This window comes from Lemur catta, chromosome 7 (assembly GCF_020740605.2).
Source record: "Lemur catta isolate mLemCat1 chromosome 7, mLemCat1.pri, whole genome shotgun sequence".
Classification (NCBI taxonomy): Eukaryota; Metazoa; Chordata; class Mammalia; order Primates; family Lemuridae; genus Lemur; species Lemur catta.
The window spans coordinates 63,091,919-63,164,007 of record NC_059134.1 but is presented as its reverse complement, the minus strand read 5'-3'; the positions used below and the strand labels follow the sequence as shown (position 1 = coordinate 63,164,007).

Here is a 72,089-nt window from a genome sequence, read left to right as displayed (position 1 = left end):
AAAGAAATCAAAGATCAAAAGAAAGAGAGACATACTGGGTTCATGGATTGGAAGACTCAACATAGTAAAAATATCAATGCTCCCCAATTTCATATGGCTGGGGGTTTTTATTTTGTTTTGTTTTGTGGGTTTTTTTGTTTGTTTGTTTTGGGGAGGTTTTTTTTTTTTTTTTTTTTTTGAGAAAAGATTTTACTCTGTTGCCTAGGTGGTTGCTTAGGTGGAGTGCAGTGTCGTCATCTTAGCTGACTTGCAGGCTCCAACTCCTTGGTTCATGCAATCCCCCTGCCTCAGTCTCCCTGCCCCTAGTAGCTGGGATTATAGGTGAATGCCACCATGCCCAGCTAATTTTTTGTAGAGACAGAGTCCTGCTATTGCCCATGCTGGTCTCAAATTCCTGGGCTCAAGTAATCCTCCTGCCTCAGCCTCCCAAAGTGCTAGGATTACAGGCATGAGCCACTGTGTCTGGCCCATATGCATATTTAACACAGTTGCTACTGAATTCACAGAAAGATTTTTTATAGATAGAGATGAGACAAGACTATTCTAAAATTTATATGGAAATGCAAAGGAACTAGAAAAGCTAAAACAATTTTGAAAAATAAAAATTAGAAGGAATCAGTCTATATTATTTCAAGACTTATTGTACAGTTATAGTAAACAGTTGTAGTAAACAAGACTGCAGAGGAATAAATAGAACAATGGGACACACTAGAAAATTCAAAAATTGACCTAAATATGCTCAACAGATTTTTGACAAAAGTTCAAAGGCACTAAAGGCAATTTAATGATGGAAAGATTGCCTATTCAATCAATGGTGCTGGAACAATTTGACATCCATAGATTAAAACAAAAACAAAAACAAAACCTAAGTTTCACACTTTATAAAAAATTAACTCAAAATGGATCATGGACTTAAATACAAAATGTAACCCTTATGATAATTTTAGAAAAACCTAAGAGAAAATCTGAGAGAACCATAGCTAGGCAAAGATTTCTTAGACTTGATACTATTATTCACAAAAGAAAAAGTAGAGAAATTGGACTTCATCAAAATTAAAACTTTTACTCTATGAAAGACATTTGAGAGAATGAAAAGGCAAGCTACAGAGTGGGAGAAAATATTTGCAAACTACATATCTGACAAATTACTAGAATATATAAAGAACTCTCAAAACTCACCAGTAATAAAACAAACAATCCAATTAGAAAATGGGCAAAGGATACAAAGAGACATTTCACCAGAGGATATGCAGATGGTAAATAGGCGCATGAAAAGATGTTCAACATCATTAGACTTTTGGGAAATGCAAATTAAAACCACAAATGTGCTATCATTACGCACCTATCAGAATGACTAAAATTAAAAATAGTGAAAACACCAAATGCTGGCAAACTTTTGGAGAAACTGAATCACTCTTACATTGCTAGTGTGAATGTAAAATGGTACAGCCTCTGTGGAAAACAATTTGACAGTGTTTTTAAAAAACTATACATGCAACTACCATATGATATGGCAATCACACTCCTAGGAATTAATCCCAGAGAAATGAAGACTTATGTTCACACAAAAACCTGAGAAAAAATATTTATAGCTGATTTATTCATGATAGCCAAAAACTGGAAAAAACTCAGAAGCCCTTCAATGGGTGAATGGTTAAACAAATAGATAGATACATCCATACCTTGCAATAACACTTTGCAATAAAAAGGTACAAACATGCAAAAATCTGGATGAATCTCCAGAGAATTGTGTTGAGTTTAAAAAAAAAAGCAGCCAATCCCAAAAAGTTATATACTGTATAATTCTATTTATATAACATTCTTAAAAATATAAAATTATAGCAATGGAGAACAGATTACTGCTTGCCAGAGGTTAATGAGGAAGCACTCTAAACTGAGTCAACCGAGTCAAGGTACTCTTCACTAGGATCTCTCTGTTGTTTTTTACAACTGCACGTGTATTTATAATTGTCTCAAGATAAAAAGAAAACAAAACAACTACAAGAGTATTAACTTAATCTTCAAAGATGAGTAGAAACTTTTTCTCTCAAATTTTGTCTTCATTTTGTTGTTGCTTTATGCTTCCTGTTAGAATCAGAGCAATAATAAATGTTTACTGAACACATATAACAAGCATTTTAATTTAACCTCATTTGATGCTCACATAACACCTTGAGGCATGTAATATCCCCATTTTCTATTTGAGGGATCTAAGTCTTAGAGAGGTTATATGACTTATTCAAGATTATACAATTGGTTATCAAGTGACAAAGTCGAGATTCACATTTAGACCTGCCTGGATCTAAAACCAGTGCTCTTGACTGCCATCATATCCTTCAAAGACAATCTATGTTGAACCTGGGCAGGACTTCATTTTGGACTGAGAGCTAGGAGCATGAGATTTTAATTGTTTTCCCTCATGCAGTTGTTTTCTTTTATTTCCTTTCCTAAACTGCTCCTCTATGCTCTAGAGCAGATGTATTTCTTGTATTCTAGGAGCATCACAGGCAAGCTGAGCTTTTTCTGCTTCACTGACTGACCTGATAAAATCCAATACTTCTTAAAATAAGTTTTTAAATAGCTCATGGAAACATTGTCAGGCATAGCCTGCAGTACCCTGCAGTATCCAGGGTTTGTTCTGTTCTTCTGAGTCTCACCCTTCCCCCTATTCTCCCCATTGCCTGATGGTTCTACGTAGTGGTGGCAATGGTTTTTAAGTACATTAATAAGAAAATCCACTCATTATTATTATATAATCAAAATTCTCACATGGGGTGATTCCTCAGTCTGCCACAACAAACATCTTACATTTTCATGGCTTGGAGATAATAAATCAATTCCTTATTGCATGGATATGAGAGGTTCTTTAGGATTCTTTGCCACTCAGGGCCCCACAGAGATTCCAGCAAACAAAATGCTACACAAGCCAGCTTTTCTTCAACAGTAATCTTTCTCAGTAAGTCTTCTGGAAATTTTTGAATATATCTTAATTATTTACCATAAGCTGGGCACCGTGCTAAGTACTTGAAATGTGTTAAATGATTTAATCCTCCCCAAACAGTCATGAAGTGAGCATTTTTATCATTACCATTTTACAGACGAGAAAACAGACATGGAGAGGTTATGTGATTTGCCTTAAAATCACACACGGGTTAGAATTTTGAACTCAGGTAGCTTGACTCAAGACCCCAGAAACTTAGCCATCATGTTTAACTACTTCTTCATTTAATGAATTTATTTCTATATTTTACAAATTTATTTCCATGTGCATTTGTGGATCATTAGGAGGCAGTTGAAGTCAGGAAAGAAAATAGAAGTAGAAAGAGTAGCAGAGAAATAGTTATTTAAAAAATAAAAACTTTTTATTTTATAATAATGTGAAAGTTACAGAAAGTTGAAAGGAGTAAAAAGAGCTCCAGGATGCCTTAAAACAGGTTTCCTAATTGTTAACATTCATTTGACACAATTTATTATTCTCTCTCCCCACCCCATCCCACCTCTATCTACAGAAACACACACACACACACACACATACACGCTCTCTTTCTCTCTCTCTCTCTCTCTATCTCTCTCTCTTACCTTTTTTTCCCCCAAACCAGGTGAAAATAAGTTGTAGGTATGATGACTCATTACGCCTAGTTCTGGTTCAAGATCTGTCTGAAATCAAATGTTACATTTCATTGTCGTTCCTTTTTATTTTTACCAGTCTGAAACAGTTCCTCGGTCTTTCCTTGTTTGTGATCTTGACATTTTTGAAGAGTACAAGCTAGCTATTTCATAGAATTCCCCTCAATTTAAGTTTACTTATGTTTGCTCAATATTAGATTCAGGAGCCAGGTGCAGTGGCTCGTGCCTATAATCCCAGGTATTCAGGAGGCTGAAGTAGAAGGATTGCTTAAGACCAGGAGTTCAAGACCAGCCCAGGCAACACAGTAAGCTCCTGTCTCAATAAAAAACCAATTAGATCCAGGCTATACATTTTTGGCAAGAATGCCACAGAAGTGATGCTCTGTTCTTCTCAGGGGATCATATCAAGAACACATGTTGATTTGTACCATTCCAAGTGATGTTAACTTTCCTCACTGGGTTAACGTGGTACCTGCCAAATTTCTTCACTATAAATATGTAGTCTTCCATTTGTAATTAATAAGTATTTTGTGGAGAGATCCTCTGAGATTAAACTAATATCTTATTTCTTGTCAAACTTTTACCCACTAGTTTTGTATTCCATTGATGAGTTTTGCCTAAATAATTACTGTGATGTTTGGTAACATGATGACTTTCTAACTTTCTATCATTCCTTTCACATTTGTTAGTTGGTATTGTACTGTAAAGAAGAGCTTTTCTTTCTGCCATATTTATTTCTTTGTTTATCTCATTATGGACTCATTGATCCTTATTTTAATCAATAGGTTATAATTTATTACTGTCATTTATTTTGATGGTCAAACTGTCCCAATCATTCTTCAAGCTCTCAACTGTGTCCTTTTGACAAGTTCTCATCATTTTTTACCACTTTCTTGTTTTATGACAAATCAAGATATTCTGGTCTCATTTTATAATTTCCTTGCCCTAGCCCTGAAATTAAAAATTTCTCTAAAAAGTCCTGGTTTCTCTTATCAGAAAAAAGACACATATAGACCAAGATCTGGGCATTACGTGTGCTCTTTGCTTACTGGGGCTCCATTGCTGTTAGGCTTTCTTAGCAGATAGAGCTAGAGAATGTAGAAAATTTGTATACATACACACACATGTATATATATGTATGTATTCATCTACACATGCACACACAGGGCTATGTTCATTTTTTTATTTCTATCTCTAAAATCAATGAGTTCATCATATTGATACCTCCAATTCCAATGTAACACCATTGTGTTCATTCTGACTTTCACCCTTTAAATGACTGAATATCCTTTTTCTTACAGTGAAAGGATGGGCCCCCTTTCTACATAGCTCCTCTTACTCTTGTCCATTTCCCTTATTTACATACAATGTCACTTTAGCCCCAGCCCCACAGGATCCATTAGCTCAAGCCATCTCCTAGGCCCTGAATGGCTCCTCTGCCCAGGCCTCGCAGTCCCCATAGGAATATTTTTTAAATGAAGCATTGAAACAGTAAGTATAATAGTGTAAATAGACCAGGGCCTTAGAACTGCATGTTGGTGAAACACATAATGACCCCAAACTGCACAAGGTTCAGTGTATATACAAAAGATGGATGAGGTAGTCAGGAAAGATTTTATGTGTAAGATGACCACTGATCAGCCCTCAAAATTATATCTGGCAGAGAGGGAAGACAGGGAGGGGGCAGGTAGAATGCATAGCATGAGCAAAGGTATAGAGGTATGAAACAGATCTTTTATTCAGGAAATATTAAGCAGAAGACAATGTCTACAGAGAGAGTTGCAAGTACAGGTAGATAGGACACAGATTTTTTGCATGACTTACAAAGAAGTTTAAAAATTATTCAGTGGGGTACATAGAGCTATTGTCTAGTTTTAACACTGGAGATACCCTAGTTCTAAATGTTAATATTTTAGAAATGCCACGCTGTCTGCAGCACTGAGGTTAAAATTGAAATGGGTCTAGACCAAAGATGAGAGACAAGAGACCATTGTAATATTTCAGGGAAGAGACCTAGAGGGCACTGACCCAAGGCAGGAGCCATGTAAATGGAAAAGAGAAGATGGATGTAAGAAGTATGAAGGAGACAGAATCAATATGTTTTCATGGTAATTGCAGGTGGGGAGTGTGAAAAAGTTGGAATGTAGAGGGACATCTATGATCCTTGCATAGGGGACTAAGTTCATGGTAGTGACATTCACTGAGAATAGAGAATGGAGAGAGTGTTTTAGGGAGAAGATGATGAATTCAGTTTGTGACTTCATCAGTGTGTGTCTTAGCCAGTTCAGGCTGCTATAATAAATTACCATAGTCTGGGTGGCTTAAACGACAAATGTTCATCTCTCACAGTTCTGGGGACTGGAAGTCCAAGATCAGAGTGCCAGCATGGTTGAGTTTTGGTGAAGGCCCTATTCCTGGTTTACAGACAGCCATCTTCTTGTATCTTTGCACAGCAGAGAGAGAAGTCATCTCCTTTGTGTGTCTTCTCATAAGGGCACTAATCCCATTAGTGCAGGCCCCACCTTCATGACCTAATGTCCACCCAAAGGCCCCACCCCTAATATCATTGCATGTGAAGTTAAGATTTCAACATATGAATTTGGGGGAACACAAACATTCAGCCCGTAACAGTCCAAGTTGTCTGTTGCATATCCAGTAAGACATGTGAACTAAGCAGGGCTGGGGCTCTGGAGATTGAACAAGACTAAAGATAAATCTCTGAGAGACACCAGCGTATTGGTGATAGTGGAATCCACAATAACAGATGATACAACCAGAGAAGTTTGTTCTGTGAAAACTGAGAAGAATAGATGGCCAAGGACAGAGCCCAGAAACAAAAACATCCAAGAGATGCTTAGAAGACTTACAAAAGAGTCTATGAAGGAATGGCTGGAGAATGAGACTGAGAAGCAAGAATGTTTAGAAGGCAAGCTGATGGTAGTGACCTCTTGCTTTAAATCACTTCTGGACGCTCCCTATAATACAGCTTCCCCAGCTGAAATAACTGAACAGACAAAAAGAAAACAAAAATGTACATTCAGTGAAAAAGAATCAAATTAAAACCCAGTATCAGAATCTTTTGGGACTCTCCAACAACTTCATTCCTTAAGAAACTCCCAGGCTTTGTCTCATACCACTGAGGCTCTGAAAGCCTGAGTGGAGACTAATGTACAATTCACAATCAGATTAACTACTCACAAACTACTCTACCTCCCTTCTGGCAGATTTCTGGATACGGATAAGCATCTCCATCTTACCCATCAGACTGCTCCCTTCCATCACCCATCTGCATGTTTTTCTCATCACCCCATCTGTGGTGGTTCCTTCTAAAAGTTTAATGTGTATTCAAATCATCTGGGGATCTTGTTAGACGATAGATTTTGATTATAGATGGAGTCTGAGATGCTGCATTTCTACCAACTGCCAGGTGATAACATTGCTGATCTGAGGACCACACTTTTAGGTAGCAAAGCACTCCTCTCATTTTCCACCTGTATATAACACATCTTCCTACACTTTCCCTCAAACTCTACCCCTTTATTTCCCTATTGATGCCTCTTCCAACCTCATTATGCTCTCTCCTCCTTTCTTCTGACAGTGTGCATCCGTAACTTTTACTCTGACATTCAATAAGGCCATTATCTTTCTCATGTTATTCTTATCTAGCACCTTAACTGAATAAAATTCCTACTGCTCCTTCAGTTAGGCTCAACTTGGCATTAGGAAAGCAAGCTAATTAAATCAAACCACAGCAGGGTGTTAGTTCCCGAGAGCCAATTTATGTCTTTCTGAGTGTTTGTCCATCGAATCTCTTAGGAAAGAAGTTTGATGCAGGGAGGTTTTCCTTAACTCACACCAAGTAGCATCACTGTGCAAAAACTTCAGGCCTGTGGACTGAAGGGAAGATATAAGAAGAGCATGGCCTTCCAAAACCTCAGCATTTTCTCTGAAACAGGAGTGGCTCCTTTTCTCAAATTCCTCCTTATCTAATCACTTTCTGAGGCTTAAGTCTTGAAAATGCCAGTCATTCATAAAATGGACTGGCAGTGAGGATTATGGAGATTATAGTTTATAGACCCCAAGTTGGAACACAGTGTTATAACGACACAGATCATCTGAAAATATGACTCCCTCAGAAAATTCTATAACTCTGTTTGCAATGTAAAAAATTGAATAAAGATTGATTTTCAGCGATGGTATTACCCATGGATTCTTTTAAAAGTTATTCAATCTTTGTAAATTTTAGTTTTCTTATCACCAAACAGGCCTAATGCAACCTAAATTTCCATAGAATGTGAGAATTCAGAAACAGCTCCCCCACCCTTTATAAGTAGTATTGAATCAAATTTTCACAACAATCTATGTGTGTACTATTTTTTACTACAAATTTATAGATAAGAAAACATAGAGAGAGAAACTTTAAATAACTTATCCAAAGTCACACAGTTATTAAATTGCAGAGCGGATGTGAACTCAGGCAGTCTAACTCCAGATCCTGCAATTATTCTATTTCAGGCAAAGGATAATACAACATTCTTTTTGAAACTAATACAAATGACCAGCAGTTTTCAGCATGGTAGCATGAGCATTTTGAGAGCAGAGCCTACATCTGATTTATCTTTGCATCTCTTCTCCAGCCCTTGTGCTTTGGTAGTTGCTCACTATATTTTAGTTCAACAAATAAGAAAACAAGAACTCTGTAGTAAGTGGCAAATAGTTTTGAATGAAGAAATGTGAACCTTAGTCACTACAAGAATCATTAAAGGCACAAAACTTTATTTAATAAATGACCAAGATTTCCATGCAAATTCTTCTATTCAACTTGTTTATTAAAAGTTCAGAATTTGCCAATCTTAAAATCCCTGGTAATACAGAATTTCAAACTAAGGAAGTTTATGATTTGCTCTAATTATTCCTTAAAAGCATATAGCCTAATTATAATAATATTTTGCTCTTGGCCTTATTCTGTCTTATTACTTTAGAAAAAAACAGAAGAAAGATATGAAGAAATTTGACACTTTCTACACAGTTCTAAAAACATCCTAAGGTAACATAATGCAAAAGCAGCCAAGAAAGTGTCCTGCCATCAAATCCTGTCTTGGGCCTGGAGAGCCTATACATGCCTTCTCAAGAACAATGCACAGCATCAATACTGTGGTGTTTCTTACAAGAATGAAATTTGTCATTCTGTCAGCCACCTGAGCACTCTGTGGTAGTGTGGTGACATTTATCTTATTCTGCATACAGTATGGAGAAAAAGAGTCAAAAGTAACCAATCCATGAACATATAGATACAACAGGATTTTGTGATGTGAATTACATTCTCAAATAAATATCTAAAAATTTCCCATAAGCCTGGAAGGCCAATAAGGACATTAATTTCTGACCTTCCAAAACTCAGTGTAGGAACTCAGAAATAGTTATTAGACTTGGAAAGGAGATTACTACATGTGATACACTTAAACTCATCTTCCGTTTCCAGAATTATCTCTGTTTCCCAAGGGATCAGTTTTTCAATATATCTACTTTAGTCATGCTGTGGGCATTCCTTAAATATCTGATGATTCATAATTGCCCATTCCTATTAAGAATAAGGGAGTAAGACTGACAAGAAGCACTGTGTGTATGGGCGGAATTTAGCAACTGGCAGGCTTCACATCTGTTCAGATATATTAAATCATTTGGCTCATGAGCCTAATGAGGCCTTGCATAGTGATTTAAACTTTATAAATTATATTGTAAATAATCTAAAATTGGAAGATTTCACATAAAATTTATATTTCTGGCTTCTTTCAAAAAAGATAAACAAACCCAGAGATATCTAGCAACACTAGCCCCACATTCACAAATGCCAGTGGGCCAAGAGCTGCTGGCTATTCTGCTTGGAGCCCATTTTACACATGTGTATATGTGTGACCCATCCAGTTCCTACTGACGTTAAAACTTAAAATGTCTCCTTGAGAGTGAGTAGGCAGGAGGCTGAACTTATGCTGGAGAATCCTTACACATTAGGATGAAGATGACTTTATTCTGAAGTGCAGTGCCAGACGAGCTGCCTTTTCTCTGTCTGTACAGATCATTTGTTTCCTTTTCTGAATAATAAAAAAAAATAAACCCCATGTGCAGGGAATTGAGTTGATCATGCTTCACAGGTCAATACCAGTTTGTGTAAGGCACTTCTCTCGTTACGGTTTATTCTATTATTTTTTTCTCTTAATTCCCTATCCACCCTCACAGGGAATTTTTCCCTCATGGGCACCCAGTTAAACATATTCCATAAGGTCTTTATTATTTATTTATTCATGAAAAATAGAAATATCTTACGTACACTTCAGTGTTGTTTTGCAATGTGTTTTAAATTTACTTAAAGAATATTTTATTGTAGATTTTACTCCCTTCTTTATTTTTTCAATCAGTATTATTTTAATTATCTGTCCGTGTTGCTCTGTGTACAATACATTTGTTGATTCTGAAGAGTAGGAGGATGAACAGATTGGTGACACATTGTTTGCTGGCAGCACTAAGAATCTACTTGAGATACATGACCATAAATTTAAAATGATACAACCCAGCAGAGTTTTGAGATTTTTTTCTCTAGCCATATTGAACTCTCTTGGTGCAGCTGAGAAGTATGCAGTTAGTTCTAATGGGGTTAGGGGTTAGCCGGATGAAAATGTTGGAGCAAGAAAGATATAAGGGAGTTAAGGGAGTGGTTAAGTATTGAACCATGAAATCTAAGCTTGGTAGGAAGGAAATAAGGAGATGAAGAAAATAAGGCCTTTACAAAAAATAGTGAATTCAAATGGATTTCTGGTTGTGGTAAGGATGAGGAATCAATAGATCCTAAAAGGATGAAGAATAAGGTGGTAGTTTGTTGTCTGAGAGCAAGAGGTAGGAACTGAGGTAATGGAGGAACTGAATTTAAAGCCAATGACTAGATTTAAGGTATGACAATAGGCTTACAGTTTAATATCTCCCAAAATGCAGTGATGTATATTCTTGCACATATCTCCTTATTAGACCCATGGGAGGGTTTCTTCATTTTAGTCCCAGGGTTAGAATTGTTGAATCACAGGGTATAAGCTTTTTTAATTTCCCCACATGCTGCCAGATTTCTCTCCAGAATGACTGTACTATTTTATACTCCCACCAACAAAGCATAAAGTTTTCCCCATTTACCACATTCAGCCTTCGGATTTTTGTTCGTATGATAAGGTGAAAGTGGTATCTCACAGTTTTCATTTGTATTTCTCTACTAGTGAAATCAAGCATCTCATCATATACATGTAATCTGTTCAGTGTTCCCCTTCTATAAATAGCTCTCTTGGTTTTTTTTTTTTTTTCTTTTTTTGGAGATGGGGTCTTGCTCTGTCACCCAGGCTAGAGTACAGTGAGTGGTGCAATCGTAGCTCACTGCAGCTTCGAACTCCTGGGCTCAAGCGATTCTCCCACCTCAGTCTCCTGAGTAGGTGGGATGACAGGCACAGTCCACCATGCTCAGCTAATTTTGTTGTTGTTGTTGTTGTTTTGTAGAGAGGAGTTTCGCTATGTTGCCAAGGCTGGTCTCAAACTCCTGGCCTCAAGCTATTCTCCCACCTCAGCCTCCCAAACCAATGGGATTATAGGCATGAGACATGATTCCTGGCCAGCTCTCCTTTGTCTACTTTTCTATTTAGTTTGACTTATATTGAATTCTACATATATTACAGATAATTCCTTGCACATTAACTTTATAATTTAACTATTTACATGTTGATCTTCAATTTATCCAGTCTTAAATTTACCTTTGTTTACGAAGTAAGGTAGTGATCTAATTCTATTTTTCTCAATATTATGAACCAGTTTCCCCAACATCTACTGAAATCCTTTCCCCCACTGCTAACTGTATTATATATGAAGTTACATACACACAAATCTATACCTGTATCTGGGCTTTCTACTCTGTTCCATTGTTCTTTTGCCATTCTCACCTTAATTGGCTATGCAATAGGTCTTATAGCTTGGCAGAGTGGAACTCCTCTTTTGTTCTTTTCCTTATGATCTCATATATATTTCACTTTCTAATAGAAGAAAATGTAGGAGAATATCTCTGTAATTTTCACGTGAAGAAATATTTTTTTTAATCAGACAACAAAGTATTGATGGTTTTGACTACAAGGTACACTTTTTAAAGCCCAGACTTCACCACTATACATCAATATAACAAAAACCACTTGTATACCCTAAATCTATTGAATTTTTTAAAAAACTAAGGAATATTTTTTAGTGAAGATTGTCATGGGCAAAAGAAACAGATGAATTGTCTGTGCAAATTTAGATACGTGCAACATCTAAAACTGAGAAGAATAACTGTATATGTTGAGTTCCTCAAAAATTCTGCTAGAATTTTTGCTCAAATATTATTTTATTTATATATTATCTTGAAAAGAATTTGAACCTCCACAATGTTAAGGCAGCTGCCTTTAAACACAGCATATGAAGTTTTCTTTAGATCCCCATATAGCTTTTAGCATTTTTCCTACTTAATGGTCTTATGAAGACTTTGTTAGGATAATTTCCATATAATTTATCCTTTTTGTCATTAAAGTAATATTGTCTCATTTTCTGTGTCCTAGATATAGTAACTGCCCATGGAGAAAAATGGCATTTATTTATTTATTTACTGACTGACTTATTTTTCAGAGATAGGCTCTCGCTCTGTTACCCAGGCTGGAGTGCAGTGGCAGGAGAGCTCACTGAAACCTCGAACTCCGGGGCTCAGCCTCCCAAACAGGTGGGACTACAGGCATGAACCACCTTGCCTGGCTAGTTTTCCCTATTTTTTTGTTTTTTGGTAGAGATGGTGTCTCACTATGTTGCCCAGACTGGTCTCAAACTCCTGGCCTCAAGCAATCCTTCCACTGTGGCCTCCCAAATTGCTGGGATTACAGACAGGTATGAGCACCGCACCTGGCTGGTAATTATTTTTGTAAGTTAATATCCAGTAATCTTGTTTGATTTTCTTAGTAGTTCTAATACTGTAGCTTGTCAATTATTTGAGGTATTGTATGGAAATTATATCATCTGCTAGTAATGTGAAGACTTAGAGCAGAATAGTAGCGTTATATCAGGTTAACCTAACCTTAACACCTAAATTAGAAAAGAAAAAAAATAAACACAAACTACTGACTAGTCTCATCAAGAACATAAATGAAAAAATTATAAAACTGAATCCAGTAGTACATTAAAAAATATACATCATGACTCTGTAGAGTTTATCTGAAGATGTTTCTACATGGTCAGTTTAAAGGAAAACATATGACCTCATTGACAAATGTTTCATAAGCGGTTCCACGACCATTTCTGGTTAAAACAAACAAAAACCCTACTATTTTTTGCAAACTAGGAATAAAGTAAAATTCCCTTAACAAACCCCACAGCAAATACCATGCCTCATGTTAAGTATTAGAAGCAATCCCACTAGCAAATTGCAATAGAGTTAATGAGGATTCTCATTATCACTGATACTAGCAAAAATTTTATTGAGGTATACCCATTTCAATAAGATAATAGAAACAGAGATACAAATATAGGAAAAAAGAGACACAACGTACTTTTTTACAAACCATATGATTGTCTCCCGAGAATATACAATAGAATCAACTGAAAAACTATTAGAAATTACGAGTGTTGAGTAAATAGGTACTATGTGAGAGATGTCTACAAAGATCAATAGCCTTGTTTAGCAACCAGCAATAATAATTAGAAAAGCCTGAAAGGGAAAAGCATTACCTACAGGAAGGAAAATTAAACACCTTTAAATTGCAATAAACCAACAAGAAATGTGCAAACTCTGTATGAAGAAAATAATTCAGTTTTACCTAAGGCCATGAAAACATATTAATTAAATAGAGAAACAAACTGTATTCTTAGATAAGAAAATTCAATATTTTTAAAATACCAATTCACACTAAACTTATCTGTAATTCTGGTATATTCTCAATCAAAACCTAAAATAATTTTTTAAGGAACTTGAAAAGTTGATTTCCAATTCTATAATGTAGGGAAGAACTTGACAAGACTTAGAAGACAAGGAAATGTAGACAAATTTGGCTAAGAAGGGGAGGGTCACAGGGTGATAGCGAGAGAGGGTTTGGGGGTCAAGAGAGTTTTTAAGAGACCTGAGCATATTTATATGCTGATGGGGAAAAGCCAGGATAGGGGGAGAAGTTGAAATTGAAAAAAATATTAATAGCACAAGTTCCCTAAATACCTGAGGGGCATTGTACATTCCCCCAAAAAATTATAACAAAAATAAATAGGTACTGAAAAACACTGTTTCAGAATTTAAAAAAAAACAAACAGAATTCTTGCTCAGGGTGGCATCATGAATACAACAGTTTAACACCTATATTCAATCCCTTCCAAGTTGTCATTGAAAGGACCAAAGGGATATAGTGAAGGGAGGAAAATTGTATCAGTGAAGGAACTTATGGAAGGTTGTATTTTACCTGTCAGTTACATTGAGAATATATTGAAAGATACAATGAATACAAGATAGGAAAAAGGAATACCAAACTGTAATATCTCACAAGAGGCAGGAAAGCCTGTCTGGGAATAAGTGGAAATCAATGTCAAGATAACTCCTAACTAATCAAAGCTGGTTCCCTAATCATCTTCACTGTGCCTTTATTTGATGTTGAAGGGAAGATGAACTGGGGCATTTCCTGGAAAAGAGGCCCATTTTAATCCTACCAGAACTTAAGGGGAAATGACATTCTCCAAAAAGTATAGGCTTAAGGATTTTGGGACCAACCCAATCTGCTTTGGTGACATTAAAAAGAAACTAAAAAATTTGGACAAAATATGTAACAAAAATAAATCTTAAATGCATCAAAGATATGCCAAAAACAGTAAGAAATTATCAGGCCAATACGTAAGTGAAGGAACTCTTGCTGGGAGAGCATTTGCCAAATCCTCTGAACTTTAACAGAAGTTTCTAAGGCTTGCTGTGACTTGGGAGAAAAGACGAAATCCAAGGTACAACTAGGTGAGGATTTTAAAAGGAGACCCTCCCTCCGTAGAGCTGAGACTCCAAAGAGCTGTACACTTAGTGTAAGAGCAAGACAGACATAAACTGCCTCCTCTACCTCACATACCCAGAAGATGGCTTTCGCACTGAGCTGAACCCCCACTAATGGATCAGTAAATGATTATGCAATGATACCAAGAATTAGAAAGAAGGTAAAACAACAGGTTCACCAACATAGCCAGGTGAACTATACACTGAAGCTACCACATTTGGAAAGTAGTTTGGCATTATTTAAAGTACTAGGTACAGAGATACAAGGATGTACAGAGTGACATTGTTCAAAACTGTCCCAAAATGGAAACGATGCTGCTATGTACAACTATAAAACTGGAGAATAAATTATGGTATATTCATACAATGGGATATTAGACAGCAATGAAAATTCATAAACTATAACCTCATTCAAAAACATGAATAAATCTCACAAATATAATATTGATGGAAAGAAAAGTCATCAAAGCATACATGCAGTATATACAGTATAATTCCTTTCATATAAAATTTTAAAACCCATCAAAACTATATCATATTATTTAAGAATATAAGTAGGTTATTAAATGTAAAGAAAAGCAAGAACATAATGTTACAAAAGTCAATAGAGTGGTTACCTCCAGGAGAGGGAGAGAATTACCTTTGGGGTGAGGTAATCGAGGACTTCTTGTGTGTTGGCTTGATCTAGTCTAGTTAGTGATTATATACATGTTCACTTTACAATTTTTCTTTGAAGTGTACAAATAATTTTATATTCTTTTCTGCAGGTGTGACACATTTTTCAATTAAAAATTAAACAGAAAACTAAAAACAAATAGTATTTGGCGTATTTAGGGAGGATGACAGTGGAGGAGGAGGGAGAAAGGGAGGAGAGATGAAGACACAGAATTCTCTAGCTTGAATTTTCACAATAATTATGGAAACCTAGCTTGAGCACCAAGACAATGCTCCCTGCTTTGGCTTGCCCTCAGCTCTACAGTTTTAATTTTCCTTATAGTTATCTAGATTTCTAAAATGGCAATGTAAAACTTGAGAAAATCTAAAATGTCTTCTACTGTCAGTGTTTCAAATATTTGAAAGGAACCAACACAGTCTCTGACAAAAGCCACCTTGCTTCCCTACTGATAAAATAGAGACATCCCTCAGTAGACATAATGAAAAATAAAAAAGATAACTGTACTAAAAAAATACTCAGCAGTGAAAAAAGGGAACCAAGCTGGCAAGTCTGAGCAATGCCCCACCCTCTGGCCACTCCAAGTAAACTGATTTGTTGCCCTAAAAGAAAAAAATCATTAGCAAATCTACAATTTATACATTCAACAAGATTTGAGGAAATAACATTATTTGTGAAACTAGAAAATAAAACTATTAAAATAGCATAATATGAGATCAGGAAATAATTTTCAATGTTTAAAAAGCACGATTGCTGAGTTTTTTAAATGGAGTCAACAAATAAGAAATCTGTCATGAGAAAAAACTGATGTAACAAATTAAATATATTCTAAAGAGAACTAAGCCTCAAAATAAATGGCTCAATACAGCCCAATAGAGATAGAACTGATTAGAGAAAATATTAGAGACATGGAAGACAAATCAAGAATGAGACATATGCATGTAAAAAGCATCCCCAAAAGAGAAACCAACAGAATAAAATAAATCAAAGAAACAAAAGACAAACATGCCTGGGACTAAGGAAACGCTTGAGTTTTCTGGGTGAAATGTCTCACTTTACTCACAAGCAAATATAACTTTAAGAGGGCATATCTTTGTAAAACTTAAGGATTAAAAAATAAATTCTACCAGCATCTGAGTAGGAAAAAAAAAAGGTGAACTACAATGGAAAAAAGAGTCCTACTGGTCTCAGATTCCTGCTCCAATAACAACAATTTAGCATTGGCTACAGAGTCCTGAAAATGACAGATATACAATGCCAACATTTTCTATCTGGTCAAGCACGCATTCATTTGTGAGTCCACTGAAAGATATTACTGACCATATAGGAACTCGGAAAATCTACCTGTTATTACAGGTTTTACTTTAGCTGACCACAAAATTAATTTTAAAAAATTTTTCAACTTAATAAAGGGATGATGGTACAAAAAATTAGCAGTAAGTACTGAAAACAAAACTTAGTCTACATAATTTAAAAATATCCTAATGGAACTGAATGCAATTGTCACTAATTATTTTTGACAGAGTAACTACACAGTACAAAACAATAAATTATAAAAGATTAGAATCTCAATGATTTCATTCAAAACTGCAAAGGGAGATGGGAGGAAACTACGGAGGAGAAACATTCTAATTTTCTCTTTTTGAAAAATGAGGGGGGTTATAAATACCGTTTCATTCTTGAAATTGAAAGCATAAGTCCCTCTTCATTTTTAAGCTATTGTAAATAATGTAAATAATCATGTTGTCAGGAAATAATTATATTTTACCTCCTCCTTTAATTCCTTTTTAACTTGCTGTTTTTCATTTGCTGACATCCTAGACCAGCATTAAGTAACTGTCTTATGTCTTGCTTTAATCAGATTCTTTCTGTTTTACTATTAAGAATGCTGTCAGCTGATATTTTGAGATAAATACATTTTGCCATGTTCTATATTTGGTTTACTAAAAGTTTATATCAAAAGCGGATGATAAATTTTTTATTAATGTTTCACTGGCGTCTCTGGAGATGCTCATGTGACTTTTTTCTTTTGGTCCACTGATGTAAAGGATTATATTAATGGATTTTATAAAACTACATTCCCATTTGTTCATGGTATATTATTCTTTAATTATGTTATATGGCTCAATTTACTATTATTGTGAGTGTATTTTTATCTATATTCATGGGTGAAAGTGTTCATAATTTTCATGCTTTTATGTCTTTGTCAGGTTTTGGTAGCAAGTTTACACTGGCCTGCAAAATGAACTTAAACACTGTCTATCTTTTAAAATATTCTTTAATGATTTACATAGCATGAGTATTTTTCTTTATTATAATCCTACAAAAAAATGTGCTTTTAGAGATTCTTTCACGGATTTAAAATTGCTTCCATGGTTATTACCCTATTTATATATCCTATTTATTCATGAATCTATTTCTATAATTTATGTTTCTATTAAAATATCTATTTTATGGAAAGCAGAGAGGAGAATCTAGGCAGAGGCTGGCCAACACCCTTAGTTGAGGATACAGAAACAATAGTCCAGAGGGGAAAAAGCCGTTATCATATGCAGGCCAGAGTAACAGAGAGAAGGGGCTGCACTAACAGAGAACTCTAGACACCTGCAGAGGGTCCACCTAGAATATTCAGCCAACTATTAATCCACGCGGGTATATGAGCAAACTCTCTGAGGCTGAGGAAAGAGCCATCCAAAATGATTAGGAGGGAACAGCACCTGGCCCTCACATAGGGCCAGGAATAGTGCTTGTTGCCATAGTACTGATTAACCCTAGACTGAGCACTGTTCCACTGCTATTTTTAATTCTGAAGTTATTGCTCTGGTTAGCCAGTGGTTATACTTTAAGGAGCTGAGGCCCCATTAATTCCATCTCTCCTGGGTATTTAGAAATATGTGTAAAATCAGATGAGTGTTTCAACAAAGCACAGCCTTCCCCCAAGGTTCATAAATCTAGCTTTGTTGTTAATCCCTCCCAAAACAAATGAATCACAGATGACTTAATCCAAATATATTAGATACATGTGGAATGTTTACTGGAAATAATAAAAATAAATTAAGCAGTGATATTACTGAGGTCATGAAATACATCTGGTGAAAACTTAGTTTGCAATTTTATAGTATATCAAAATGTTCATAATATTTATGACTTCTTTACATGAGAGAAATGGTGTTTCTTCAATGCTTCTAAAAAGCAATTTTTCAATTCACTGTCATATATTTTTGGAGTTTTAATGTCAAAAATATTTCACTGGACATATAAGAGGAAACACACAAGTTTTATCGAGATCCCACTTCACTTTTGCCTTCTTTTTAGGCTCAATTCTAGTCTCCAATTTTCCTTCTATTCCAAAGCATTTCTGCTACCAGGATAAAGCATTTTCCTCTGTACTCATATGTGAGTTGGACTGCGATTGTTAGTGTTCCTCCCCCACTGGACAGAGAAATGAATACTCAGAGATAGAGACTCATGTGTCTCATATTTGCATTTCTACCTTTCAGAACTGTGCTCAGCCAGTGTTGAATTAATCTGTACTAGACTAGTGAACAGAAGGCTGAGGACAAGCCCAAGCACATACTGGTTCCCTGCCACAAGCCCCATACCCCTTTGTTACTCCTCAGAGGACTGGACATTTTCTTGGAAACCACTGAGCAGCTGAAAAGTGGAATTGCATTTACAGGCTGTCTAACTGCCCAGAGTGATTATTACTGTTCCAAGAACATTTCCTCCTAATTGAAAATATACAAATGGTTCATTTCTCCAGGTTTCTGATTTTGGTTATCATTGTATCTATCAACTGTAGGTTTAGAATCTCACCCAAATAAAGAGTAAGGCCTGGAGAAAAAGGCTTATCACAATTAAATTTCCAGACTGAATAGAATGCTAAAACCATACACTGTCTATGGAGGGCCTTGATAATGAAATAAAACACAAATGGAAATAAGAGTGTTGTAACAATTGAGTTCCCTGGCACGAATTCAAGACTACAGGTGTACAGTGTCTTGGTATAATTGAAAAAAATTAGATGACTGATGTAAGAGCAGACAATGTCAACATGTAATAGCGAAATTAGGACATCACTTAGTTTATTTACAATCCCACACCAGATAGAAGTCAATGAATTGCTGCCTGTGAGTAAGCTGGAGGATTCAGGTGAGAGCTGATAGAACTAATGAACGGAACACTGAGAAGGGGTTAACCTCAAGTTACACCCACAGACGATGCCACTAGAAAGCAGCAATTATGAAGGTAGAGTGGCCCTTCACAGGCCCTTGCACAACAGCTTGTGAAAGAAAGTAGCCATTACGAAGATTCTGACAAAGTTGAGTTTAATCCTGGTTTTGACACCAAAAAACACTATAGATTTTTTTAAACCATACATATCAGTTCTAATTCAAAATTCATAGTGAGATTTCTTAGTTCAAAATAACTGTCATGGTTGAAAGATAAGACACTAACTGTGAAGAAGTCAATGATAAAAAATAATTAAGAATAGGTGTTGGGGAGATGGGAAGGGGTAGGAAGGGATGGGTACATTCACACCTAGTGGGTGCGGTGTGCACCATCTTGGGGATGGACACACTTGAAGCTCTGACTTGGGTGGGGCAAAGTCAATATACGTAACCTAAACATTTGTACCCCTATAATATGCTGAAATAAAAAAAAATTAAAAAACAAAATAGGTAGTACCCAGCAAAAGAATGCCACAGTAGCTACCCAAGATGTGCTCATGCCCTATCCATGTATCTTTTCCATGGAGTAAGTGTGAAGTGTGAGCTATAAAAAGATACTAACACGTTGGGTGAAACTAGGTATTGTGTGGGCTTTATCTTTGTTAAGTAATCTATGTACTAATTTTTAATGTGTTTCTGCTCCTCATTAAATATTTTTCTATGATTATAAAATATAAATGCTTATTGAATATGAGGTAAACACCCCCTATTTAGTAATTTTTCCTGGAACTTCAGGGTGAGAACCGAGCCACTTGGATTGACATAATAAAATAGGGACTTGTGCTCTTATGCTCCTGCTTGCCTGGTACTTTCAGGCAGTATAACTTGGCAAATAAAACCGTGGGCTCCAGAGGCCAATTTTTGACAATTCTTGAGCTTTTGGTGACATCTAGTGGACTACAATGATAAAGTAATTTCTGTTCAGCGTCAGGAAGCACAGTTTCCTCCACCCAGTTAACCAGCTTCTTAATCCACTAGGGCAACCTTAAATACAAAAAATGTAAGCCTTATTATGAATAGGATGACCCTCTTCCTCCGACCTCTCTCTCCCATCCATTCCAGGTGCCAGGAAAATAATAAGCAAGTGCAGTTTCAGATCACCACTCCCACCTTCAGAAGTTTTAATGGCTCCCAACTGACAATGGAATAAAGTACATGAGAGTTATCAAATATGGGAAATAAAATAAACAAAGATGAGGACAATACTAAAATTAACTACAAATAGAGGCAAATGAATCTAGCTGTATTTAAATTGGATAACATATACACACTAAAGAGGAGCTACCCTGTTTCAGGGAAAATCTTGAAATTCACAGCCTCTGAAAAGCCTTCTCCTAATCAGGATTAATTCTTTCTCTTAGCCTATGCATATCTCATAGCATTTCCCTGTCTGTTACGCATCCTAGGTAGTTTGACGCAGAACAATCTGTCACCCACACTGAACTGTGAGTGCCTTAAGGATAAAGACAGTGTCTGGTTCACCTCAGATTCAAACAGCCCTGATATCTTCAACGGATGACGTTTTCTGTGAAGTTGGCTCTGAGACTTTAAAGAGGTATCAACGTACACACAGTTCATTCCAGGGCCTTAAGCCAGCCAATCCATAACTGTTTCCCAACTTCTACATTTTATCTGTTCATTTTTTCTAATTTGACCTTGAACTGATCTCATATTCCCTGCCTTTCTTATTTGGTGATTCACATTTTGGTGTTCCTCATTTCTATTCACTTGGTAATCAACCTCAAGGTATGCTCTCTTAAGTTAATATCACTTAGTGATTCATCTGCATTCCTTCACCTTTATCGATATAGCTTAAACTCCCAGCAAAAACTATCTTGATGTCAAAACAGAAGAGCAATAAGAAAACCTACCTCCATTCATTGAGAGTTTACACATTATCGCATCTAATTTTCATAGCAATCACTTATTCATTCTTCACATCTTAGTTCAATTATTACTTCCTTAAGGATGCATTCTCTGATGTCCTATACTACAACAAGCTTTTATTAATGTATCTCATAGCACTACGTATCTCTCTTTCATAGTGCTTATCATAGTTAAAATGCTACTTTTTTGTATGATAATTTAACCAAAGTCTGTTTACCCTTTTGAACACTAATCTATTTGAGGATTAACAATGTCTACTTTTGTTCACCAATATGTCTCCATTGCTTAGCTAAGAGACAAGGATTAATTTATCCAAAACTAATCCCCAGCATACTGGCCTCCCAGAAAAGGGTTGGCCTTCTGCAAAGTTCATTGAAAACTGGTTATGACCCATTTTAATGCAATCAAGTATGGTTAGCTGCACATCTTGGACCACAGTTGCCTCCACAAGTGTTGTTAGTGCACTCCCAATCACAAATGCTGATGTAGTGATTCCTGCCACTAGTTTGCTATGTTATACAACTTCAAGTGCAAGACTTTGACCTCTGCCCCACAACATCTTAGAAAAGGTGTTATTCAGAGTAACACCTTTTTCACAGCCCCCATTTATATTCTAATGCCTTTCCCTTCTCCCGCTCTTGACGGCTAGACTGGCCAAAAACCTCCACCAGGAGGCTCAGTGCCCCATTCTTAACTGGTCTGGAGTAAGGCAGACAGGTTTTTGTATTAATCAAGGCCTCAAATCCTATAAATCCCTAGCCGTGAGCACTGAGTAGCAGGAGGGCTGGAACTAAAGTTCTGCCATGACATATTGCTATTATATCCTAATTCCTAATTATTCAGGGTAGGGGCTGGCACTTCTTATATTATGTAACCCAAAAGCCCCACAGCCCAAGTATAGGAGTTCCTCTCCCAAAGTTGATATCCAATACTGATAAAGCTCTGTGTATTTGCCCAGAATGCATCTGGGCAACCAGCAACTGCTACTGCTCTGTCTCTGAATCTAGCAGCCAAGTATGTGTGCGGCTTAGTTGTTTGCTCTCTCAACATGATATTAGCACAGTTCTTGACATTTGTTGAACACTACATAAATATTTGTCCAACATTCGATCCAACGAGTAAACAGATGGACAATCTCATGAGGTGAGCATTCTTGTTCCTAATTTATAAGTAAGGGAAACAAAGCAGAGAATGTTTAAGTAACCTGACCAAGATCACAGAGTTAGTGAATGGTGGATACAGAATTTGAATTCAGGTCTACCAGATCCCATATTAGTTATTCTATTAATAAATCACTACATTCTACTGCAACTCAGGGACTTCTTTAGGTGCACCAAGCCCTGGGTCGATTGTAAATAAAAATAATAATAGGCACATTTTTTTAATCCAGGCACTATATTCGGTACTTTATTTATGGGGTAAAATTGAGTCTAAGCCAATTAAATCAGACAGTAATAATTCTAAACCCCATTTGATTTGAAGGAATCAAAGTCTTCATAATAACATATATCTTCCTCACCCTAGAATGATTAGGAATGGGGCACTGAGCCTGCTGGTAGAAGTTTTGGTCCCCCTAGCTGTCAAGAGGTAGAGAAGGCAGAGCCAGTGGAAAATAAATGGGGGCTGTAAAAAGTCAAATATGTCTCTAAGACTTCAAGCTGGGTGAGTACAGCTTGAGTAAACACAATAAAACTCTCAAGGTGAACTTTTCTGAAGATTTTGAATACAGAAGTAATTTTACTGGGTATGGAAATGATAAATTCCAAAGGAAAGTCTGTGCCACTGCTTTGTGTAGAATGCTATAGTACTATCATTTAATGAACCCTATTGCATTCCTTATTTAAAACTTTCACAGATGTTATGAAACAGTATTATCATCCTCATTTGCACATTAAAAAAAAACTGAAGGTTAAAATTTCTAAGAAAATTGTCCAAGCCACATAAGTAACAGAATGAGGACCTATACATATAACCAAAAGATTAAGCATCTCTCTACTATAACAAGTAACCTCTAAACATTACAGGGAAAGCTTTACTATTTTTCCTAATGTTTTCTCTAAAAATTTCATAATAGGTCCTTATATTTTTCATTCTCCTTGAGCATTTTAATAAATATGATAGACAGTGGGATGCATTCAATAGGTCATCATTGCTATATAGTTCCTTTAGAGTTAAATTTTTGCACTTGATAAACTTGTTCAATGTCACCCACAAAATATCTAGACTCAGAATGATTTTTATGTTATTCTTAGATGTGCTAAACTGTAAGAGAAATTAGCTTCAGAATCAACTTCACCCCAAGTAGAACATGCAAGATTCTGAAAGGAATTCACACTAGCATTGGATTCCATGTGTGCACAGCAAAAACAATATAGCTTGATTCTGCTTGGTGAGTTCTCAAATATTCCCAAAGAGGAAATATGGGAACACAGTAACTGTTCCCCAAAAAGAAATTTCTGTGAAGGAAGGGAAGGCAAATCATATCACCTTTAAGGTAAAGGCTAAAAGGCAGGGATCACGGAAACCATACAAAGGCTGAGAAATTTTAGAGGCTCCAGTTAGAAGAAATACAATGGGTATAAAAGCCGTTTCCATCTCACCTGGCCTGAGGCAAGGGTAAAAAAGGGAGCTATTTCCCTACAGGAAAAAAGAATTCTACTTCTAGCACTCTTTAAGATATCTCCGGGAGCCACAGCAGGATTCAGTCTGTGATCAAAAATGAAAAATGTTCAGGCCTCACCTGGTGGGCATTCAGTAATGCTATCAGTTGCCACATGAACAGTTTGAAGGCTCCTGGAACCATTCTGGAAAGAAAGAATGTGGAAGAGATGGAGTCTCAGGAGTAAACAGATAAAAGCTCAAAATATAAAATATAAAAGTTTTGGTTGAGATACAAATTCTTTAAATTTTACTCAGTGGATGAGTCCTGGTAAACATCTGATATGCTCTCTCTCATCATTATAAAAGTGATTATAAAGACTAATTCTCAATTGAATAGATCCTACAAAGATAGCTGTAATATATTAATTTCTAGTAAAGAACTATTGGGACTGTTCTATTGTATATGTACATGAGAAATATATGGCCTTTTTATGTTATTATCTCTTAATCTCATCTAAGCCCCAGATAAGTCTTTATTTCCAAATGTTAATACTTCACTTATTTAATTTTTTTAAGTTATTAACAATTTCAATATTCAGATTACTCTGCAGAAATAGCATCTCTGTTAATTGAAAAAAGTTTTTCATCACTTATGCTTCAAAACTAACATCAAAGAGAAAAACTACACCTTCTTCTAAGATTTGGTTCTCAGAAATATAAGTTCTACCCTTGAGGTTATGGTGAGCTAGCTGTGGGCACAATCTAGGGTAGGAAGGTTCTACAAACTGAGTCAAATAGAATAAGGCATCAACCATACTGATGTGAGAACAAAGCCAAGAGGGAGAATCATTCTCACAAGTGTTGCTAATAATAAACATTCTTAAGTAGTTATCAGATGCTGGGTGATGTGCTAAACCCTATTTTTTTCATATTAAAATTTGTATCATGAAATATTTTGAACTTTAGAATAAAAGGGATCCCAATATATAGACCACAGAAATTTAAGATGCTAAACTTGTCAGTTCTGCTTAAGATCTGTCACTTTTAAAGAAATAAAACATTACAGTTTCGGCTACAGCCCACTCCTCATCCCATCGTTTACCTTTCTTCCTCACACTAAATATACCACTTTTTTGTGTATCAATCCAATCGTATTTTGGTCTTTTTTTTTTTTACTATACCCTATATGCAATTTGCTTTTATCACCAAATAAATATTTTGATATTTACCCATGTTGATACCTGTAGATCTGGTTGATTCGCATCAGCTTCTACATTAAACTTCATATTTCTGGTGATCCACTCCAGGGAGACCGTTTCTACTTTTTTAACATTCAAAGAGTACTTTACAAACCAATCCTGTGCATATCTCCTTGTGAACATGTGCAAGTTTCTCTTAGTCCTTCCTTGAAATGGAATTTCTGGGTCCATGAGGTATGACCCATTTGGTACTGCCAATAGTATTTCCAAAGTGATTGTACCAATTTTATACATCTATCAGAAAGATGAAATCTTTTGCCCACTTTTTTCTTGGTGTTTTTTCTTATTGATTTTTAAGCATTCTTTTGGAAGTTATTTCAATGCAAATACATTCTTCCAATTTATGATCTGACATTTCACTTTGGTAATAGTGTCTTTTATTATAAAAATACCTTAATATAGAAAATTTTACCAACATTTTCCTTATAGGTTTGTGATTTTTATGTTATGTCTTAAAAAGGAATTCTTTACCCCAATGTGGTGAATGAATTTCTTCTTTATTTTCTTCTAAGTGTTTAAAAAATTTCCTCTTCACACTTACGTCTTCAAACCATCTAGAATGTATTTTTGTGTATGCTTGTAAGTTAGGGATTCTCACTTTATCTTTTACAGAGATCGTCTTTTTTTTTTTCTTAAGTTCATTCTGTCACCAATGACTTTTAAAGCTACCTCTGTCATATAACAAACATGTTTTCATACAGAAGTGGGCCAGTTTCTAGGCTCACAATTTTGGTCTACTGGTCTATCCTTGTCTGTTGATGACATACAGCTTAAATTGTAAAGCTTTGTAGTTAAGTCTTGGTGTCTGTAGGGTGTGTCCTTCCTAACTATTATTTTTCAGAATTGATTTGGCTCTTCTTGCTCTTTATTCAACCACGTAAACTTTAGCATTAGCTACATCTCCCGTTAGTGTCTCTTTTTAATACCTGTTTCTTAACAACTTGTTGGTGGTGAAATGAAGCTATTGATTTTTTTTCAGTTTTGTGGTTTACCAAATCTTTCATTTAGTATTCCATCGTTGATCAACACAAATAAATAGTGTTATAAGGAAAGAGGGGAAGGGAGTTGTGTGAAAAAAAAATCATGTTTTGACTTCATTTAAAGTTGATTTTCCAACTTAATTAACCTGGTTTTCAAATTAATTAATTTCCAAATTAATCTGGTAAGATTGGGAATAGTTATGATAAAAAAAACTTCCTAACAACAAACATATGCATCTCCGTTTAGTTCTTCTTTTATGTCAGTTTAATACAGATTAACAACTTTTCCATAAAGATCTTAACAGTTTTACTAGATTAATTCCTGCATCGTTTCATTTGAGCTATTTTTTGCATTTGATCTTCTGACACACTAGTGTGTGTCCTCTCCTTTAATTCACCTACTTTATTATTTTGTTGAAAAATCATGTTTTTAAGAGTTGTGTATGTGACTGTGTTACATTCAGATCTCTTTAAGTACTTTTTTGTTGCTGTTCAGGTGTTCATTTGTTTTCTCCAGCAATTATTACATTGCACACGGGTCCTAATAGTTTAACCTGATCCTTCTTTCTCTGGTTGCTAGAGTCCCTTGACTGGACAATTATCTTTCTCTGAGATAAACTGGGGAATTCCACAGTTGCTGAATGGAAAAGGTGCTTCTTCCCCTAAGCTTAGGATTAAAAAGAGGAAACTCTTACGTCCCTCCTGAAGCATCTTAGAGAAAGACTGACAGTTTTCTGCAGCCCTTCTCCTCATCTTTAGGGAACACTCAACCCATCCAACACTTTGTCTTTTGCAGACAGAAGACCCAGCCCCTTCATACCAGTTTGAGATCTTCAGAGATTGAAATGCCAAGCTCTTTCAGGTATTCTTTGACCTTTGCTCCTGAAGTCTGTCTGAAACTACTCACATTTGATTCCTCCAACCCTAGGGGAAGAAGCCCAACACAACCCAAGAGTCAGTGGTTGGCTCTAGAGCCAAGGGCAAGTAGCTTCCAGTTAGGAATGGAAGCCATTATCATCTCCAAATCCACCACTCGTGTATTTTCTACTTGTTCCTTAATAATTCGTTGGTGGTGAAAATGAATGCTATTAATTGATGGGGTTGGGTATTTTTGGTTTTGGGATTTTTTTTTTTTTTTTTTTTGCAGCATTGTGGTAAAATCTTTTAGTATTCCATTGTTCAAAATATGAATGATATTTTGGGGAGCAAGGGGATAGGAGATCTTGCAGATTCCCAAAGAAAGGGCAAAAAGGCAAAATATGGCCAGCATTATCCATTTGCTTTTTTAGATTTACCGAGTGAATACAACAGTTTTTACATAAGCATCTGATCTAAATGGTTTTTGTTGCTGTTGCTGGCTTTTTGGTTTTTAATACTGGAAACAATGAAATTCAGTTTGAAAGACACCCTGAAATCTTAAAAGTAGCATATACTAATTCCCTCCCACTCTCCCCCCAAAATCTAGTTGGTTTGAATGGGTAGACTGATCCATTTTTCCATTTTAGGTGAGCAGATGTTTATGAAACATCTCAGAACCGTTTGCCTCATTTATCAGAAAAATTTAGAAGGGAAGAAGCATTTAGGAGAATTTCTACTTGAAAATATAAGAAGACTAGTACGCAGATTCAAGTCTTATGCTTTTAACATGAGTTTGTTGAAAGAAACGTTAACAATTCCAAAACGAAATTTAACTTTTTTCCTCCCAAAAGCAAAAAAATAGAGAGGGAGTTAACACGAAATTCTTAAAAGGTAAAAACAACTCTTCTTTGTACTAGTCTTTGGGTAGGTACCATAGACCAGGTTCTTCTTTTTGTTAGCTTGCTTGAAAAGGGATTTTTCTTCCTACTTAGTATCTGCTCCGGCCTCCCCCTCTCTCCAAGCGGCCTCCGAGGCGGCCTCCGCCCCTGGGCACCCTGCGGCCTGACCGGCTGTAGGAATCGCGCGGGGGAGGGCATCCCCTTTCCATGGACGGGGGCAGCCCGCGATCCGCTCTACCCACCCGCTCTCGGCCCCGGGAGTAGCGGTCGCTCCGGCCGCGGCCATAACCGTCGCGGTCACAGCTGTAGGCGTCGGGCGAGCAGCCCCGGTACTCTTCGTAACGGCCGTAAGATGGCGGCGGCCCCCGCACGGGGGCGGCGCTGCGCGGGTCCCCGTAGCTCTCGAAGGGGTCTCGGTAGGAGCCTCCACTCGGATGATCCGCATAGTGCCGGTCGCGGCCCCAGTAACCGTCTCGGTCGCCGTAGCCTCTCGATGGCGAGTCGTCGCGGGCGCCGGAGTGGCCGTAATCGCGGTAGGTGTACTCTCTGGGCGAGGGGGCAAACTCCCGAGGGTCGCGGGCACTCGGGTAGTCTCGACTCGAGTAGCCGGCTCGGGGCGAGTAGCCCTCCTCCCGCGGGCCCGGGTAGTGGTCGCGGCGCGGGGGGGGCGGCTCCCGGCGCGGCGGGCCGGCATAGCCCTCTCGGCCGCGCGAGGCCCGGGCCCGCCCGCACATTCCGCCGCCGGCGCTGCGAGGCGGGCCCGACGGCACGGCCCTCTTGGGGGGCGGGCCCGCCCTGCGCGGCAGCGGCGGCGGCCCGCGCTTCGCGGGCATCGGGGCCCTGGGGGGCCGCAGGTCGAAATCCCCTGCGGAGCCGCCGTCGTCGGCCGGCCCGCCCCGGGAAGGGGGTCGCCGCGGACCACCGCGGCTTCCGCGCAGGGCCCTGAGGCGGCCACGGCTGCGGGGCGGCGGCGGCGGGCCCCGCGGGCTGCTTTCAAAAGCCGGTTTGGTGGCCTGGGCCACCTTTATGGCCTTACCATCGAGGGACTTGCCGTTCATGTCTCTGACGGCGGCCTTGGCGTCTGCGGGGCTTTCGAAGGTGACGAACGCGAAGCCCCTCGACTTGCTGGTTTCTCGATCTTTCATCAGGAGCACCTCGACGATGCGGCCATACTTGCCAAACGCGGCCTCGAGGCCTTTCTCGTCGGTTTCGAGGTCGAGCCCCCCAACGAAGAGCTTCCCCGGGCGATCCGCTTCAACCATGGCAGCGGCTGAAGTGGTCGATGGCGGCGGGAGGCGAAAAGGCAGCGTCCGTCGCGTCCTTTGAGCCCGCTCGCCGAGGGCGACTCCTACCGGTCGGGCTGCGCGGCGCAGCGTCCGGAACCGCGATCGCGCCCCCAGCCGCGCAGGCGGAACGCTCTGGTTTGTGCCTCCCGGGTCTGGTTCCCCCAGCCAGGCGGGCTCCTCTGCTGGTTGTGATTGGTTGGTTGTCTGCGGGGCAAACTGGGTCGGGAACGAAGGCAGTTTTGTGACTTCTTTCCAGTCTTTTAACTTCCAGTGAACCCGACCCTGGCTTAACGGTTTTAATTCACTCCTGAGAGCTTTGTCGCTAAACGAAAAGCCGTTAGGTGAAAAAAATGAGAATAATTGTGCCTTCCAATCCAAGTTACCCAAACCATTTCAAAACAGAAAAAAAAATTGAAAAATAAGTAATAATTTAAAAGTTTTAAAATGAAGTTTGCATGTAAAATTTAATAAAACTTGATCTGGGCCGGCACGGTGGCTCACGCCTGTAATCCTGGCACTCTGGGAGGCCGAGGCGGGAGGATTGTTTGAGCTCACGAGTTCGAAACCAGCCTGAGCAAGAGCGAGACCCCGTCTCTACTAAAAATAGAAAGAATTTATACAGACAGCTAAAAAACATATATATAGAAAAATTAGCCGGGCATGGTGGCGCATGCCTGTAGTCCCAGCTACTCAGGAGGCTGAGGCAGGAGGATCGCTTGAGCCCAGGAGTTTGAGGTTGCTGTGAGCTAGGCTGACACTCTAGCCCTGGCAACAGTGAGACTCTGTCTCAAAATAAAAATAAAAATAAACTAAAAACCTGATCTGGAATCACTGAGGAAGTAGGTAGATTAATCAGTATAAAGACTGACAAAAGGGTCTGGGTCCCTTGGTTGGACCCCACTGTGGAGACGCAAAAATCTTATTCACAGGAGTGAGTCAAACGATCAGGGAGTGGAGAACAGAAGTTTCTGAGACTTTCTGAAATGGAGCCATGTGCACTGTGGGACCAAAACCCCTTGGTGAAGCCCTAACAGCTACACTTTGAGAAAATACAGAAATATTAGGGTTAATAGGATTAAGGGAAAAGTTTGGATGAAAATTGGAATGTTTAAATAGGCTTTATGTGAAGAGCTTATGTCCTTTACTTGAATGTTTTATAGGAATAGCTACTATGTTGGACTAGGGAATGTTTCCTCTGTCAAGTATTATAAACCAAAAAGCACTGGTGAAGCCCTAATGTAGGCTGCAAATAAATTGAAAGAAAATAAAAATGCAAGGGTTGACAGGATTAAGACAAAAGTTTGTGAATGTTGGAATGGTTTACACAGGCTTTATGTGAAGCGATTGTGTCTCTGGTCCCTGATTGTATTATGAGAATGAATATATTGTCTGACTGGGGAAATGTTTCCCCTACCTAGTATTGTAAAACACAAGGCATAAAAATTCGACCTTCAATCAGTATCAATTGGATATGCTAAATGGGAATGAATAAGACTGCCAAGCCCACACAGTGTGAATGTGGTGTGCTAGGACGGACAAATTATCTGTATGGTAGACCTGTGAATAGCGTAGACTGGGGCTTATGGTAAAAGCCTGTGAGGGCTCCCCAGTGATGACTTTGGACTAGACAATTTCCATTTGAGGCATTTACTAGCTTGCTTCATTAATTGAAACTGCTCCATGACTGAAGGACATAAAATAATCTTATCTCACACCCATTAGGAAATGAAATGAAATTAAAGGGAATAAAAAATATTTTACCACAAAACATATTTCTTTGACATATTTTGAGATGGCTGTCAGAGGGCCTGCAAACAGAAGTGGCCCTGCAAATCTGTTTTTTGTGGGACAAATTTGCATCTGTAGAGAATCTACATCAATGGGGCCAGGACTTCCCTTGTTCAGATCTAGGAAAGATTAACAAAAAGTCTGATACTTTAAAGGTCCGAAAAGAAACATTTACCATCTATTCTGTCTGACATTTGCTACCTGTAAGGTTCGCCTACATAACAAGACCACCTTTGCTAGCCACGTCTCCTATCTCTCTCTCATAGCCTGTCTTGCCATTGTAATCTGATTTACCACCATAACCTGTATTTGGCCATGCTTTTAGCCCACATTCTTTCTGTAATCTCAAGATGGTATATAAGCTTCTGTACCCCATTGTGGGGTTGGGTCTTAATTCTAAAGGTTCTTATGTAACATAAAACTATGATCAAATAAATGTGTATGCTTTTTCTCCCATTAATTTGCCTCTTGTCAGTGACTTTTAGCAAACTTTCAGAGGAAGTTTTCCCCTTCACCCCTACACTATCAAAAAAAAAAAAAAACCCAAAAATAACAAGTGTTGGTGAGGCTGTGGAGAAATTGGAACTCTTGTGCACTGCTGGGGGAATGTAAAATGGTACAGCCGCCATGGAAAACAGTATGGCAGTTCTTCAAAAAATTAGGAATAGAATTACAATAGGATCCAACAATACCATTTCTGAGTATATAACCAAAAGAACTGAGGTATTTGTACATCCACATTCATAGCAACATTATTCACAATAGCCAAGAAGTCGAAGCAACTCGTGTGTCCACATTGCCGAACACAGATTTTGCTACCTGCCACCCAAAAACCAAACACGAGAAGTGAGTGTTGGTGAAGGAAAGGTGGTGTATTCAAGTGCTGGCAGCCTGAGGACATGGCTGACTGTTGTCTCAAAAACCATCTCATCTTCCTCTGTTTACTGAGCAACTTATAAAGGGAAAGGGTAAAGGGGATACATATCAGAAAGCAAGCTTTGTGCATGTCATTGTGACTTGCTCGATGGTTATCAGCAAACAATAGGTCATCTATCTGGTGGATCTTGTTCTAAGCTGTCTGTGGTTGGCCTATTCCAGACTCTTGATATGTTTTTCCTCAAGGTTGTTTTCTAATCTTGTGCCCATCAGCTGTGAATCAAGCAGCAGGTTAATTCTAAACTTTTAGGACAGAACAAGCCAAAAGCATACTGGAAGCAAAATAGCTTCTCTTTAGCTAGCCTAGCAATATACTCTGAATGGCCCTTAGGATACGCTTACATCCAATGACAGAAGAATTAATAAAAAAATGTAGCACAGTTGGCTCTCCATATCCCTGGGTTCCACATCTGTGGATTCAACCACTGGAGGATCAAAAATACTTTTTTAAAAAGTAGGATCTGTACTGAACGTGTACATTTTTTTTCTTGTTATTACCAATACCTTATAAAAACTATTAACACATAGCATTTATATTAGGTATTATAAGTAATACAGAGATGATTTAAAGTGTATGGGAAGATGTGCATAGGCTATATGTGTCATCCGAAAGAACACCAGGATAGCTAAATAGTAGAAAGGAGAGCTTTATTGGCAATATCTGTTTGCAAACCAGAAAGCTACAGTCTCCAGCTTCTGCTATCTCTTTGAAAAGGGGAAGGACAGGTTGGTTTTTGTGCCTCACAGGGCCTGAGTCATACAAATTCAGCAGGTTTGAGAGAAAAGCTATATATATTTACGAGGCGAGTCAAGCATGTGCACAATGGATAAACATATGTAACATACATCCCATGTTCACATTTGGGGCAGGGTTTTAGCATTAAAATGAGGTGGAATTTGGCTCTTTATGTTCAAAGGTGAAATATAAGACACAAAGACAGGTTGGGCACAGCCTCCATAAACTGGCTGAAACTGGCTTAAAGTCTGCAGTTGATTATTAAAAATGAATGTAAGGCTGGTCCTTTGTCCAATCAGAGTTGTAGTGGTCTGGGTTATACATCAGAGTTAAGAGGGGTCTGATAGTTCCTATGGCTGGGGAGTTTAGAGCTGTAGGAATTTAGATATTTGCCATGCCAGCTGGGCCCTAAACCCTTGTGTGGTAGGTAACTCGGTTGCCTTAACCTTAGGGTCTGTGTTAGTTGATAAAGGGGCCTCTAATATTTTGGTATCTCAGATCACATATGCAAATACCACCACCATTTTATATCAGGGACTTGGGCATCCATGGATTTTGGTATCTGCAGGGGGTTCTGGAACCAATCCCCCAAGGATACCGAGGAATTACACTATATACATACAAGGGAGTATTATTCAGCCTTAAGAAGGAAAGAAATTCTGACATACGCTATAATGTGGGTGAAACTTAAGGACATTATGCTAAGAGAAATAAGTCAGAAAAAGACAAATACTATATGATTTTACTTATATGAGGTATCTACAGAATCATAGAACAAAAAGAATGTGTTTTCCAGGAGTTAGAGGGAGGGAAAAATGAGGAGCTGTTGTTCAATGGGTAGAGTTTCAGTTTTGAAAGATGAAAAAGTTCTGGTGATGGGTTGCACAACAACATGAACACATGTAATACTACTACACTTAAGACTTAAAATGGTTAAGGTCAAGCACTGTGGCTCATACCTGTAATCCTAGCACTTTGGGAGGCTGAGGTAGGAGGATCACTTGGGGCAGGAGTTCAAGACAAGCCTGGGCATCGTTGAGAGACTCTCTCTAAAAATACAAATAAATTAGCTGAGTGTGGTGGCACATGCCTGCAGTTCTAACTACTTGGGAGGCTGAGCCAGAAGGCTTGCTTGAGCCCAGGAGTTTGAGGTTGCAGTGAGCTATGATGATGCCACTGCACTCTAGCCCAGGTGGCAGAGTGAGACCCTATCTCAAAAAAAAAAAAAAAAAAAAAAGTTAAGATGATGAACTTCATGTTATGTATATTTTACCACAGTTAAAAATTTTTTAAAATACAGGTTTTTTCCCCACATCAACCAATTCTCCAACTCTCTAGACACCAACTGGGTGTCCTACAATCCTGAACCTCCAAACCCATTAAACAACTCCCTATTCACCTCTAGTCCCAGGCCCTAGAAACCACTATTCTACTTTCTGTCTCTATAAATTTGATTACTAGGCACTCCCTCATTTATTCAAACAACATGGGCCAAAAGACTGGTTGACTTTTAATGTTTGCCTTAATTCACACATATTTATGTTATTTCAATGAATGATAAGCATCCGCTTTGGCGGAATCCATTTCTGCCCATCTTTAGGAGAGTGGCTTCAGAGATTGGAACCTCAGCTTTGAGGGATGAAATTGCCTCTTGTAGGCAAAGAAATAAACTATTGATAAAAGAAGGAATGCGATGCGAGTGGTCGCAGCCTCTAAGCGTTGTCCAGGGTCCTGCTTTCTTTGGTGATGGAGGCCAGGGTTGGGGTCACCTCCTTTCCAGCCGCGTCCACGCCCCTACCAGGCGCCCCACGCCGAGTTGCGAGAGCGCCTGGCTCAGGGACCCTAAAGCTCCGGGAGCGGATGGACAGGCTTCGCCCGCACCGGCTGTGCTCCCCGCTTGTCCCCGCTTCCCGCAGGCCGGGCCGGGGCAGCCGCGCTCCCACCCGCGAAAGCCAGGCCCCCCGAGCGGAGCCGCGCTCGCGTCCTCCCCTCCTTGCGCGCCAGAACTGCGAAGCCCCCGCACGACTCCCCGGACCCGGCCTCGCTTCCCGGCCTTGCCAGACAAACTGAGGGCCGATTCGCCCCGCCCAACTAGAAAAGCAAATCGCAAAGGCCAGCTAGAAACGCGGAACGCGCGGTAACAGAACCAGCGCGGGCCCCCGCCTGATGCGATTCCGAAGTCTCCTAGAGCGCAGCGTTCCCGACGGCGCATTCCCAGGCTGCAGGGGGCGGCGGTTTCCGTGATAACGTGATCCCCTACTTTATCGAATTGTTAGGAAGCTGGAAAGACACGTTCCCTGGAAGAGCAGGATATTTTTGCTGCCACTCACTCACCCACTCACTCATTCATTCATTCATTCCTGAATAATAAATAGCCCACAATGTGCAAGAAGACACTGTGCTGTGGGCTGGAAATGTAACAGTGACAGAAAGAGCCGTGGTCTGCGTCCTCATAGGATTTACATTGTGATAAGGAAAATAAACAATTAGAAATAATTAAATCTCTGTGATAGTGGGAGGAAAGAAACGCAATGCTTTATTGGGCGGGGGGAGGGAGGGCATTGATGGTGGTATTTAAGACTGAAGGCTCAAACTCCCCCAGAAGCTGATATTTAAACTGCTGTCTAAGGCTGCGGTCCCCATCCCCGCCGCGGAAGCGGTACCCTCTCACCACCACCCCCACTGCTCGGTCCGCGGAAAAATTGTCTTCCATGAAACTTAGGAACCAGGGTTGTGGGGAGCTCAGGAGGAGGAGGGCAGCCGGCTACCGGAGCTTCACGTGTATTTACAGCCTCTCCCCATCCTCCACCGCCTGCGCTCCGCCCGCCTCCCAACCCCGTTGGTGGAAAAATTGTCTTCCTTGAAACCGATCCCTGGTGCCAAAAAGGTTGGGGACCGCTGGTCTAAGGAATCACCAAGAACCAGCTCTGTGAGGAGCGGGAAAAGAAGCTGAGTGGGCAGAGAGAATACCAGCCCTGAAAAACTTGGAGCATTGAAGGAACTGAGAAGTGAGAGGGGAGAGTGACATTTTGGAAAGCCAAACCAAATCATCTGGCCTTTTGAATAAAAAGAATTTGGTCCAGCTCATCTATTTATGCTCTTACTCATTCAACAAATATTTATTGAACATCTGCTATGTGGATGGCACTGTACTAGGTTTGGATATTCTGAAGTGAAAACAAATAGTAAGGGGTGGATGTTTAATTAAACTGATCACATCTGAAAGAGACAGAAGTACTATTAATATATATATGAGTTCATAGTCTTTTTCCTTCCCTCTGTTATAAAACAATCTGCCAGTTTTTATCCTTTTCTTTGCTCTTAAAGGCAATATTTTTGCTGGGAGGGTATCCCTGAGGATCTACAGGAAAAGAAAAAGGAATAAAGAATAAGATAGGAAGAGAGAAACATTACAGAATAATATGCACAAAGGAAGGCAGGGACAAAACAATGAGCGGTATCCTGTTTGAAAGTACTGTTTTGTTCAGCGGTTTACATCACGTTTGGGGGGCAGTGGTCAAGAGATGAGGCTGAAATGTGAGCAATAGAGGCAGAAGTAGGGGAAGAGAGACTTGAATATATATAGATTTTTGTTTAGCTTTTAAAGAAAACTACTTTGAAACTGTTGTGGAGGATAGAGCAACAAGGGAGATGCCAGAAGACTAGATAGGCAATGACTTATACTGTGGTAAGAAGATTGGAAAGAAAAAAAATCTTTTAAACTTAGTTTTCCCTTATAAATAATTTGCTCTTTCACTCTAAAGAGGTATATTGATGATAGAAGAATATAGATGGTTGCTCTGCCTTCTCCTTCCTCCTCCTTCACCCCTAAAAAGTTCATTTTCTTTCAGGCTAATAAACAAGGATTTTAGTGAGACATGATTTTTTTTAGCCTCCATTTGATAGATAACTGAAGTAAAAAAAATACTAAATATATTTCCCAGCATCACAGAGCTTATTGTAAGGTTTCTTTGAAGTAGCCAGAGCCAGAGAAAGAAAGACGAGCAGAGTTGAAAAGGGATAAGTACAGAGGCTTTATTGGAGCACTCCCAGGTGGGGGTAACGAGTCCCTGAGAGAGAGGGACCCTGGCGAGCCTCATAGTCCCACGAGTGGGACTAGAGAAGCTGCCCCGCCCAGCAGTCTGAGTGGGTTTATATAGGTTCTTAGGACTGGGGGATGGGAGCTTCTTCGGCCAGAAGATGTCGGGGCAGGGAGTGAGGAATTTCTTTGTTTCAGCTTTGGGGCAGGTATTGAGAGATAGGGGGGACTTCTTTTTTTATTAGGGAAGGGAGGGGTACCTGCCACCAGCCTTACACTTATAACTAGTAATAGCAGGTCTAAATCCCACATCTTTTGATTCCAAGTTTATTTCTCTACTTCTTTCCATGGTCTCTTATTTTCTACTTGCTGTAATCCTACTTAGCTAAGTAGGCACAGTTCAAATCTCAACTTTTCCATAATAGACTATGGAGAGGGTCATCTGCGATGTAGGAACCTGATAGCAATGCAAATTATTCTTTTCAGCTGGTAGTACAAATTGTTTGAAAAGATAATCCCAAAGGTTATCTGTTATTGCCTTGAAGGACACTAACCAGTTTTGTATCTACCTAGCAATGTTATTCTAACATTTTCTTAAATGCCTTTTCTGATGCATACATAAACTCTTATTCCTCAAATGCTTTTTAAACTAGCATCTTACTGGTTCCTTTATTGATGATAACTTTTTGACAAGAGTTCATTCCGTATTTGTATAGGAACCAAGTTTTAAAATCCTTGAAAATTACATTTTAACTGCATCATTGGATCCATGCTGGACCAATTAGTGTCTTTGGAAGACATTTTAAACCAAAAAGGAATAAAAGTATATTTTCTCCTTGGTTGCTAAGATGACAGCATGTGAGTTGAGAGCTGCTGTGACATGTTTCTCCCCACTACCCAATACCCTAGACTAAAAATATCTAAAGAACTACAGGAAAAAACAGGTTGTCAAGTGACTGAGGTGCCATTGCTCCGCTGCAAACCTTCTTTTTCCTGTTTGTTGCGACACCTCTAGGTTAGCTTTCTCTAACTAGCAATTATCTTCACTGGGAATCAACTTCAGTTATGCTCCCCTCCCCACCATGTATCCTCTATGCCAAATGCCAATAGTATCATTGTTTTGTGTAGATATCAGTACCAGTAACATTACCTGTAAATCTCCACAAGATTGTCATTTGTCCCCTTCAGACTTTCATGACCTACTCTCATCTTCAGCCCTGCCACACTGACCCAGGGGCTATTGTACCAGTATGATACTGTGTCCGGTTTCATGGCACACCCCTCGAAAAACCTTTGGAAAACTCTAAAGTGGTAAGTGTCTTTGTATGCTAATGAGATGACTGGTGGCTCCTGGATAGCCTCAGGATGAGGGCTGGTTGCCATGGAACCAACTCAGTGACTAAAAGATTGGAACTTTCAACAACCCCCCCTCCCGCCGGCCCACAACTCCAGGAAGGCAAGGGCTGAGAGGACTAAAGTTTGAGCTGATCACCAACGGCCAATGACTTAATCAAGCATGCCTACCTAATTAAGCCTACATAGCAACTCAAAAAGATGGGGTTCAGAGAGCTTCCTGGTTGCTGAACATACCCACGTGCTGAGAGGGTGGTGTACCCTAAATCCATAAGGAAAGAACCCTTCCTAATTTTGCCCTATATATCTATTTCATCTGGTTGTTCATTTGTATCCTTTGTAATGCCCTTTATAATAAAGGGGTTAACGTATTTCCCTGAGTTCTGTGAGCCATCCTAGCAAATTATCAAACCCAAGGAAGGAGTTGTGGGAACCCCAATTTGTAGCTATTTGGTTAGAAGTACAGGGCACAACCTGGGACTTGCAATGGTACCTGAAGTGGGGGGGGGGCGGTCTTGTGGGACTGAGCTCTTAGCCTGTGGGATCTGATGCTATCTCCAGGTAAATAGTGTCAGAATTTAATTGAATTATAGGATACCCAGCTAGTGCTGGAAAATTTCTTGATGTGGTAAAAACCCACCCATCTGGTGACCAGAAGTGTGTGGGTGTTGACTGTATGAGAGGAGAAAAAGTGTTTCTTTCCCTTACAGCCAGTTAAGAGCTTTCTTATTTCCTACATAGACTAAAAAGATGAGTTTGTAGTAGACTAAAAAGTGGCCACAAATTCTTTGATGCTACTCTCATCAGGAATTGATTACACTTGAATTGGGGCTGGCCTGGACTGTTATCACCAATGAAGAATGACAGAAGTGACTTTATGCCAGTTCTGGGCCTACCTTTTAAGAGAACTGGAAACTTCTACTTGGCCCTTTCAATACCTGAATCCCCATCCTGGAAAGACCATATAGAGAAGCTCATAAAGGGAGGAGGGGCCCTGCTGAACCCAGCCTTTCAGCCATCCTTGCCAAGGCACCAGACAGGTGAGTAAAAGTGATCTTGGGGCCTCCAGAGCAACCTGGTTGCCAGTTGAATACCACCAAGGAACCCCAAGTGATACCATGGTGGAGTATAAGAAATGCTAAGATGAGCCCTTTTGATTTCTAATCCACTAAGTCTTGAGATTTAATAAACTAGTTATTGTTTTAAACCACTAAATTTTGGGATGGTTACACAGAAATAAATAACCAGAACAGTCTTTCATAGACAATTTTATTGTGCCATGTTTTTGCCAAATGGAAGAACCTGTTTTAGCTCTAACCCAAACAACCTTATATTCCCTTAAAGGGAATTAAGCCTCCTTTTTCTTTCATTATAGGTTACAGAAAGCACTCAACATAGACTCCTATTTCTATATAAACTAGTGGTTCTCAAATACTAAGTATACCTAAGAATTTGCCTGGGAAATTATAAAAAAAAAAAGGCGGGTTCCTACGGAGCCTTCCCCAGACATTCTGATTCACTAAGTCTGCTGTGGGGCTCAGGAATCTGCATTTTAAGGTGGATATCCAAGTGATCTTGACACTGGTGGTCCCAAGAACACACATGGAGACACATTCAAATAAAAGGTGCCAGAGATAGCAAGGCTGTGAACTAAGCCATGGCAGTGGGAATGGGAAAGAAAACAAGGCACTTTTTAACTGATCTTCCCTGGACCCATCTTCCAGTCTCATATCTAGACTTTTCTTACCTGAGTTCTTAAGCTCTGTGTCCAATTAAAAACATGTTATACTTTTCAGAGAGCTTTATGTTTTTCATTTTGTTTTAGCATCTCAACCCCCATGTGAAGCTGAAAAAACATTTTACAGAGAAGGGACTAACCTATATCTAACAGAAGTCAAGCGCACATCTCTTGGCAAAGCACCTAAAGTTAAGAACCCAAGTCCTCATCCTTCTGAGGTTTTATTTTTTTATTTACTTTTTAAGGAATGTCAGGTTCTTCAAATCAGAAACACCGCCACCAGGACCCATCTTCTTCATTATCATCAATAAAATCTGGCTTTATGGTTAAGTGTGGATTGCTAACTCCCACAGCTTCCAGCAGCTTCTGGGCTTCCTCATCAAATGCCTCTTTGCACAACCTGGGAAAACAAGGAAACATCTCTTTCCTTGAATTCAATTTTCCTACAGCCCTCCACTTACCCTGTGAAGGATTTCAGGACCAAAAAAACTGTTATATTAAAGTAAAAAGAGACTATTATAACATGGATGGGGAGTGAGGAAAGGAACTGAGAGAGATACAGTGAGGGAGATACAGCAGTTGAAGGAAAATGGAATATAGAAGAGAAAAATAGTTAAAAACATAAAAGGATCCTTCAAGAGCCTTTTGCAATCCAAGAAAAATACTACTACTAATGATAATGATAAAAACAGCTGACACATTCATTGTTTATTATTATGCTAGGCACTGTTTTAAGTACTTGACTATATTGACTCAGATCCTCACAATAACTCTATAGGGAGATTTTTATCATTTCACCCATTTTACAGATAAGGAAACCAAAACAAAGAGAGATTGGGGGACTAGCCTAAATTAAACATTTAGTAAGTGGTAGGGCCAAAATTCAAACTCAGGTAGTCTGGTTCCAAAGTGTTCAACTCCTAACTACTATGCTTTATTATATCTCTTCAGATTCAATATTCTATGAGAGAAAAACAAATAAGTGCCCAATAAACACTGAAAGATACACAGGTTGATTCTGAGGCCTGCAGTAAATGAGTGACTCCCTAGACCCCCAGATCCCTCATTACAGGAAACTCTCCCCCTGAGAAGCCAATAAAGACTTACCCTAGAACTTGCAGTTTACACCTAGGAGACCTCAAGACTTGACATAACTTCCTAATTCCTTCACACCCTAAGGTATTCTGTGTCAGGTTCATTTTCAGCAGTCTTTGGTTGCCAATAAGAATAGAGGAGAGGTCATGACAACAGAGTGAGGTCAAACCACAGTATGCTAACCTGTAGGGAAGAGAGACAAAAGACAAAAATGGCCTTATCCCATGACAGAGAACAAGCACACAAAAAGATCTGTGAGCTTGGAGTGGAGGATAATTCCAGAAACTTAAAAAAGTGAGTACCATTAGGGTAAATTCAAAGACTGTAAGTACTTGTAATATTCATTATTACTAGATACTTACAGGCTGAATATATCCCTTCCAAAATCATGAATTACAAATTCATAATTATAAATCCATGGAATAAATAAAATATGCAAGCACACTCTAAAATACTATAAAGCAGTTGAATCTTTGAACATTAAATATATATCAACATAAGTAGATTTTAGAAACTTGGTATTGAATGTTTTAAAAGCAGGGAATATAGTAAGGTCTCTAGTGCCATGCCATTTATGTAAATAAAAATGCATACACCAAAAAACAACATCACATCTTTTACAAAGATAGCCACAATTCTATGGCATATTGTGACTACACGTGGGAAGGAGAATGGCCAATGGAAATAAATTAGCCAATTAACCAACCAACCAATCAAGGGCCTCTGCACAAGCCAATGATAGTATAATACAAGAACTGAGGAAGAATGTTAAACTCAACCTTCTGTACCTGATGTTCCCCCAACCAATTTGCGTTTAATTTTCACCCTATGTATTAACTGATCAATACTTATGTGCACATATAGTAGTAACATTCATTGGGAGTCAGCCAGGTGGGAGGGGGCAGCAGGGGATGGGTATATGTCCACACCTAATGGGTGCAGTGTACACCATCTGGGGGATGGACATGCTTGAACCTCTGACTTGGGTGGGGCAAAGGAAATATATGTAACCTAAACATTTGTACCACCATAATATGCTGAAATAAAAAAATTTTCACCCTATGCTGACCTAGCTACCAAACAACTGAATGCCTATACAGGTGACGAGTATATAAAACTTTAAGTTGCTGCACACATGGAACTCACATTAACATGGTGAAGAAAGAGTCCCACTAATAATGACACAATGTACATAAATATCGCACAAAATACACCGTAGTGCAAAAAGCATTGTAAGACATAAAAGGTTATCAAGAATTCATCAGGAAACAATCATTTTAAATTTGTAGTCACTAATAACAGTCTCAAAATATAGGAAAAAAACCTAATAACTACAAAGTGAAAAACACAAATCTAGAATTATACTGGAGATGTTATCATATTTTTCACAGTAACTGAATTATCTGGCAGAAAAAGTCACTAAAAATATAGATGTTTGAGCAGAATTAATAATCTTAATTAACTAACATGGAATACTGTAACCAACAATTCATATTCCTTTTAAGTACACTAGTGAACACATACAAAAACTGACTATCTACTGGGCCAGGAAGCAAATGCCAACAAATTGTTGAAAACTGCAATCATGCACAGTGACCACAATGATAGAGATTAAATATAAAAAGATAATAGGAAAACTCTCTCATGTTTGAAAATTAAGGCATACACTTAAAAATTATGCATGGGTTAAAGGAAAAAATAAATAACAATCAAAAACAAAACACTGCATTTAATATCAAAACTTGTAGGATAAAGTTAATGCAATGAAGGGAAATCATAACCTTAAATATCTGTGATAGAGAAGAAGAAAGGGAATATGTGATCTAAGCATCCCACACAAGAATTTAGAAGAATGATAAAATAAACCCAGCAAAAGTACAAGAAAAGAATTAAGATAAAGACAGAAATGAAATAAAATGTATACATACAATAGAGAGGATCTTTGTTGTGTTCTTTGAAAAGAAAAAATGAGAAAAGCCTCAAATTGCCAATTTCAGGAACAAGAAAGGAGACATCATTATAGACGATTTAGAAGTCAAGCAGATAATAAAATATTATTATACACTTGCCAATAAGTTTTATAATCTAGATGAAATGGATAAAATCAATAATATTACTTACCAAAAAGTACTCAATAAGAAAACCCAAATAATGTATAATTATTTTAAAAATTGAATCAGAAGTCAAAAAAATCTACACACAAAGGAAGCTTCAGATTAGACAGTTTCACCAAAAATTTTTACAAAATTCAAGGAACAAACAATTCCAGTCTTACAAAAATCTCCCTAGGAAACTGAAAAAAAAAAAAAAAAAAAAAAAAAAAAGGAACACTCCTGAACTCATTTTATAAAAATAGCCTAAGTTTGATACAAAAACTTGAGGGCTGTGCAAGAAAGAATTAATCTCCATTATGAACAAAGATGCTTAAATAGTCATATATTAACCAAAAAAAAATCACAATGTTTGTAAAAGATAGCATATATGAGTTGGTTTTTGTCCAAAAATGCAAGATTGACAGAATATATAAATCAATAGGATTCATCACATTTAGTAAATTTCTTAAGCTTAACATCTATTCATGAATTAAAAAGAAAATAGAAGTTTCTCACAAACTAGGTATAGAAGGGAATTTCCTTAAACTGATAAATAGGTGAACCACTGAAATTTTGCTTTCAACACTGGGAACACAAGAAAGCCCACTATCCCTAGACATATTAATTATATCACATATATTAACATTTATAAAGGCAATAAAAAGAAAAAATATATAAGGACAGAAAAGGAAAAAACACTACACTGTATTATTTCCAAATGATATTATTTTATACCTAGAAAATCCAAAATTATCTACAAATTAGCAATTAGAATTAACAAGAGAATGTGGCAAGCTAGTGGGTATGAAATCAACATACAAAAACCAACTGTGTTTCTATGTATACGGGATAAACACAATGAAAAAATAACAAAAATAACCATTTATAACAGCAATGAAATACAGCAAGGACCTTGGAATAAAGTTGAACAACAACAAAATACAGGGACACTCAAAGAAAAATTAGATGTATCATTTTGGTATATCAGAAGACTCATTAAGTGATAGTCAATGCAATTCCATTCAAAATGGAATGAATAGTAGGTTGGGGAAGGGGGTGCATGTGCACATGTGTGTGTAACTTGATAAGCTGATATTTTCAATTTATTTGGAAATGCAAAGGGAAAGAAGAGCCAAAATTCTCTTGAAGAAGATGAGAAGACTTGCTCTAATGGGTATTGGGGCTTATCATAGAGCTTTAGTAATTAAGAGTACATTATTGGGACTGGGAATTACAAACAGGTCACTGGAAAAGAATAGAGAACCCAGTAACAGATCCATGCACCAGTGAAAATGTGATTCTATAACAAAGGTATCCCTTGCCAAGCAGAAAGAAGAGAGAAACTTCCATAAATTTTGCTGGGGAAAATGAGTATTTATATAGAAAAAAATAGTAAATTAGACTTAACCTTCAACTATATTTTTAAAAGGTAGATTAAAGACCCCAAAGCTTCATAATTTGTCTTTGATATTTAGGAGATAATACAGAATATGAAATATAATGTGTGGAATATAATGGTTTCCCGTAAATATTGTAAGGATGCTTTTGTCTCCCTCCTACCTGATCCTTCTGGATCAAAGGTCTGGGTGCAAGTGGGGGATGATTGGAAACTAAGTGAAATTATAGTCACTTTGATGGGAACACACTGATATCATAGGTATGGGAGAAGAGAAACAATAAGCTTAGAATCTGGGAGGTGCAGAGAGTGGAAAGACCAATTAATCCTCCCTTTTTTCCCCTAGATCCAACACTGCAGCCTGGCAAAATAATTATGTGGTCTGTGTGAGTCAAGCAGCAGCTGCAGCTAGCAACCTGACTTGCTGCCCAGTTTGTAGTGCCTGTCCACGTGCTATGAAAACAGAAAATCTCATGTGGACACATCAAGTCATGAACTATTCTGCTATGTCTGATGCCAACAATGGCAGCCCCTACTGTGGACCCCTATTATATGTGTACCAGCACAACCTTGTTCCAATATGATTGAAACAAATTCATAGGCTTCTCTGATGCCAGAACAGACTTGGGCTATACCATGTATGGGGGAGCAAGGCAGCTGCAACTACCAGTGAGACTGTCCAGCTAGCTTAAACACACCAGTGTAATGGTGACCCAAATCAAATAATAACAACAAATCCCAAATTAGAGTGACCTGTGCTCCTTTGAGTTATATGCCTGCATGTGGGGAGCAGTGGACCACTGAATATCTTTATTGGGTATTAATGTTGGTTCTGGACTATCTTTTGCCCTTTATCATTGCCAGTGATGCCAAAGACCAGCATTCTAAACTCCCTTGTGTGGATTTCTAATGGATAAAAGAGCTGTTAGTCTTTCTGTGAGACTTACTCAGTTGGCTGAGTCTAGGACCCAGGCGGCATGGATGAAAGCAATACTGCAAGTTGACTTCATCCTGTGCTTGAAGTCTTATTGATAGTGGCCTTAATTAAATGACATATGAGATTAATTGAATCGATTTGGTCACAGCCTCTACTGGTCAGATTAATGAGAGTGGCCAATACAATGGCATATTCATATGGCAATTCACCAGAAGCCAAGACTGCACTGTGTGGAAACAGGAGGTGGCTCCTGGGAGACATTCTTCCATAGGAGTTTCTCTCTCCTACTTCTTTTGCTAACAAGAATGCAAAGCCCTGACAACTCTTTACCAGGCCACTTCCCAGGGTTGTGTTTGCAATGAGCAACCTTGAGGGATGAAGTAATGTCTCCCCCTCCAGGACAAAGAGCCAGCTGACATACTGCTTGCTATAAAACGGTGGGTCCCTCAAACTCCATGTTGTTCTTCTTGGATGCAGCCCACTGCATGTGCAGGCATCCATCCAGCCCTTCATGTCAGCCCTGTGAGACTTGGGGAACAAAGGAAATTGACACAAACATATTAATGCTCATGCCTTTGATATTATGTAAGTAATAAAGTCCTTTGCCTCTGATAGAAGTCTTGTGTTTTTTGCCAGAATCCATGAAACAGCAACAGCCTAACTTATTAGGTTATAAGTAGGATAAACTTAAATCTCAGATCCAACAGTTACAACTTCATCATTGTTCTGATAAAAATACATAAACAGTAAATGGAACTATAGGAAAAACAGCTTTTTATTGGAAGAGTCAGGGAACATTTCTCTGGGAAACTTTTAAATTCTTATAGTATGAGACAGATCATTGTGTCTAGGCTTCCCACATGTAGAGCGTAATTCTTAACTCAGAGGTCAATGATTCATGTTGTGTGAGTGAAAATGTACTAGCCAATATCATTTCAAGATTAAATAAAGATAGAGACACAGACCAATGGAACAGAACAGAGAAACCAGGTATAAAATCATCTACCTGCAACCAACTGATCTTCAACAAAGCAGACAACATACGCTGGGGAAAAGAAGCCCTGTTCAATAAATCGTGCTGAGAAAACTGGACAGCCACATGCAGAAGAATGAAATAGGACCTCTATCTCTCACCACTCACAAAAATTAATTCAAGATGGATAAAAGACTTAAATGGAAGGCATGAAACCACAAAAATTCTAAAATGTAAGAAAACCTTCTAGATATTGGATTAGGCAAAAAACTTAAGACTAAGACCCCAAAGGCAATTATAGCAACAAAAAAAATAAATAAATGGGACTTGGTTAAATTAAAAAACTTAATTATTAAGCACAAGCAAGGGGAATAATCAACAGACCAAATAGACAACCTACAAAATGGAAGAAAATATTTGCAACTATGCATCCAATAAAGGGCTAATATCAAGAATCTACAAAGAACTCAAACTAATCAGCAAGAAAAAAACAACCCCATTAAAAAGTGGACAAAAAACATGAACAGAAGCTTTCAAAAGAAGATAGACAAATGGCCGATGAACATATGAAAAAATGCTCAACGTCACTAATCATCAGGAAAATGCAAATTAAAACCACAATGAGATATCACCTTACTCCTGTCAGAATGGCTCTTATTAAAAAGTCCAAAAACAATAGATGCTGGCATGGAAGCAGAAAGAAAGGAACTCTTATACACTGTTGGTGGGACTGCAAATTATTACAACCTCTCTGGAAAACAGTATGGAGATTTCTCAAAGAACTAAAAGTAAACCCACCATTCAATCCTGCAATCCCACTCCTAGGTGTCTACCCAAAGGAAAATAAGTCATTTTATCAAAAAGACACCTGCATTTGAATGTTTACTGCAGCACAATTCACAATTGCAAGGATGTGGAATCAACTCAAGTGCCTATCAATTCATAAGTGGATTAACAAAATGTGGCATTTACATATATACCATGGAGTACTATTCAGCCATAAAAAGAAATGAATTAATGTTTTTTGCAGAAATTTGGATAGAACTGGGACCATTATCCTAAGTGAAGTATTTCAAGAATGGAAAAACAAAACACCACATGCACTCTCTAATAATTTGGAATTAACTGATGGGCACAGAAAGAAGTAAAAATCACTGGAAATCAGAAAGGGGGAGAGGTAAAAACCTACCTAACAGGTACAATGAACCTGTTTGGGTGATGGTCACACTTATAGCCCTGACTCAAGCATTATAAAAGCTTTATCCGTATAACAAAAACATTTGTACCCACTTAATATTTTGAAATTTAAAAAAAAAATCTAAATGATATAGGATTGAACATAACAAGTACCCAGAACATAGGATGAGATTTTATTAGATTACAGGCTCTTGAAGAACATAGTGTTTTACACATAGAAGATGATTAGTCAAATTTTCAGAAAAATTAATTCAAGGACAAATGGAATATCTGAAGGATGACAGAACATGGAGGACCCAAATGAGGTATAATATAGTTAATACATATCTATCCAAGGCACTAAGAGGGATACAAAGAAATGTGAGATGTGGCTTCTATACTAAGGAACACACAATATATTGATTCATATATTTGAAATTTAGATTCTTATTTCTCAGAGTAACTTAACTTCTAGCCCCATTTATTTTTCATCTTCTCTCCATATACTAAATTTCATCCAGCTATGCCAACCAAATAGGTATAATTTTCCTAATAGAAAACTGAACTCACCCAAGCCTCTGAATTTTACAGTCTGGATGTCTCAAAGTGGCACACAGAATTTTCACTCCATCATCCTGCAAATCATTGTTTCCAAGGTCCAGGTTACGCAGGTTTGCATTACTCAAAATAACAGAAGCCAGATCCAGACAACATGCACTAGTGAGAACGCAGCCCATCAATCTGCAAGAAATACAACGGAGGAGAAGTGAATCCTCCAGTTGTGAGGCTTAATTAGTTTCTTCCTAGGAGAGATGCCCAAGTATTTGAACTTCTTTTCTGACTCTTTTCTATCTACAATTCTAGATGCATATGAGAAGGTCTAATATGACCAGATGGGATTTCTTAATGAGCAGAAGGAACCAGCAGGTAAAACTGTTTTCTTTCACAAACAGGTTGTTATCTACAAAACTTTCAAAATCAAGGGTATGGACATTTATTTTTAGCAATACTTAAAAAATGGGTATATGCTTTCCCAAGGAACCCATAGATCTCTGTGCTTTCAGTTTTTAATATATTTCTGAAATAAAAAGTTTTCCAGGCATCTATCTCAAAGTGTTATCTCCACAGAAGAAAGAAGCAAGCGACATACAAAGGTATTTCTTCCAGGTCCTTTGAATGGCATTCGAGCGCAATAGCAATCTGGCCCTAGCTTTCTCTTTCTGTACTTTGCCCCACCCTATTCTCTCACCATACACATCCGTTTTTCTCAAAGTATACCACATCTGTTGTTATTCCCCTTCTATTCTCTCTCCTTTCTTTCTCCCTAGGATATCCTCACAGAACAATATCCTTTCCATTTTTCAAGCCTAAAGTAACTTTGTCTCCACTGTGAAGTCTCAATCCTTGCTCATTGGGATTTTTGCCATATCTTTATGACAATGTATGGAATGTATTATAATTGGCTTTGTGTTTATTTTCCTGTCATCAGAATTTTGTGTTACTTGAAGACGAGAGCACCACCTTAGTGACCTTTAGTCTTCTCGGCATCTAGCATATATTTGTTGTAAATATTTGTTGAGAGAATTGGCATGGCCTCCAGAGAGGCTATGATAGTAACTAAGAAAGTACGGATTTGTCTATGTGTTTACAGTAATGCTAAGGAAAGAAGGTGGGCTGGGAAAAGACCTTGAGTATATAGGTCACCTAGAAATTACCTCTATAGTTGAAATGAAGGCACTGGATTGAATGATAATGTCCACTAAGCAAAACTTTGCCCTCCGGTTGAATAATGATCAAGGAAATTTCAGAGAATCACATAATAATCCACATCGTCTACACTTTACTAAAGCAAGTACAAGTGCTTATTGGACCCTAAAGTTCAAGCATCTCAGTGTTTACAGATGTCACAATAAACTTTTAAACTCATTCGAAAGTTTGGTTATCATGAGTCAGTCCAGTCAAGAAAAACAATTCTGGATATACAAAGGAGCTTGGAATTTATAGTTGTAAAAAACTATGCTTGGGTTGGACCCTTAATGACTCACCCAAGCTAGTCCCATGAGAGGTCCTAGTGGGAAAGTGAACTGAGATTGCTAAGTGACGCCTCTGTCTGGCTTCACTCTAGCCACAATATTTACACAGTGAAATACTAAATATTGTATAGTCATTAAAATAATCAAGATGATGATTTTAAATAAGTATTTAAATGTGTTTCTAAAATACTGTCAAATGAAAATGAAACTCCAAAGTCATGTCTATACAATAATCACAATTATATATCCACATACCATGCATATATACTGTGTATATACCTGCTCACAGACTAAGGGAGGACATAATATTAATAAAAATGGTTGGTGTTTAAAAATAGATTGCAAGATATTTTTAAGAATTCCCTCTCAATTTCTTTGAAAGTTGACCTAATTATAAACCTGAGTTTAAATATAAACCTAAAAGAAAAACTTACAGAGCACAATTTCAGCTCCACAGATATGAAATAGCAGATACACTGTAGATTCACTAGAGCACAACCAAGGAAAAAATTATATGGTTACTGCTCAGCCTGATGCCTCCGGTGCTCCTCACCTGAGGGAAGCTGACTATAATTACTATGGTAATTGTTTTGAAAAATATGATAAACAGATTTCTCCAGCTTGTCTCAGGCAGAAAGAGAGAGAGAAAATCAGCTGCATACTCTTTTCTCTGACAGTTACTCAGTTCTCAGCCTTTCTTTCCTAACTTCCCCTGCCTTCACAGATGCTCTGTAGTTGAAACTACACAAAAGTCACAGAAAACCTACTCCAAGTCCTGAAGATTACAGCTTGGATGCCGAAAGACATCACACAGAAGCTTTGCCCCATCATCGTGTAGCCAGTTTGATCCTAGATCCAGATGTATCAGGCTCTTGTTGTGCAGAAGACATGCTGAGAGATACTCACTGCTAAGCGAAGTGAAATGGCAACGCCTCAGCCTACAGGAAAGACAATGTGAGGAAAGATGGAATCATTGCTCTACTTCCCAGAGATTGGTATCTTTGAAAAGGTTTCATGTTACACAGTCCCTTATCTACTTGCCAAAACTCCATCTCAGATGAAACACCCTCACTGCCAGCCTGTCTCACTTGGGAAACTTAGGTTTACATCCAATTGGGCCAAAACTGGATTTGTGTTCTTCAGAATTTTTCTTACTATGTAAGTCAACCGTTAACCTCTTTACATTGCACATAAATATAGTACCCTGTTGCAGAAGCATAGAGGAGCAAGCAGATGGAGAAGAACAGGAAAAATCATAAGTACTTTTTGTACATAATAAAAATGGCATTTTCAGTCAGTAAGGAAAAGACATTATGTTATTAATTATTTTTGTGCAACAAATCTTATATAGAGGGGAAATAAGTTTAAACCTTATAACAAAATAAATTTGGAATAATTTAACATGTAAATGCTAGATCGGGGATAAATTTGGAGTAATTTAACATGTAAATGTTAAAACTAAACTGTAAACAATATGAGAAGATGATATAGTGTATTTTTTCCAAAAAAGGTATTTCTAATTATGACAAAACCTCTATAAGTCATGAAGCAGAATCTGACTTTACCAAAATTTTAAACTTCTATACTATAAAAACAACCATAAAGGTAGAAATAAAACATGCCAGGAAAATTATTTATTATATAAAATAATACATGTGATATTAATAACCATAATATAACATATATTACAGAAAACATCAGAAGAAAATTGAACATGTATAGAGGCAATCCCTGAATATAAAAGGCCCATACCATTTGAAAAGATGCTCAACATCAGATTGCTGTAAAAGCTATTTTTCAATTATCTAATTAACACTGATCAAAAAGACTGTGGATACCCAGTGAGGGAATTAAAATGCAGACACCTAGACTGCTGCTGGGAATATAAACAACCTATCTTGAGGGCAATTTAACTATATCTGACAAAATAAAAACTTTGGCTCATTATTTCCATGCCTAGGAAATTATCTAACAAAAATTATCTGAATAATCTTGCTGTGATGAGCCATACCATGGAATGCTGTATTTCTATTCTGAGCCCAGACTCTGGGGCTGGATAGGTGTTAGAATTTAATTCTGAATTCATCATTTGCTTGCCTTAGAAAGTTGCATTACCTTTCTAAGCCTCGCATTCCTCACCTGTACAGTGAGGCACCTAGAACTCAGGTAAGCAATTTGACACCATCAGGTACTGTTGTGCAAAGTAAACAAATTTAGCACAGGATCCAGAATAAAGACACAATTATTTACAATTATTATTGCAATCATTATCATTATCCTCTTCATTATCACTAAGGGTAACAGTAAGGAAAATGCAAAGTACAGAATACGTTCATAATACCCTCCCATATTTCAAAATGTATATTATATTAGAAGGATGAAAATAGTAGACACTTACACAAGGCTCTGTAGAGTACACTCTGGATGTTGCAAGACATCACCCATAAGCTTTACTCCACCATCTCCCAAGGCATTGTCTGCCAAGCATAAATGTGTCAGCCTTTGATTGCTGATGAGAGCCAAAGAAAGATCCTCACAACCAGCTTCTGTGAGGCCACAGCTTTCTAAGCTGAAGGAGGAACACAGATGGGAAGGGATCTGTCAATTTCCAAAGTTCATGCTTCTCCTCTCCGTCATAGGTAAATTAGCTGTTGCTTACCACCCCTACAGGTCGACCATAGAATCAAGCTCAACAAACCTACTTAAATTATGAATTCCACTGCAGCTGTATACACGGTATGATGAAACAAAACATGCAAGGGGAGAAGAGAAGCCTAGTAAAGAATGAAAATAAGAGATCATTCTGAAAGGAGCCTAGGTGCAGTGGCTCATATCTGTAATCCTAGCACTCTGGAAGGCAGAAGTAGGAAGATGGCTTGAGGTCAGAAGTTTGAGACCAGCCTGAGCAAGAGCAAGACCCTGTCTCTACGGAAAAAAAAAAAAAAAAAATGGAAAAAATTAGCCAGGTGTGGTGGCACACACCTGCAGTCCCAGTTACTTGGGAGGCTGAGACAGGAGGATCACTGGAGCCCAGGAGCTTGAGGTTGCAGTGAGCTATGATCACACCATTGCACTCTACCCCGAGTGATATTCTGTCTCAACAACAACAAAATCAGAAGGGAAAGAAGTGTCTAAAAGTTAAGTAAAAAGGGAGGGAAGTAGAGGAAGAAAAGTAGGTTGCATGTAGAGCTCATACAGGATTGATAATTGAGCCAGTTAGTATCATGACCTAAGCAGTTTCCCCCATCTGATCATAATTAAGCTATAGAGAACTGAACAAAATGACTCTACAGAAAGCAAAACAGACTCACGACAGTCTCTGTAGGTAACACTTTGGATGTCTTAAGGCCTCACACAACTGTTTCACTCCAACATCCAGTAGATTATTAGTTGACAGATTCAGAAATATCAGGCTCTGGCTTCTGATGAGAGCCTTAGATATATTTAGACAACAAACTACAGTGAGGTTGCAGGATTCTAACCTGGAAAACAACAGAAAAACAGAAATGACCACTTGTCAGAGAAGAATTACAACCAAAACTCTTCAGCCAGAGGGTGAGAGGTTTCCCAGTCTTTTGGAGGACTTTGCCTAAAAGATCCAGCTTCTCTACACAGAGAGTTATTTAACTAAAGCATGAGGCTCTGCCAGAGAGTTAAGGAGGGGAGGAGGGAAGAGAGCTTGTTTCTCCCATCCTCGCCACCCTGATTCCCTTTGAAAATACATATGAAAGCATTTAAAAATATCTTTAAGTAATATTTTTTAATCTGAAAGGAATTTCCTCTAATTACAAGTTAGAAGAAGATGGATTGAAGGATGACTGTACCCTTGTACACTCTGACTTATGACACAGAACAGAGATGGACAGGAAGTCAAGACAAAAGCTGTGTCTCCTATGAGCTCATTTATTCGTGGAAGTCAAATCATGTTTTCTGAGGAGCCCAGTCCTTAAGAGTGAAAACAAGAAATACATCGTAAATAAAATAAAATAGTTTCTAAAATAAAGTAAAAGAGGAAGGGAAGCAGAAAAGGTGCATGTAGAGCTCTTCAAAATATTTTGAAAGACTGTGACAACTTGTGCTTTGCACATGGCTGCGAGTGAACCAGCTATTTGCAGTAAGAGTCAGGCAGCAGCAGCACTGTGGGTACTTGGAGTTGCCCTAGGTCGAAGGAGGGGAACCCGAGGCCTCAGGGCCACATGTGGCCCTCCAGATCTTTCAGTGCAGCCTTTTGACTGAATTCAAACTTCACAGAACAAATGTTCCTTTTAATCAAGAACTTATCAACCTGAGTCACTCAGAAATTATTTCTCTTCATCAAAATCAGGGTATACAGAGGTAGGAACAGGAGAAGCTCCTCCTCAGTTCAGGATTATATCTAGAACGTGGCCTAAGGGGGAAAAACTCAACTTGCCCTGAAAAGGTGTCATGGATTGAATTGTGTCCCTCCAAAATTCCTGTTAAAGCCCTAATACCCTGTTGTGACTGTATTTGGAAACAGGGCCTTTAAGGAAGTAATGAAGGTTAAATGAATCATAAGGGTGGGGCCCTAATCCAATAGTATTTCTTAGAAGAGGAAGAGACATGAGGAGTTGGCATACACACAGAAAAGGCCACATGTAAAATGCACATGTATGTGAGGACACAATGAGAAGGCAAGAGGAGACCAGCCCTGCCAGCACCCTGCTCTTGAACTTCCAGCCTCCAGAGCTGTGAGAAATAAGTTTAAGCCACTCAGTGTGTGATATTTTGTTCTGGCAGCCTGAGCAGACTAAATCATAAGGGTGTTGTAATCAGCCACCAAGCAGGCAGTTAGGTAAAGAAGGGAAATTTTGTCATTGAGTTTAAACAGAGATCTTCTAAACAGAGAAAGATCCCAATATAATGGGACCTGTGGATAAAATACTAAAGTTTTACAGAAAAATAACATTACACTATTGGACAGAAAATACACACATATATGAAAAACAGAAAACTAGGAAACATAAGAAAATGTTTAGAAAATTTTACTTTATATTTTATGTGTATAGGAAGATGCAGACTTCACGAAACCAGAGTAGCACACCACAAGTAGAGATCAGACTGAGAAAGAGAGTAGATTTAAGATAAAAGAGTGCAATAAAATTAAAAACCAGGGAAAATTTAAATCTGCATTGGATTTAAGTTCGATAAAGAACAAAATCAAATCAATGAAAATAAATTGAGAAACTTCCCAAAAAAGAAGGAAAAAAAAGATTAAAATGCCAATAAGTAGGAGTTACATAGACAAAGAACTACAACCAATGACTATTACATGCTCTTGAAAAACAGAGAGAAAGAATAGAACCAAAACCACTTTAAAAATCAAAAATCTCAGAAATCATTTCTGAGAAGAAAAGGAGGGGGGAAAGGTTGCCAGCAGATGAACAGGTACTTTCATGCAAAAATGAAAAATATCCTGCCATCATTAATAATAAAAAAAAAAGTACCAACTGGGGAGATGGGAAGTGGAGTTAAGATATTGAAGAGTCAAGTTGTCCTTAGACTTCTCATTAGACACTTAAATGCTAGCAAATAATATAGCAAAGTCAAAATTCTGAGAACAAGGTGGAGACCTAAGACCCAGGCAAGTTGTCGTACATGTAGGAAGGCAATTAAAGGATATAAAGAAGATCATAAAATATACCTACCATATACACATTTCATAAAAACATTAGTTTAAAATTATACCAACTAAGAACTCAATGTATCAATTTTAAGATTTTCTACAGTGGGAAAGTTGAGTTTAAGAAAAACAAAAACAAAATGGCAATATATATTAATAAAAATTAAGTATATAGAATTAAGTCTAAAAATCATTATATTCATGTGTGCTGACATGATCAAAAAGTCAAAAGTTCTGAAAGAGTCTAAAGTGTAAAAATATCTATTCCTGTAATCCCAGATTAAATTAACATACTGGAAATTATATGATAGAGGTATGCCAAATGTATTGCCTTACATAAGGGTATTTTAAATGTCGAAATCCTTTTGAATTTCATAATTCAAGCATACATTTGGGGAAAAATCTGAAGGGTAATAAATAATCACCAAGTAAATTAAAAACAGGCAATATTTGCAAATTTCTAGATACATATGTAAAACAAAAATGAAAGAAAACATCTCATTTATAAAGGAAAAATATAAATAGTACTGAAAACATTTAAAAATGTTTTTAACTGTAGATATAATAAGTACTAATTGCTCAGTAGTCCATTTGTTCATAATCTATTTTGCTCTTATCCTTTCCATCTTACAAGTTTGAGTTTCTTGAGATTTCTTCTTTTTTTCTTAGTGCTAACAGAATTTCAGCTATGGGACCTCCTAATTCTTGATATATCTCAGCCTTGTTTTAAAAAAAAAAGTTCTCTCTTTCCCTTGTAGCTACAAAGTCAGAAAATATTTTCTAAAAATGATTTTGTTTTATCATAGTAAGGAAATCTTATACCTAGACTTTAGAAATTGTTGCTATATCCTGTGAAAACAACCCTTTACTACTAAGTCAGATATTTTTATCAATTATCTTATTTAATAATGTGTCACTCTTGTAATATTCAAATCGATATTTCTGAATTCCCAAATCTTACAAATATTGAAAAGATTTTGTCAAATCAGAAAAAAGATCATTGGCACTCTCCTCCTCACATGCATGAAGTAATAAAAAATACATAACTCTGTTTCCTGTTTTTCTAGAGTTGGGAGGTCTTATTTATATTAACATCTAACATCAGTCAACAGTGATTCAATCAAAAGGGACGCTAAAAGCTGAGGACTGCAGCTCCAAACTGATCCCTAAATATGAGCTACCAAAACAGAGGAGACAGATTAGCTTATAGCTTACATTAGGTCCTTCTGAGGAGTCAGCCCAACTGTCTTTTAATAGAACCACTAAAACGAGGCCCTTGACTGGAAATTCCCAAAGCCCCTGAAAAGCAAATTATAACTTTTATTCTTTTTTTTGTCCTTATTGATTGCTGTCTGTAGCTCTGACCAGCTGTCATTGGACATAGGTCCCTAAGGTGGTATTAGATGCAGTTGATTCAGTGGAAAGAAACCATGTTCCATCTATCCAGAATAAACTCTCAAGGTTGAGAGTTAGGGTAGAATTTTATCTGATGCAAGATGCTGGAGCTTTCTTTATGAGTTGAGCCCTAGTGGAGTAAGCCCTCCTGTGCGGCTAGATGACCAGGGATCAGAAAAAACACTGCTATCGCGTGAGAAAGGGGCCATTCCTCAGTAAGGAGGAACTACTGTTCCCAGAGATGAGCTCTACAGGAGCTCAGAGCAGCTATGTGAACATATTTTTCTCTTATGCAGATGTGTAATTTCCAGGTTTCCAAAAAAAAAAGTCATAATTTTGTTTTTTGAGTGAAATTATTTTTCTGATATGAATTAGAAATTGAGAAGCAACAGGAGAGAGTTGTTGCTGAAGTAACATGGTTGCAGAAGCTGTCTGTTCCCAAGACTCAATATGAATATACCACAGGCGACAAAGAAATGGTGTTTCCAAGAGAAGGACCCTTTGGGTTAACAGGATAGGCTCCGTGGGCCTATTCTTAATCAAGATTAATCATTAAATAAATTAATTTGTTCTGTTATTTGAGATTTAAATGATAGCTACACACCTCCTCCCTGATTTTACCACAGTAAGAAATAAAAATGCAAACGTGGTTTTTCAGATCACTTAAGGCTCTATTTCTTTAACAATAAATCTAAATTAAATAATTTCTTATATCTCTTACAATTCCCTTGTTAGACATACAATTACTAATTATATAAATATTTAAAAGTATATAAATATATATGGGTATATAATTAAAATGAGCTAAATAAATGACCAGCATCTTTATAAATTGGAATCTTATATATCTTGGAATCAGTGAATATTGTAAATATTTTATACTATCTGGGTCAAGTTTTGAAGTATCATATTGTTTTGCTATATTCTTAGTTATCAACAGTGATTATATCATCCTTAATGTTAACTTAGTTTCCAAACTTATTTATTGATTTTGAACCTTGGAATATTTTAAAAATTAGTAAGCAATTTATATTTTTCTAAAGATTTCTAAAAGTTAAATTTCAAAGAAAGAAAATATATTCTTACCACACAATCTGTTAACCCATTTTTTCTTCACACTATTCAAATTAAGAAAGCAAAATCAATATTGTCTTATGTTCCATGTTATTTCTGTTTAAAAAGTTAAAGTTCAAACCTTTTAATTATATTTCATTTAAACCTATGGTCCCCATCCCCTGGGCCACTGACTGGTACTGGTCGGTGGCCTGTTAAGGACCAGGCAACACAGCAGAGGGTGAGCTGCCCAGTCAAGCAAAGCTTCACGTGTATTTACAGCCTCTCCCCATCACTCACATCACCACAGAAGCTCCGCCTCCTGTCAGTTCAGCGGAGGCATTAGATTCTCACAGGAGCTCATAGTAAACTGCATATGAGAGAGATCTAGGTTGCACGCTCCTTATGAGAATCTAATGCCTGATGATCTGAGGTGGAGCTGAGGCAGTGATGCTAGCACTGGAGAGCGGCTGCAAATACAGATTATCATTAGCAGAGAGGTCTGACTGCACAATAAATGTAATGCACTTGAATCATCCCAAAACCATCCCCACCCCTGTCCATAGAAAAATTATCTTCTATGAAACCGGTCTCTGGTGCCAAAAAGGTTGGGGACTGCCGATTTAAACCTTATTTTGTATGATTATGAAGCCATGCATACACACATATCAAAGTTTATTAAAGTTAATGAATAAAAGAAACGTACTGTAATGGAGAAGAGAGAGCTGGTGGTTTAGTTTCAACTCAAGTCACTGCCCACTGGGTAATCTGTCCAGGTGACAGAACTTCTGGTTTTGAAGTGTGTACTCTCACTTCTCCAAATCTGGTCATACTTATGACTTATTATGCACTTCATGATTGTAAATAACTGTAATAAACCATGAGAGTTCCTCACTCCCAGAGAAGCAAAACTTTCTACTGGTTCATACCCTATCTACCTGTAATGTAATATTTTACTCTAGTTGATGACACAGATGAGGCTGTGGATATTTGCCATTCTCAGGCATGTTCCTCTTATTCAACTATTTTAGACTCTTCCTTCTGGAATATTAGTCCTCTAATTCAAACTCTTTGAAGATGAAGATAGTGTTTTGCATTTATACCATTTTGGCCCCTGTCAAGTGGCTTTGGTGGAATGAACAGTCACTCCCTCACCTCGTTTGTAAAGCCATAATGGCAGAGCACACACCAACTAAGAAGAGATTCTGGGCACAATTAGGAATTACTGGTATACTCCAAGGTTTCTGTTTTCTGTTTTTTCCCCCTACTTCCTCAGAATATTTTAAGAGCTAACCTATTATCAGGCCCACAATGTGGAAAAAGTTATCAAGATGAGGAGAGTAGATCTTTCCCGCCCTTCTTGAGGGGGAACCTCTAATAAATACTAAGTGAAACATTTCTGTGAAAATTAGTGATTGTGTGTAGCTTTTCAGTATGCTCATGTACAGGGACTGAAATGAGTCTCTTGGCAATTTAAAGTTTTTAAAAATATTTTATTTGCAAATTTGCTAAGTTCTTACAGGAACTGGGATATTTTGCAAGGCAGACTGGCAAAGACATACTTTCCCTACCCATGTTATCTAGAATCAGGGAGAGTAAAACATCAAAATGCAATTCAGAAAAGTTAAGCTTAGCATGATCTATGCACAAACCAGACTAAGGAGGACATTCATACTGTCCATGGCTCTTAAAATACGATCTCTAAAGCAAACAGAAAGCTGGAAGTTTCCGCATGTGAAATGTTAATAGGAGGCCTACTAGACCACTGGTCACTCCCCAGTGGCCATCTACACTGGGAGAACATTCAGTCCTACATAATGCAGCATTAGATTATTATGAACCTCTGGGGACTTCTTCCAAAGCATTTTATTCACTGGTGCAAGGATCCCTATGAGTTGACCCACATAGATAGTTTCCTTCTTGAAAGCCTAGTAACTGGGCCTATATCAAGATTTATTGGTGGAAGACATTATTCAAACCTCAGCTAAAAAGGAGGGATTTTACCAAGTCCTGCTGAACTGTCAAGTACTAAGGCTTTTTTCTTAGATCCACTGCTCCCACTGTAAGAAAACATCTTTTCCTCCATTTAACAGCTTTTTGCTACCAATATGTATTATTTTTAGACATAGGAACCAGTGATATACCTCTCACTTGGGTTCCAGACAAGAGGCGCAGGTTACAGAAAATTCCTCACAATGTCTTAAAACTACTACCCATCTGGTAAAACCTCCAACTCTGACATGGCCTACTGGCAACTGGACTCAACCCATGTTCAAGAATTTTCCAACTTTCCAGATACGCTATGAGTGAATTCCATCTTGTAAAAACTAATAAGAGTTTTTAAAAATTCAAAGAAGGTCCTATTTCAGATTTCACTTATTATTTCCATACCTGGAGTATAATTTGTTCCCCACAAATACAGACCTACCTTGGCCCTTCATGCATCACTCGCCTAGAACTGAGTCCAGGGATTACAAAAATTTCTAAGGTAAAACTTACTGTAATGATTTTTCTTTGTTTTAGTTTTGCCAACAGATTTAATTGCCCTTTATTAGAAAATGAGATCTTTCTTAAAACCTGTTACATGATGTGGAAACCAAGTGTGATTGCTACTCCTTTCACATTCATAGAGAAAGGAAAAGTCAGCCAAAGGGTCACCACTAAGATCAATAGTGAGCAAGTGCCTTGACAGTTGACAGCTGCCACACTGTTCTTTCTTAACTTTCCGGGCTGGTCACTGAGCTACAGTTATAAATAGAGGAGAACTCACTATGAAAAATCAGCGAAAACAGAGACTGCCCCAGCACTGTCCCCGGTTACCGTTAGTGCCTTCTTTTCTAAGAGAGTTCAAAGATACAATGACTCTATTTCAGCACTGAAATATGAAAAGTGTTAAATGTTTATAAATTCTGGCTCTTCTCATTCCCCTCTCCCGCAGATTTAGGAAACAGAGACACAGAACCACACGATGAGAATTCTTCAGTTGGGTCATGGGAGGAGTGAGAAGTCCTACCAGGAGGAAATCAGCCTGATTCTACTGATCCCTGCTGCTCCTTAGAACAAAGTAGATTTAAGCTAGCCCTGTGAACAGCAAGTCCAGGCTGTAAGAGTTTATTTGGACGGACAAATGTCTCAATTATCATAAAAACCTCAGGACTTACCTCAGTTTCTGTAGTTTACACTCTGGGTATTTCAAGACTTTGCATAGTGACTTGACTCCATTATCCCCTACATCACTCCCTGTCAGGTCGAGATACAGCAGATTCTGGTTGTGAATCAGACAACTAGAGATATCCTGACAACCATTTACAGGGAAAGTGACAGATCTCAACCTTTGGAAGAAAAACAGGCAGGAGGAATTACAAAATCATCTCTGTCCCTGGTTACAGCATCCCATTTTTTTCTAATCTAATTCTTGGATACTGTATGAATATTCTTTTATCTTATTCTCATCTCTCATCCCACTCTGGGTTTCTCATATTCCAGGTCAGATCATAAATCTGAGTTTCAAGACATCACTTAGAGAAACAATAGGCTTACAAGTTTGATTTCCATTTACATCATGACAACTGACACTTCAAACTTTTTTTTTTAACCTTAAAGGAAAATAAGGTGATAACATCATGAATACAGAAAAGGAGCCTCTTAACTCTTCATCCCAGAAATAACCACCAAAAATTACTCAGGGCTATTCCACATATGCAATAACATTAATTCACAATATTTAAATCCTTTAAATAATCGATTATTTGATGTACATCAATAGCAAAACACATTGTTGCAAAATATGCCCTGTCACCTTGTCGACTCTGTTAGGTATAAAGAGGTAGCCAAAGCAAAACCTGAAGTAGGTTACATCTTGCCAATTTTCTTTCCTATTTTCTATCTCCTAACTCAATGTCAGATACATCTGATTCTTCTAGAGTGCCTCTGCTAGTCCCCAATGCCCACTGTGTGTACACTGCTCATTAACTGTTCAAAACCTCCCTTTGTAATACAACCACCCCTCCCTTCTGCCCACCACTCACTCTCCACCCTTACTCCTCCTGCCCCAGGTCAAGCACACACAAGAAAATAAAGATCTTACCCATATAGAACACTAACAATTCTCATCTAGTAAAAATGCCTAAGGCACTCAGTAAACATAAACTGAAAACACAATCTCACTTGTTAAGGAAGAGGGACCAGAGTAAGGCTACACTAAGGGAGCAAAGACTGAGAATAGTCATCATGGTATCATCCCCCAAGGGACCCCTGTATTCTGAAAAGGAAGCCATATAACCCAAAAGGCAGCACTGGCTATTGTGAGGATCTGGATTAGCAACATCCAGTGAAGGGACAATGTAGGGAAGATAATTTAGAGATGAGTGAAAAGGACTTCCAGGAACCCCTTAATCATAACACATATCCAATTGCCTTACTGCATGCAAGACCAGACCTACTTGAGTCACTAAAAACACAGATTCTGGGGAAAAGATTTGGTGAGAAGCCTCACTCTACCCCCGCCCCCCGCCAAAAAGAACATCTATTTTCAGTGCTAATGGAAACAAAGATCTATCATTTGTTCACCATTCAGCACCAAATGAACGTTGGGCTCATTGACAGGCCAAAAATACAGAGGAAAGTAGGATCCTCTCCAGCTCCCAGGAGAGCCAACAGACAAGAGGGTAAGAGACATATAAACAGGCAAATTTTGATAGAGTATCCAGAATAAAATTATGATATAATAAAATTTGAAAAAGACAGATAACATCAAATGTTGGCAAGGATGAGCAGCAGTTGGAAGTACTGCTGGTGGGACGATATAATGGTACAACCACTTTGGTAAACAGTTTGGTGATATCTTAAGAAGTTAAACATGCATCTATGAACTGGTAATTCCATTCCCAGGTATTAGCCCAAGAGATGAAAACATATGTCTCAAAAAGAGACTTGTAAAGAATAATCACAGTGGCCATATTCATAACTAAAAATTAGAAAAACCCAGGAGTCTATTACAAAAAAATAAACAAATTGTAGTATATTCATTCACAACAACAGAATACTAATCAGCAAAAAAACTATTTAAATGTGCAATATGAATAAATTTTAGAAAACATTTTGTTGAGCAAGAGAAGATGTACACACAAAAAAATGCATACTGTATAAATCATTCTAAAGATTTCTAAGAAGAGAAAGCTGACCCGTGGTGACAGATTAGAAAATGATTGCCTCTGCCACTGGATGGGGCGAGAGGACTGAACAGAAAGGGGTACAAGGAAACTTTCTGAGGTGATGGAAGTATTTTCTATCTTGTTTTGGGTGTTGGTTATATAGATGTTTATACCTTTCAAAACTCAACAAACATTTAATATCTGTGCATTTTATTAAGCGTAAATTATTCCTTAATAGAAAAAAATTAAGAAAGAATAGTAGTTCCGGAACACGTCTTTGAATGTGCTTTGTTGACCTGCCTAAAATGTCTCAGCTGTGTGCTCTTCTTCATCCAGAAAATTCCTAGTCAAGCCTGAAAAACCCATGTCAACAGCTACTATACTCTGTGGAATCTTTCCCAGAACAAGTTCGTAAAGCTTCCACGTCCCCAGATGTTTCCATCACTCGTGTTCTTCAAGTATTTTACGCAATGGATCTTAAGTATTTGTTTACTATTGGCTTCCCCTAACAAGTAGAAGTAAAAGATGAGACAAAGAAAGAAACTGGAATTACTCTATTCAATTTTTTCAAGTCAGACTTACAGTAGTTTTTGCAGTTTACACCTTGGGTGCCTTAGTTCTTGACAAAAGATCTTCATTGCCAATTTATCAAGGTTGCTATGACACAGGTCCAATTCTGTCAAGTGTTCATTTGTGTGAAGCACAGAACAGAGATCTTGCCAGCAATGAGTAATGAGATCACCATCCCTTTGCCTAAATAATTGAAAAAAGAAAAGACCAGTGAATCTATTTCAGCCCAGGCAACTATGAGAGGATGGTATGGGGTAAAAGTAAATGTACTTTGAAAGAGCATCCGATGCAGCCCTAGCATGGGCACAATCTACCAAGAAGTCTTCCTCTGAGCTCACCAGAGGCTTTATGTGCCCGATAGCCCCCTCACCTCCTATCCACTCCCTCAACATACACAAAATAAAAACCAGAGAGCCTTCACTTTGGAGGGAGAGATTCAGAAGGGACAAAAAAGAAGACTTCAAATACATGAAGAGCCAATATCAAGAAGAAAAATACTACATGACCACAAAAAATAAGCTTAAGATTAGTAGGTAGACATTAGGTATGATATGGCATAAATTAAGAACCACAGACTTGAGCCCCAGGTCTACTACTTACTAGCTATGATATTTTAACCAAGTCATATCAATTCTATGAGATCCTAAATTTTCTTTTTCTATAAAATGGAAATGTCATCTCCTTTCACAGGGTTTGTGGACTTAATAGTCAATTTTAGTGGAGACACAAAAGCAGTTTTTATACTTTAAAATACTGGATGATTTATTAGGTATATTATCAATAGGCTCATAATAAATATTAATAAGTAGTAATAAGAAATAAAACCAAGGATAGCCTAGTGGTTATAAGCATAAGCGTATCCCAACTCAGCTCTCCCACTCACTAAAATCACTCACTAGGTGATTCTGGCAAATTTTCTAACTGATGTGAGCCTCAGCTTCATCATCTTGAAAAATGAAGATAACAGTATCTATTCCTTAGAATTACTGTAAGGCAATCTATAGGAAATGCTTAGAAAATGTCTCATGTTGCAAGTGTTCCTAATGATTAATCACTATTATATATATTAAAATATATGAAAGTCCAGTGTGTTGCCTTATACATAATAGCTATCCAATAAACACTGGTTCCTGTATCTTAAACTGGAATGAATGACATTGAAGAGTGGTAGTAACACTTGAGGTCTTAAATTTGTGCAAACAAGATAATAAATCATTCACTCAAATATTCAAGTGCTTTATGTGCAAATACTATTGATACAATGACAAGACTGAGATCCTACCCTCGTAAAGTTTACAATGTAGTTACAGTATGTGGTAGAAGAAACTGAGGTCACCTACACGGTCTCTTTTAAGACACTGGATTCTAAGACTCCTTTTTAATTTTAGCAGCAATGCCAACTCTAGTATTTGACTCTACAACAAAGGTGAGGGAAGCTAGCAGGAGAACTGTCAATCTAGTGGCCAGAATACCTTTCTAACATTTATTAATAGGCATGAAAGATATTCTAATGCCCTGGGTTCAAGCACATCTTTTTAAAATATAACTCTGAAGCCAAAATTAAGAAAACTGACTAAATATTACTCACAACCCCCCAGTGAGGATAAAAGTCATAGCATTCCTACCCATAATGTCTACTCCTACAGTTCAGAGAGAAATGAAATGTATGCTCTTATAAGAGTGGTACTTCTCCAGTTGTATGTGGTGGCAATGAGAGAGCCTGGGCAAAGCTAGCAAACCAAGGACTTACAATCAGATGTGCCACCTTAGTTAAGTTATAAGCCTTCTTGGTGCCTCAGTTTTTTCCATAAGAAAAATGGAAATGACAACATCTTACCTCTGAGGACTTTTAGAAAATGAAATGACTTCAAGGGCTTCAACTGTCAGGTATGTGGCGAGAAGTCAGCAAATGTTAGCTATTACTTGATGTGTGTTTGAATCAAGAACAGTGTACTTACTTTCTATGTAAACCTCTCTCTCTCAGTTTTGTAATCTTTAAACTAAGTTATGGTTACCACCAGGGATAAAATGGATAATATGTTAAATACCCAGTTTGCTAGCACTTAGTTAGCTTTCAATAAATTTTAGCTAAATATTAAAACTAATTCCATAGTTCATTTCTTTCCCTGCATTTATTAATAGATGAATTAGAAAAGGCAACTTGAGGAAGGGGAAACGGCAGAATAATATACATAAAACGCTGAGGGTTCATCTCTTCTTTTAAAAATATTCATTCAGCACCTATTTCTTACTAACCTCTGACTGTCTGCAGTTAGGCATTAAAGGGCTGATATCTTTCATAAACTACAACACATAGGTTGACCTATGTCCAGGCAAAGGGGAAGGTAAGCTAGGTCAGTAAAGTACAGAGAAATATAGCACAGATAGATGATAGCACCCCAGGTTCAGCAAGACAGTTCCAGTCCCATATTCTTCCGGAGGACATTATTTTTAGAAATTAAATACACTTACTATAATAGATGGAAGTTTGTGCTACACCACATTCTTCTCTAAGAACTGAAGAACTCATTCCCCTGAGTTGCTGGGAGGGTTAAAGTTGTTGGGAATGTTGACAGCTGAGAGCTCTCAGCCTAGTTCCTCTCCTGGAATTGCCTTCAGGCCGAGAAAGCCACCTCAGGGAAGTTTTTGTCCATTTTTCACCAGCAGCCTCTACTGGTCAATAAGGGGTTTAAATGCCTAGCCTCCCTGCCTCAAGATGGAGCAACTCTGAAGGGTTATCCTGACGCTGGGACCTCAGCTAAACAACTCCTCCCTCTGACAAAATCTACTTCCTTCATTTCCCCACAGGGCACTTCCAGGGAACTAACATACTTACCAAGTTTCAGCTGGGAGGCTTGTGTTTAATATCTTCTCAAATACCACAGTTACAGACAGTTTGACGGTCCGCAAACGTTGACAGTGCTTAATGCAGAATGAAGATACAAACAAATGGGTTTTTCCACAAATATTAATGACAACCTTTGGGAAATACCTCATTGCCTGGCTTATAAATGCTTCATCTTGAGTCTCACACAGAGAGTGAAACAACTCAAGAAATTCCAGCTGTGATGGAGAATATTCACTGTTTCCTAATACTTCCATACACTGAAGTAACTTTGATTTTATCTTCAGTGACATTTTACAGTTTAAAGTTTTCTCCAGTTCTCTTACTCGATCTTCACTCAAAAGGCCAAACAAAAAGTACTTCATCTGTGTCAAATGGGAGTCTTCATAACTTTTGCTTTCAACTAACAGTTTCACATCTTCAAAAGGCTGGAAGGAATGGCCCCTAGCTTCCCAGTTGTCTTTCAACATATAGAACATAGCTGCAAAAAACTCCTGAACATGTAGGTGAGTGAACAGATAGGAGTTTTCATACTCTACATCCCTTTGAAGAATATTCATGTCCAGAAAAATTGAGACATCAGATTTAGTTAACCCATGCCTTCTGAAATCTTCCCTGTAAAACACATATGTCATAGTCCATATTCCTTTGGCAGCCAAGTAGCACAGGCTACTGAGTTGGGCTTGGCTGGGCAGGCTAGGAGAGTGTTCATCTACCAGTGTGAACAAGCTAGAGATGTAGCAGGTAAACAGGGCCGTGGTCGTCTGGCAGATCAATGCGACATCACCACCCTTCTCCATTTGCTGCTTCAGACAAGTACAAACGACCCAGCACACTAGAGGGACTTGACACATGCTAAAAAGCATCTCATTGTTTCTTAATGAACTGAATGCTTTCATGGCCAACTTCTTGTCTTCAAAAAATTGGTAAATATACTCCTTTCTTGCATCCTCAGATATTCCTCGTAGCTCTACATAACGGTAGTGACTCTTCAACAAAGGCTTTAGTCTCTTAGAGGCTGTGAGTCTTATTGTCACCAATAGGGACGACTCAGGGAGCATCACTTTCCTCAGCAAACTACTCATGAGGAAGGACACTGGGTGTTCCTGGGTCCAGTCTTCACACAGTGCAAACTCAGGTTCCTCAAAAGCAAAGTTCAGTTCATCAAAACTATCAATAATAAAGAGGAGGCTACTTGGCTGGGACATGACCATTTCAATGGGGCTTTCTGTGCTAGGCCAGTCCGTTGATATCAACTGAGCAAAGCTGCTCTCTTTCAGCTGGTTGATTTCTTTCCCATTAAGATAAAAAACATAGGCAAACCTCTGCTGGTAGAGATTGCCCTCTGCCCAATCTAACATTGCCTTTCTCATCAAGGTTGTTTTCCCAACTCCAGCAGCTCCCTGAAGCACCACCATCTGTGGCTGCTCACCAGTTCTGACATCCACATCGAACAGATGTTCTAAAAATTTTCGATTTTCCTGAGTAATTTCCTGATGCTCAGGTTTTCCAAGAAAAGAGCTCTTATCCCATAGCATGCAAAATTTTTCCTTTATTTGAATTCTGTATTCTGTTCTATCACCTAAGTCAGTAAGAATGGAGCAGGGGAAAAAAAAAACAACAAAGACACACATGATCAAAACAAATTCTATAAATTGCAATGTTAAGAACATTGAACATGGAATTCGAACAAGAAATAATGTAGGCTGAAATCAAATCTGGTTTAGATTTAAAAAAGAATGTAAATCAAACAGAAATATTGCTGTAGATTTAAAACCTGCATTAGAAGTTGTAAAAAAAAAAATCGAAAAATACAGAAAAACAAACTTGCGATGGAAAATAAAAGTTAAATTTGCTCTAGAAATATTTTCTTTGTACTTTTCTTCCACAAAGAAAAAAAAGATGACAGATGTGATGAACAGAGTTGTCATCCAGATTTTTTAAAAAAGTGAAGAACAGAAGCAACGATGAACAGTAGAGAGGACCCCGAGACAACCTGAATTTACAGATTAAAATAATCTACTTTATACAAGTAAAAAGTTAATAGAAATGAACATTGAGGTATGGCCTAAAGAATATTTTGAAGAAAAAAAAAATCCTAAGGATCCAAGTAGAAAGAAAATATAGTTCATCTTTACCTGGTTAAGTCTGATTCCTCCTTCAGCTCTCCATTTAAATGACACCATCTCAGGGAAGCCTTCTCTGAACCCCAATGCTAGAATAGTTCTCCCTTTCATATATTCTCAAAACATAGTATATTTTTCATTCACAGTGCATGTCAGAAGCTGTAATTTATTACTTATTAAAGAAATGATGCACTTGGTTAGAGACTATATCTGTAGTTCATCATTGCATGCCCAGTGTTGAACACATCTCCTTGCACACAAGTACCAACAAATATATTTGAATAAAAAAATGAAACAATACAACCATATAATTGAATACTATGCAACTTTTGAATAAAAAATGAAATAATACAACCATATAATTGAATACTATGCAAATTTTGAATATAATAAGGTATCACTATATTTCCTGATATCCAAAAAATAGTATATAACAGAAAAAGAAATCAAGTTTCAGGGAAATGTGTACAATATAATCCTGTCCTAGAAAAAAATGAACTTTACATGTCTCAAAATCTATAGGATATGCATCAAAATGTTAATGCTGGTTGTTTCTAAATAGCAGGATTGGAGATGGAGAATGGGGAGAGTGAGAAACTCATTTTGTATGCTTTTATTATATTTGAATCTTTAAAAAAATAAATTGTTTTGCTTATGTGAAGTTTAAAAACAAAGCCATAACATAAATAAACCAACACATGATAGCCAAAAAATTTTGAAGGAAAAAAATATGATTGGAGAGCCAGGGAGGAGGGGCATACTATTCACCAAAACCTAAAACTTATTGTGAAACTATAATAATTCAAACAGTGTGGTGTTGGTACAGAGAGAGGAGGATCCGTAATTAATTGCTGTACTTATTTTCTATTTTGTACTTACTGTATCTTCCAAAGTTTCTATAGTAAGTACAGTTTACTTTTATCATAAATTGCCAAGGACTAAATTACAAACATTTAATTAGCTATCTGTGTACAAATATTTGCACATATGAGGGAAATAGCTATTAGGTTTGAAGTAATAATAAAATGAAAACTAATAGCCATTAGTTTACTCTCATACCACAAAAACTTCCTTATTGAGTCAGACATTAAGGTCAGAGTGGGAAGTTATATTCAAGGTCTTTAAATACTTTATCAGTGCTTAAAATGAAGCAAGTTCTCACTTATTTCTTGAATGAAATAATATGGCCTGTTAGAAAGCAGTATAACTGAGTTAATAATAAAGGTTTCTCACCTGATCCAGTTTTCTTTCTACTGTAATTACATTTATAGAAACTGAAATTAAACTTTTTAGAATTCAAAACAAAGTGGGGGAAAGGGAAATGAAATGAAGACTGAGAAGACCTGGTTCTAGATTTTATATGGACTAGTTGTTCTCCACTCCTGGAACTTAATTACAGCACCATCTCTAAAGGAAGGGACTAAATATGTTAAGCCGAAGGTCCCTGCCAACTCAGGGAGTGTTTATTCCATAAAACACAAACATGAATATACCTTTGTGCATTAGATTGTCAACTTTTGACCATGCATTTCCAAATACCGCTCTCTTGAGGCCCTGAATTAACAGGATTGTGACTCTGGCCAGAGAGCCAATTTGTTGACTCTTTTTGAATAGCATTCAGGCAATAGGTGAGGTATTAGAAGAAGTTAACAAGAGTTGAAGAGATAAACCAGCCCCCCACCCCCAACCCCTGCCCCGCCGCCATCCTGCTTCAAAAGTTCAAATGCCTTCCAAGTCTGACAGAAAGCCTGCCTACTCACCCAGCTCTGCCTCCTGATCTCCCTCTGCCTCCCTGGCCTTGGCATCCTCTGGTCTCGTGCTCTGAGCTGTCCCTGCAACAGGTTCCAACAAGATCATGAGATTTGCCAAAAATATGGACAGCCTGGTGATGGCCAGAACAGGGGCCAGCATTCTCCTCAGTGGCCAAGTTCTGTGACCATGTGGATTTAAGGAAACTAGAGCCAACAGAGAGCTTCAGACTCTACGGCTTCACTGAGGGGAGAAATGGTGTGGTACAAACACTGAAGTAGGAGACCTCTTCCCTTCCCCTCACCACCTAATAACTCTAGCGCAAGTGGTGCAATGTAAGCCTCAGTTTCTGTTGACTTCAAAGACATATGGTGAGGCTCAAAGGAGATAATGGATATATATATAGAGAGAGAGAGAGAGTAGCTGGAAAGCTTGTAAATGAGTAAGGAATTTTAAATATCTATAATATTTCATACCTGAGAATGACTAAAGACACTGGCTTGGCTGATGTCCTTTAATAATTTTTAGCTCATTCCTCATATTTCAGAAAATACATTAAGTCATACTTGAGATTCGTTAAAGTTTCACCTGACTTATGACTTTATTTGTAGTTTAGACAAATAAACGTACTAGATTGAACAATTCTTATCATTCAATTCCTTTGATCATTTTGATTGGTACAAGATGGATGAACTGCCCCCAATTAATTGCTCCTTAAGGAGCAACGCTGAGTAACAGTACTCAAAACCCTCTGCCTCTTCAGCGTTCCTCAAATAATCCAACGACCTCCCCATACACAAGACCACCATGGAGCTTGTGTCCCACAGAATGATTTAATCCCTAAGTCCCACTTATAGAATCATGCCCATGGGCTCCAGGAAACATTTCCTTCTGCCTACCCCCATATTTTCCCCTAGCATCACTCACAGTTGATTTCTGCTTTTGCTCTCTTACACAGATCTGTCCGGTTCATCTTGCCAAAGATTTTGAGAGTCATACTCCAGGCCTGCTCTCCTGGATAATATTGCTTCATCAAGTTAGCCAGATCCTCCCGCCTGGCCTTCTTCACTTGACTCCAGGGTATTAGGCAGTGCCCAGGTTCCATGGTCTCCTTCAGGAATGATTTGAATTTATTTAATTCCTCTTTGTTTAGCTCCTCCAAATACAACAGCAGCCCAAAATCAGAAAAGAAGGAAGATGACGATGAATCTGTCATCTTGTCTGTGGATCAGTATTCAGGCCTCAGTGGGGAAAAATAAAAAATTACATGGAATAAATGGGACATACGGAAAATATTAGAAAATGAAATGCCTATAAAATAGATTAATTCAACCAATATTTGTTGAAGCCCACTATCTTAGGCTCAAGTACTTAGTATCCTATGTAACACATTTTCTTTCACAAAAAGTCCCTCTAATATAGACAACTGTACTGTATATTTCTCCCACCTTCCCAGTATGCATTCCCAGTCCCACCACTTACAAGCTATAAAAAATAAAGAAAGGCAATTCATCTCTCTGAACCTCAGTTTACTCTTCTGAAAAATGAGGATATCAGAGCCAATCTCAGAGGACTGTGGTATGGGCCAAATGAAGTAGGGTTCATATGTCACCTGGCAGAGAAAAGGCTTCTACTAAGTATTGGTAGATTTCCTCATCCCCTCTCTCCCCGCAACCAGCACTTTATATCTCAGCCTATAAAACATTTGCACCCCCACCAACACATTATTACTCTTGAAGCACATGCAGTTGGAATATGCTACCATCTACCTCTTCTTGTCATGTCCTCTCTGGTCATAAACGCATACATAGTCACTGAGGGTCTGTTCCTAGATTGCAAGCTCCTTTCGTATCTACTCCCCAACACCACAGTAATTCTGGGTGAGTTCACTGTTAAAGCT

The 72,089-nt window shown here is 38.0% G+C and overlaps 2 protein-coding genes across 2 annotated transcripts; both read right to left on the bottom strand.

Annotated features, from left to right (window-relative positions):
* Nucleotides 1–28,029: 28,029 nt before the first annotated feature.
* On the bottom strand, nt 28,030–29,348 carry RBMXL2 (RBMX like 2). The gene has a single exon (XM_045556507.1). The coding sequence runs from the start codon at nt 29,338–29,340 to the stop codon at nt 28,168–28,170; it is 1,173 nt and encodes a 390-aa protein (XP_045412463.1). The 5' UTR covers nt 29,341–29,348; the 3' UTR covers nt 28,030–28,167.
* Nucleotides 29,349–40,009: 10,661 nt separating this feature from the next.
* NLRP14 (NLR family pyrin domain containing 14) lies at nt 40,010–71,432 on the bottom strand. Its single transcript, XM_045556506.1, has 11 exons — nt 71,117–71,432; nt 70,201–70,272; nt 66,306–67,896; nt 63,482–63,646; nt 60,908–61,078; nt 52,969–53,139; nt 52,056–52,226; nt 50,425–50,595; nt 48,195–48,365; nt 41,062–41,232; nt 40,010–40,354 (listed from the first exon to the last, which is right to left on the bottom strand). The coding sequence occupies exons 1-11, from the start codon at nt 71,403–71,405 to the stop codon at nt 40,219–40,221; spliced, it is 3,279 nt and encodes a 1,092-aa protein (XP_045412462.1). The 5' UTR covers nt 71,406–71,432; the 3' UTR covers nt 40,010–40,218.
* Nucleotides 71,433–72,089: the final 657 nt, after the last annotated feature.

Excerpts from the sequence above, each read along its gene's own strand:
- NLRP14 (XM_045556506.1), bottom strand. The coding sequence starts at position 71,405 with ATGACAGATTCATCGTCATCTTCCTTCTTTTCTGATTTTGGGCTGCTG. Across the intron at positions 67,897-70,200 it reads AGATCAGGAGGCAGAGCTGG|GTGATAGAACAGAATACAGA; the intron begins GTGAGTAGGCAG and ends TTACTGACTTAG. Across the intron at positions 61,079-63,481 it reads TGTAAACTGCAAAAACTACT|GTTGAGATCTGTCACTTTCC; the intron begins GTAAGTCTGACT and ends TTTCTTCCAAAG.
- RBMXL2 (XM_045556507.1), bottom strand. The coding sequence starts at position 29,340 with ATGGTTGAAGCGGATCGCCCGGGGAAGCTCTTCGTTGGGGGGCTCGAC.